Consider the following 70,902-nt stretch of genomic DNA (forward strand, 5'->3'; position numbering starts at 1 on the left):
AACCATATCAACTAAAAAGTTTATATATAGAGTTTGAAGAGTATATTGGTAAAATGTTATTTAATTAAACATGTCAGACGGGTCAAACAGGTTCCATGAGTTGAACATTAACTCATCCGGTTTATTAAATAGGTCAGTTGTATCAACCAAAATATGATACGAACCCATTATCTTTAACCTATTACTTGTTAATTTCGTGTTGTATCGTGTCGAGTTCACGAGTTGTGCCCAATTTTTCCACTCCCAGACATAGCAATTAAAAGAATAGACATTATAAACAATATAAAATTCTAGGAAATTGTTTTAGAAGTCCATGTCTCCATGACATTAAACTTCAGCCTAATCATGATCAGATATGCACAGAATGTTTTATATACATAAAAGTTATGAGGATTCCTATGTTTCAAAAATCCCATCCAAAATACCTACATCTTCAATTCTGAAAATTTATTCATATACTCAACCAAATCATTCCTATGTAACTTCCAAGTTGTTCAGAAAAGGAGAAGTAACATTTTCCAGATTGCCTGAGAGCCTAAAAAATGCTTCTCATTACCCATCTTTTGCGGTAATCATTATAACAAATAACGTCAATGGGTGTTTTACTCAAATTTCCTCTTATAAAATTTCTTAAACAAATATAACAGGGCTATATATAGTAGAGTTATCATTAGCTAGCAAATATATAACTGCAAATGTGAGATTGGTGACAGATCTTAAATTCAATTCCAATGTAGGGCCAAATTGCAAAACAAAACAAGGCCCACAATATCCAAAATGCTTCCTTTCTCCAGCATATTCAACAATATAAAAATTTTCCATAAGGCATTTTGAAGTGCAATCCGTAGTAGTTAGTAGCCCCCAAAACCCTCCCAACCTAATTAAGATGGAAAACTCAGGTGGTATATATGTTTGGAGTGGAGGAAAGAAGAGGGGAAGATGATTAGAATGTACTAAAATTTAGTCCTTTTCCATTCTCTTCCTCTATTCTCCCTCGTCTCCCTCCATCCAAACATCATCCAAACATAAAAGGATCGATGATTTAATTTCCGTTCTCTGTCTGGAAAGCTGTGACCAAATACAGTAGGTTTAAGCTTTTTATAACTTTGTTAAATTAATCTTGCCCACGACCATTATTTGTGAAGTCAAATTCAAAACATGCCTAATGATACCTTAGATAAAATATATGATGAACAACCTTCTCAAAATAAAAAGAAAAATATATATATGAATACTTCTGTTGGTAGGTAAAATTGAATTCCACTTCAAAATAAGCAATCAGAAGAACAAGCAATGACAGATCTAAAACTGAAATGCCTCCACTGGAAGCATTTCTACAGAGAGAGACAGAGAGAGAAAATCACATCATGCAAACTTTAGATATAAAAGGATGTACTAATTAAATTTAATTTCTTCTAGCAATATATTGACTAACATAGATATAATTTTACTGAATAATATGCTTTTTCTTCAACAACAGAGTCCATGCCGAGTAGCCTTGTAACTTGAATAAGAATGAAGAATTCTCACCCAGAAACTCCACCAAATTATAAAATCTTCCTTACCTGGTACAAGCAACAATACCTTTAGACTTTAGTTCGCTTCCTTCCTCACAAAGAAAAACACAAGCAACATAGACTACGATAATTGGCTCCTCAATCACTTGGTCGCGGTCCAGCTATCCCTTATATGATCCTGACCTCAACCACTTTTGCAAGTCTTATTACACTCCATCTTCTACATTAATCTCAAACCCGAATTGTAGTCCCACAACACTAACCAAAGCAAGGGTAGTTTCAACTTTCAACTCAATCTTGTAAAACCCTTGAAACCATAATCAAACAAAAAGATCAATCTGAATTACCAGGACACTAATATAGGACCAAAAACACCTCGAGAATTAACTTGCATGCAAGCCAGTGCCTACAACAACCTGACCTTAGCCCCCAAAATATTAGAATCCGCTATAGATCTCCAACATACTACTAAGTGCATAAACCTTATAGAGAAATTGAATAAATAATATTCTCTGGTTTCCCAAAACAGACATGCAAACCTTAAAAATCAAACAAGAAAGGGTCATCAACATACTGATCAGGATCCCCATAGTCCCAAAGGCTTGGTGTATACTCTTCCTCATTTGTCAAAGGCCACATAGGTGGAGATCCAGGTCCGATTGCCCCAATCGGATCCGGACCCACCGGTGCAACTCCAGGTTGCGTAGTATTCAAAGTCAAGTTCGAATCCACTGACGCCACAAGCCTGTTATATTCATTGTACAAAAAACCCTCATGTTGTTGTTGATCATTAGGGTTTGGGTACAAGGTTGTTGTTGTTGTAGTAGTCGTAGATGTAACAGTCCCATCACAAGGCTGATATTGATTAAATTGTTGCACTATTTGCTGTTGCTGAGGACTTTGTACTATATTGTTAGCACAAAGTAAAGGACTAGGGTAAAGCCCAAATGGCACAGTATTCATTGAAGGAGCAGAAGAGAGTGTAAATCCAAACCCAGAAGGGCGAGGAAGTAAAGGGCGAAGAGTTTGAGTGGAAGAAGAAGAAGAAGAAGAAGAGCCACTACGAGCGGAAGAAGAAGAAGATTGAGAGGAAGAGTTTGAGGGTCGGAGATTGAGCTGAGCTCTAGAACCGTAGAGAATGATGGCGGCGCGGTCATAAGCACGAGCTGCGTCTTCGGCAGTTGCAAAAGTGCCGAGCCACTTGCGTGTACGCTTACGCGGCTCTCGGATCTCAGCGACCCATTTGCCCCAACTCCTTTGTCTAACTCCACGGTACCTGAACTTGTTGTTGTCTGGGCCTCCTTTGCCTTTGCACTTCCTGTTGTTACTGCTCGTGCTGTTGGTGCAGTTACTGGTGGTGGTGGTGTTTGGAATGTTTGTGTTTGTTGATTCAGTGGGTTCGGTGTGTTGTTGGGAAGGGTTTTCTTCCATAGGTGAGAGATGGGGATGCTAGCTATAAAAGGTTAAAACTGTGGGAAAAGATAAAAACCGCCTCGTTCAGTGTTCTTGATTAGTCCAAATAGAGGGGTCTGGGGTTTGTTTTGAATGTCATCTCTGTAAATGGTGGATGAGGGCGGTGCTGGTCTCTTGTGTGTATTGATATTTTGAGAAAGAGAGAGAGAGAATGAGAAGATTGCTGCGCAGTGAAGAAACAAAAGGACTCGTGCCTATGGGGTTTGGGAATTTGGAATCATTTTTATATATTTATTTGTTTACTTCTCTTCTTTTGTATTCAGTCTTGTTTTGAAAGTATCTTTTTGGAAAATGACCTAATGAAAACTTTTTAATTACTTGAAGAAGCAAATGCCCTAGCTTACATATTTAGGGACGGTTAGGTAGTATATTTTAAACAACTATTATCAGTATTTAGACAACATTATATATATTTTCACACATTTTTTTACTCACATTTATTTTCAAAGAATATAAACAAGAACAATATTACCAAATGGACCATTAGTTACTAGTGTTGGGGACGATGATAAGCCATTCTTGTTGCATTATTGTCTATAAAACTTTGACCAACATGTTGTTGAACGAATTTAATCACTTCACTGTATAATTTTTAAGAGTTTATACAGGAACATGTTGTTAGTTTATTATCATTAAAAAAAAAAAAAATCATGAACTGAGATTTTGTTATGTTTTAATCTGACACATTAATCTATTGAACAGAGAATCTCAATCTTGTTCTTACCACAAAGAGACAAATTTCAAAAATTATTTTGAAATGATTCAAATAATTTTAAAAAAAAAGTTATTCAAAAAAGTTATTAAGCTTTCGTTTGTAACACGGTAATAAACCACACTTTAAAAAAAAAAATAGTTTCTTTAAATTCATCTTCTTTAGATACAATTCTTCGAAAACAATCATTTTTAAAAAATAAAAAATAAAAGAAATATTTAAGTTGCATCAAACATATAATGAAAACTAACCCTATCCTTATGTGATATTACATTACCACCATAACTTTTCATTTAAACTGTATTTAAATGAATCAACAATTAGATTATATTATCCACAAGTTCTTGCAAAATATCAATATAATTAGTTTAAAATTACACACAAACTATGAGTTTGCAAGTCAAGTATAATAAAATTCGTTTAGCATGAAATTTGACATTGATATTAAGAGCAATAAAAATTCAGAATCCAATGTTTAGATTTTAAAAATTTTAATCCAATAAAAAGTTAAGATCTAGTATAACATATATAACAAATAATTTCACCAAGTTTAACTCGATCCTAACCCATATTTTAATATATATGAGAGAGAGAGAGAGAGAGAGAGAGAGAGAGAGAGAGAGAGAGAGAGAGAGAGAGAGAGAGAGAGAGAGAGAGTCCAATACTATTAGGACTCGGGTGTTAAATTTAGTAAAATGGGATAGACCTGAGATTGGGTGGATGAAATTGAATACTAATGGGTCGTCTTTGGGGAACCCAGGAAGTGCAGGTGGAGGTGGTGTTATTCGTGACTGATCTGGGAGATGGGTGGTTGGATTTGCTAGGAAGATTGGCATAGCAACTAGCTTATTGGCTAACTTTGGGCTATTCATGATGGATTGATGCTATGTATTGATTGTAATTTGGCTATGGTTGAAGTGGAGTTGGATGCTAAGGCAATAGTGGACATGTTAGCTAACCCCCTATACTCAAACAATGCTATTTCCCCTTTGATAAAGGACTGCAGGTACCTAGTTTCCAAATTCCTCATGTTAGAATCAAACACTGTTATCGTGAGGCCAATAGGTGTGCGGACAAACTTGCCAGAATGGGTGCCAACCAGAATCAAAAACTTATTTTTTTTATGAAGATCCGCCTGGAGAATTAGGTGAGATTATGGAGGCTGACCTTAATGGGGCGACTATCGTACCTAAGTTTTTTCCTATATATATATATGTGTGTGTGTGTGTGTATGTGTGTATTATATTTAATTGTCTATTAGAAAATACGTCTTGTTATGATTTTTTTTTTTTTTTTTAAGTTCTAAAATTTTCTATTATTAATTTCATGTCAAAAAATAAAGAAAAAAATTAGGTGAAATTATCACAAATGAACAAGAAACTCAATAACAAAAAAAGGTTAGAAGACAATGAAATAAGACAATCAAACTATAACAATTTTAAAGTGATGTTAGCAAAAGTTTAATAAAAAAATTTAATTGATTATTTTGCATATCAAAAAGGCGAGAAAAATGGATTTAAAATTTAAAAAATGAATGCAATTGATAGTGCTATTCCTCCTACATCTCTCTGTGAGCATTTCCCACAAATCCACAAATACGCAGAGTTGTAATGTTGAGTTTTAATATTACTTCAGCAGAATCGGCACCAAAACCAATAAGGATCTTGGATAAACAAACACTCACAGTCTCTCACAGCTTTCCCTTCTTGATAAGTGACCAAAAAGTCAGATCTCGATCCTTACTTAGCAAAGGAAAAAAAAAAAGAAGAAGCTGCCAGGCTCTGTAGGCAGAATCTTCACCAAGATTAATTAAAATACAATAAAACAAATATGACATCTTCTATTTTTATTAAATTACAAGTTGCATCTTGTTAATTTACACATTTAACATGTCTTGACTTTGACAGTTCCTTTGCTTAACCTCCATGAAAGGCACATTTCTGTTTCTGTTGGTGTGCACGACCAACTTATAATAAGGCAACCATGAACCAACCCTTCAAAACTAAAGAAAATATATAGTATATATTTATACGTGCATAAATCCTCCTATAATATTGCCTTCAAAGAAAAGAAAGGAAACTGATCGAGGGCTTGATTTTATTCTCATAGTTTATTTAATTAACTACCAGAGTTTCATAGAAATTTCCCTTTTTGGAAATATTTCCTCTTTCTTCTCTTTGAATGGATATGGACTCCAAGAAGTCTTCGTTTTCCGCGGAATTATTATTTTTATTTTCCATCGTCTTTCTCCAGTCAAAAGTCTTTCTCCAGTCAAAAGTTATAAAGTCAAAAACATCAATCGGACCTGACCATCGCAGTATCCAATAACTTTCCTCTGTATACTATGCCATTTTAAATTTTTTTTTTTTTAATATCCAAGGAGATTTTGGATCATTAGAGCATTTCTATTGGCAACGGTAAATGGGAAATGTAAGAAAAATTTAGTATCAAGACATAAAAGAAGTCCAGTAGCTGGATTTGTAAAATTTGGAATTGCAAATTTTTTTAAAATTGTGCTATAATGTTATCTTAAATCTTAAATGTAGGATAGTACTGTAACGCAATTGTAAAAATTATAATATATTTTAATTTTAAAAAATCAGCAATATAAAAATTATATATTATATTATTTTAGTGAATNGAGAGAGAGAGAGAGAGAGAGAGAGAGAGAGAGAGAGAGAATTTAAGTGTTAGTCTAATGGTAATGGCATCTTTATATTATCCCTTTATATACTAGAAGAAATGAGGTAGGTTTTAAATCACATATATAAGGTACCACAAAAAAAGACTATTACCACTAAGCTATATCACTTGAAACCCTTAAAAAGTTTATTTGATTTTGTTGATTGAGATTGTTACGAATACGATCAAACAAACACGAAGAAGATCCTTAATTTTGGTTTTATAGCATAATATCACACTTATAAGACAACCTAAAATAAAATATCTATACTACCTAATGAAACTTATAAAAAAAAATTATATCTAATAAAAAAGTAAAGAAATTCATATAATTAACTTGTTTTGCTTCTCTCTCTTACCTCAAAATTTATTTTTACGCTTCACATTAAGGTAAACATGTTTATTTGAAAAAATTATTTTCTGATATGTAAATTTTTTTGTTATTAATTTTAATTTTAAGTAAACTTCCATTCTCTTATGACCATTAAGGCTATCGAGCTATTATATTGTTAAGCGATAGTATACATTTTATAAATTAGATTATATTCTTTAAAGCTTTAAAGTTTATCTATTTTAGTTATATACTAAAATTATATTTCCTATGGAAATACACACACAATAGCATTGGAGTTAATGAATGCCTTGCTGCCAGGGGAGTGAATACTGATCCACTGTGTCCTCTCTATCATAAAGAACCTGAATCTATCATCCATGCCCTCCAGAATTGCGAGAAGATTAGGGCTGTATGGAATGAGCTTGACGTAGTGGGTTTTGACAGAGACTTTCTTTCCTCAAATGTTTGACTGGATGGCGATAAATGGGAAATTAGATATAGCAAAAAATCAGAATTCTCCTCCATGGAAAATTCTTTTTTCTTTTGCTGTGTGGAACATTTGGAAGAATCAGAACCATATTTTTTTTAAAGGGCGGTCTCTAAATCCCAGGTTAGCTAAATTCATCACCAATCGTGCTTTGGAATTTTTCTTTTGTGATGGCTCATCCAATACTATTAGGACTCGGGTGTTAAATTTAGTAAAATGGGATAGACCTGAGATTGGGTGGATGAAATTGAATACTAATGGGTCGTCTTGAATATATATTATTTTAATAAGTAAAATAAAAAAATAAAAATTAAGATGTTGCCTATATTATAAAATAATATAATATAATTAATAAAGTAATTTTTTAAAATAGTAAAATAAAATAGAATGAGAGTTGCAGATGAAAATGCTCAAATTCTATTTATTTCTGCCTTAAATGAATATTGCCACTGTAGCAAGGGTCTTATGACACTGTGGCAGACATAATATTTATGTCATCCCAATTACATTGTCTGGTCAGTACTGCTCAGCTTGCAGGGAAGCAATAATTTCTTTTCACCAGTTCAACAAATGTGATAGGCACTAGGCACAGTGTAACGTTTTTGTCAAAGATTTCCGCTCTGTTGCGTTTGTGTGGGTGTGTTTTAAATTTTTTTTGAGGAATGATGAAAGGGATTTGTGTGTATAATTATTCCCCACGCTCTAAGGTACAATTTGGATAAATTCAAGGATACTTCAGCAGACAACAAAGCATACCATTATTTGTGTCCATATTTTATGTCGTTGAGCCAACTAGCGCCAAATGCCGAACCAGCCCGCATAACACAAAGTTATATGAGCTGAGACACAAACCTTTGAACAAATAAAACTTTCAAGGGTTTTACTCAAAAAAAAACTTTCAAGGGTTTCTTACCATTGAGTCACACTTCTTAGTGGTGTATTTATGTTTATTTTGTATAGATAATTTACATTTGTTGATTTTCAATATTACTGTAACTGCAATTTTATTTTGAACCATGTTTTCTATTGAACGGTGATTAAAAAAAAAAAAAGGTTTTTTATTGAATAATTGGGTATACATTAGGATTCGACAAAAAAAGAAAAAAAGAAAAAAAAGAAACACAGTCTACATGAGTAATTATCACAAAATTTATTAGGAGAAATAGGAAAAAGAATAAGAATGAAATCCGGCAATTTTTAGGTAGTCGATCTCTTGGAGCAGTGTTCCAAGCTTTCACAATCACAACATCAGATCTAAAGCACAGTAAAGCACTACTCTAAGACTATTTAAGTTTTTTCCAAATGAAGTAGAGAAGGTGTTATTATGGCGAGAGGAAAGGCAGTTGGTCAGTGCTCAGAGGCGCCAAAAAAGGAAAAAAAGAAAAATAGATGTGGGAAGTGGAAGTGGAGCATATTTTATCTACAATGTTACGTGGCCTTTGCATGCAGGGGAAGAGTTTGACACGTGCAAAAAAAGCAGTGAGTGTGGGACAAGGGTTCTTCTTCTTCTTTTTTTTAATTATTTTTATTTTAATTACTTCATAGTGCTATAAATTTTGGGTGCGCCTGACATTTCATTGACTAGATAATGTACTAGGCAGTAGCCCACTATTTTTTATTTTTGCTTAATAGGTATCCAGTCCTATGTATATATCAATCAGGAGTCAGGACCGAGCCTCTCTCTCTCTCTCTCTCTCTCTCTCTCACTCATCCCCATTTTTATATATTATTAAAGTTGAAAATACATCAAATTTTAACACTATTTGTTCCTCGACAAGGAACTCAACTATATCAATGAAATTGTTTTCTATTTTCTCTAAGATTACTCTTCATTTATAACTAGAAATTGATCGATAAAACCGGACCCTCCTTTATTAATCACGTAAACTTTGCTTCATTTTTTTTCTTTTTTTGTGTGAAAATGTTGACATAATAGATAATGATACGAAGAAATGTATTTATCCATCATCCATGAACACTACCTTAGACTCAAATACAATAAAAAGTTTATTTTTATGGATGACTAATGGATTTTGTTTATACTAAAATTCAAAAAATAAATTTGTTCATGTAAGGACATGTTTTGCAACTCAAGTCCAAGATGTATGAGGTTTTGGCTCAGTGAGCCAAGTACAATAAATTTATAGATAATGGATTGGAGAACTAGACCCTAATGAATTTGACAACGACTAGTATGAATTCAAGAGATGATCAGGCGAGAATAAGACACATAAGACTGAATGAATTCTCTGTCCGAGAAGGCAAATCTTGTTATAAATGGATATAACTAATTACAATTGTTACTTTAATTGCTACAGTATTCTTTATCTGTTTTTCCAATCCTCTTCTCATGGAGGGTCTCTCACATTGTATAGCTCCATTTGGACCATCTTGATCCTACACTTGTTGATCATTTGAGTCCTTACTTGAGTGTCTGTTCCATCAAACATCTTCTTTGGCTTTCTATGAGTCGTGGTAGCCAAGACTGCACTGTTCAGGGGTATTCTCCACATAAATGTGGTCAGAAAAGTAGCTGCAGTGCATTTAATGCAGTGGTAGCAGTTTTTCCTTGTATATTTCTAAGTTCCCATCACTCTTATACATGTATGATGCACCTCCTTATCGCTGGAGCCTCTTGGAAGGTCATTTTGATCGTTGGAATACAGATTTGAACTGCATTCATCATATCTGAGGAGGAGTTCCTAATCGGACCACCCTCCATTCGTTCCTTACTTATGAGACTTTAAAATTGGAACCCATCATAATTATTTGCCCTTCCTCGAACATGCTTCCGTCCTCGGATAAGACTCAAGACCCAATATATAATTTTAGACTCTTATACCTACAGTTAATATTCAACATATAAGTAGACTTTGAGCCTAATTTTTTTTTCTCTTTAATTAAGAACTCATTTCAATGAGCGACATTTTGTATATATGACATGTATTCTTTACCTTTCCATCTTAACTGTATATATTTAACAGTTCAAATTTAATACTATATATTTAACAATATGTCTAACAATATGTCGCTAAAAATTTTAAACAACATGGTAGTGAATACACTTTTAAATGCATGAAATAAACTTTTTACTATGAATGAAACTATGGTTCTATCAATATGTATATAATAGAGTGTAATTTTACGTAGCTTTTATAAAAGAGTTTTTGTTCTTTTAATTTCAATTTTTTTTATTTATATATTCACTTCATTTTATGTTTAAGTGTGGATTTTTTTATTTATAAATATATATATATATATATTTCTGTATTGACTTTGGACATATATCCATGTATCATAATGAACGTAAACAAATGAAAAAAAAAAAAAAAAAAAAAAAAAAAAAAAAAAAAAAAAAAAACCTAAATAAAATATTTTTCCAACCATAATCCATTTTAATGCCTTTTACTTTGTGTTCCTTTTACTTTGTGTTTGGAGTACTATATCAAGCAGACAGTCAAAAAATGGCAGGTCCGTGAGAGGAACGCTTTCTTAGAGGTCCTGAGAGCATGACATGTTTTACACGGTAGAAGAACCATAAAGCATCGTTTGAAGCTGAAGCTGATAGCATGTGGTGACCACTGACCAGCAAGCTAGCCAGTGCCTTGGAACTCACAAAGGCAACTGGGCCAGTAAAAGGCACCAGTTGGAGTTGGAGTTGGAGTCCATATATATACACATATAGAGACACTTTCTGATACGATGCTCCCTGATGCACTATTCGGCAATCTTTTTGTTCTTCTTTGTCGTCCACCTATTAATAAGCATTGGTTGGATGGTAAGCTTTGTGGGTAGCTGTACCAATCAAAGCCACAACTTCTCTATTGTAATTTGTAATTTATTTCCTCTATTCGTGATCACAATATTGTGATACAATTCACTCTGGGGAACGTATCTTATTTCTCACTTTTTCTTTATTAATTCCTCTCTAAGGTAATGTGAACTTATGGAAACTATCATTTAAAGTATAATTATGCTATTTCATTGTACATAAAATATTCATAGGATAGGATATGGAATTTTCTTTAGGGTAAAGGACGTGACAATTAATTGAGTAACATAAAGTATTGTACAGCACTGTGATACCTGGACACATTTGGGCCTTGGATTCTGACTCAACAGTATAGCCTATGACACCAAACCCTTTCTACCTAAGGCCCAAACTTGAGCCCAAAATAGCAACAAGCCTGGGTTTCATGCTGCCTCAAAGCTCAATAAGCAAGTAACCTTAATTGGCACACACCTAGCTTCACCACTGGAGCCTTACCTGAAAAATCACTTCCTGGGCAAGAAGACAATTGCTCGGGGGTGTTGTCTTTCGGATGCCGAGCAGTGCCTTGGGAAGTATTGCTGCCGAGCATCTATACTGAAGTAGGAACAAGTTCCAATACTACTCCTACCACACCCCAATCCCAACTAAACACCCACTTTGAGTTGAAGACATTGGACCTCCTTTCCACTAACCACAAGAGTAATCATAATTCCTCCACTAACTTCAGGCTATAAATACGAGAAACTAAAGGAGGGAGAGGGTTGTTGAAAGGTTCTGGAGAAAGCTTAGAGTTGAGTACAATAGGCATAAGAGTGAGAGGAAAAGAATACAAAAGCTGGAGAGATACTGTTGGGTCTCTAGGATAGAATAAACCAAAGTAGGAAATCCAAAGCTCACATTACAAATAGATTGTGAGCCCAAGAGCGAGTCAGCCTGTTAAGCTCGTTTTGGATGCGCACAAGATTGGCGCCGTTTGTGGAATCTCTTACAAAGCTGTGGTTCAGTTGAGACTTACACCCAAGAAATGTCTGAGAGACGTTCAGAGGGGTTTGCTGAAAGTGGTTCGGTGGGATCTTCTTGGGGATCCACATGGTGAGAGCGAAGGCAAAAAAGGTGTGAAGATAGGGAGCGTGAACATGAGGAAGAACAGTCTAGCCTTGGAGAGGGGTCATACCAAACAAACTAGACAATATCAAGTGCCTTAGGGCACAGGCAGTTGGACGAGAGAGATGAGAAGCTTGAACAGTTGCGTAGACTGGTAAGAGATTTGGAGTTAAAGGCATGGGGTAGGCATAAGAGAAGGGACCGAGACGACCGAGATGGGAGATCTGATAGTGGGGGAGATCGTTATGGACAGGGTCCAACCAATCTGGTTCCCGTCAACGTCGAGAACGTTCACATTCACGAGGGTCTCGACGATAGGATCGTCCACATTCATGGGGTCCCGCCAACGCTGGGACTGGTCACGTTCACGGGAATATGTAAACTGGGGTTCAGATTCCCTGGAAGAACGGCGGCCCTATAATGCTGCCATGGATTCAATGAGCCGTGCCTTACGCAGAGCTGCTCGGTCGCCGTTCTCAGACGACATGGAACGGGCCCCAACGCCAAGCAGATTTACATGCCCACTGTTCAATTCCTACGATGGAAAAATAGACCCAGTAGAACACGTCAGCAATTATATCCAGATGATGTCTCTGCATACTCACAATAATGCGCTGATGTGCAAGGTATTTCCTTCGAGCCTCGGCCCCACCGCTTTGAGGTGGTTTAATAGGTTGCGAAAGGGTTCCATTCACAATTTTGCCAAGTTAATCCAAGAATTCGGTGTTCGATTTGTGACTTGTAGTCGGGTGCCGCAACCAGTGGATGCATTATTATCTATGAAGATAAGGGTTGGGGAAACCCGTCGCAGTTATGCCAATTGGTATTGGGAGTTTTATAATGAGATCAGTGGAGGCAACGAGAAGATTGCGGCGAGCACTTTTAGGATCGGGCTGCCCGAGGACTCCGAGCTACGAGAGTCGTTGATGAGGAAGCCTCCTGAAGATATGAGGCAGCTCATGAGTCGTATTGAAGAGTACAAACGCTTGGAGGATGATCGGCTGCAGAGTAAGGGTAAGGCCCCGCTAGTGAATCGTCCCCAGCAGGGCAGTTTTCAGCCAAGGCCCTAGAAGGATCTAAGAATATAAGAGTCAGAAGTACAAATAGGGGAGGTGAATGTGACATTCAAAGAGTTGGTGCACAAAATCATAGATCGGATTAAGAGCGAGCCGTATTTCAGATGGCCGAACAAGATGGTGGTGACCCGTCTCGAAGGAACCAAAACTTGTATTGTACGTATCACAAGGATAAGGGACATACCACCGAGCAATGTCGGGTGTTAAAAGATCATCTAGGGCAGCTAGCAAAGACAGGATATTTGAAGGAGTTTGTCATGGATTTCAAAACCCGAGGTACCGAGTAGGGTGCCCAACAGAAAGGAAATCCTCTCCCGCCGCCATTAGGGGTGATTGAAGTCATCCACGTTGCCCTGAGGGGTGCGGCTATAATAGGAAGAGGAGTACTGACCGTAGCACCCATGGGAAATTGCACAGGCGATTAATCACCCGAGAAGAAAATGAAGATCAGTTGGGAGCCCATCGCTTTTGGTGATGATGATTTAGAAGGAATAATTCAATCGCATGATGACGCATTAGTAGTCACGGCCCGGATAAGTGGTTTCCCAGTAAAAAGGGTGATGATAGACCAAAAAGCGAGGCCGACGTGATGTATCCGGACCTATTCAAAGGGCTCGGGTTAAAGAATCAGGACCTATCGAAGTATGATATACTGTTGGTCGGTTTAATGACAGGGTGGTGATTCTTGAAGGTTAAATTTTTCTTCCTATAAATATGAAAGGTAAGGAGGTGATAGTGGCATTTATAGTGGTCAATTCGTTTTCTCCATACATGGCGATTCTGGGAAAGATGTGGATTCACACAATGGGGCTGTTCCGTCTACCTTGCATGTGAAGGTTAAATTTTTCACCGAACAGGGCGTTGCTGTAGTAAGGGGAAGCTAGCAGGTCGTTAGGCAATGCCTAGTGGCCGTGGTTAATTGGATGAATAAGCTATATAAGCAGAAGGAAATCGCCAAGGAAGTCCTTTCATAGCAATTACAGGATCCTTGAGAGGGAATGGGGGCTAGTTGTGCCGAGGAACTAATTAGAGTGAAGATATTGCCGGATGTTGACCGGTATTTTTAGATAGAGGCAAGCATGAAGGATGAGGATAAGGTAGAAACGTTGTTATTTCTAATGCAGAATGTAGATTTGTTTGCATGGAGCCCGTAGAGGTGCCCGGGATTGATCTCGAGTTCATCGTTTATAAGCTTAACGTAGACCTGTCATTTCCTACGAAGAAACAGCATCCGAGAAGGTCAGCTAGAGAACAAATCGAGGCAGTAAGGCAGGAGGTCGAGAAGTTAAAAAAGGCTGGGGCGATAAGAGAAGTCTTCTTCCGGAGTGATTGGCAAATACTGTGGTGGTTAGAAAGAAGAATGACAAATGGAGAGTTTGTGTAGATTTCATGAATCTGAACCGAGAATGCCCAAAGGACCCATTTCCTATGCCAAAGATAGCTCAATTGGTAGACGCTACCTATGGGCACCCGAGGATGAGTTTTCTAGATGCCTTTTCGGACTATCACCAGATCGCCTTAGCTGCCGAGGACTAGGAGAAGACGACATTCATCTCATCGGACACAAATACCATTACACCATGATGCCCTTTGGGCTGAAGAATGCCGGGGTAACCTATCAACGAATGATGACTAGAATATTTCGGGACAAAATTGGGCGTATAGTTAAGGTGTACATCGATGATATAGTGATGAAAAGTAAACAGGAGGCACGACATATAGAGGATCTTTGAGCGGTATTTGAAGTGATTTGGCGACATCAGCTGCGCCTAAACGTGGACAAGTGTGCCCTTAGGGTAGGGACTAGCAAGTTCCTCGGTTATCTGATCACTACCCGTAGGATAGAGGTCAACCCGATCAAGTTGATGCCGTAAAGTGCCTTATTTCGCCGAGCAATCCAAAGGAGGTACAGATCTTAATCAGAATGTTAGCTGCCCTTAATCAGTTTATTTCTAATTTGCTGATCGATGCCGTCCATTCTACCAACTTTTGAAAAAATGGAGGGGATTTTAAAGGAATGAGGAGTGTGAAAGGCCTTTCCAAGACTTGAAGGAATATCTGATGCGGGCGCCCATGCTAGTAGCCCCAGAGCTCGGGAGGGACTTGTTTATGTATCTCTCGGTGTTTGATCATGCCGTGAACACTGTGCTTTTAAGGGACCAAGGGATGCAGCAGCCTGTGTACTACGTTAGCAGGACCATGGTTGATGTCGAGACAAGGTACTTACCCTTGGAGAAGTTGGTGTTGGCATTAGTGCATGCTACGAGGAAGTTGCCTCACTACTTTCAGGCCTATACTATCTATGTATTGACCGAGTATCCTTTATAGTTGCTGTTGAAGAGATCTGACTATACAGGTCGGATAGCTAAGTGGTGACCCGACTGGGGTCCTTTGATATAAGATATAAGCCAAGGAGTTCGGTGAAAGGCCAAGTTCTTACTGATTTTGTTGCGGAGTTTTCTCCTAAGAACGAAGGGGAGATGGTTTGTCATGTGGAGTGTCGCCCATGGAAGGTCTTTGTGGATGGTGCATCAAGTTTCGTGGGGGCTGGTGCCGGGATTGTCATTATCCCACTNAATTTAATTTCCATTTCTTTTTTTTTTTTTTTTTTTTTTTCACTTTTTTTTTTGGTAGCTGGGTGCACAATTTTAACCTAGTGCACATCACAAAATAAGAATAGGGAATAAAGAACACAAAAGGAACAAGATAGGATGATAACAGAAAACAAAAGATAAAGGGAAAGAAAAATGATTTTAGAACCTGTGCTCTGATACCAAATGATGCGAACCTCAATTGACACGCTTTGAGACCCAGGAAAAATATTGGAATACTTGCCCAAGAAAACTAAAATTCAAATTTTTGATAGAAACCTTGACCCAACGTTTATAATTGAAAGGTATAAGTATAACATCTTGACCCAATGATTATAATTGAATCATGAACCAAAAGTATAAAGTTTGAACGCCACAAGGAAGAATCCTTGATAAGTTCACAGTTCTTGAAGAATCAAAAGAAGAACAAAGCCTCACCATTTTCTGATTTTTATTCAATAATATTTCAGAAAAACTTTTACAGACTTATGGGCCAATTTAGGGGCTCCATAAAACTAGACAAAACAGGAAAATATATTCTAAAATAACTCCTAATTGATTCCTAACCATATCAGGAATTAAATTTAACCTAAAAAGCATTAAATTCACCTAAAAACCATTAAATGCACCTAAAAACATGGAAATAAATCACCTAAACCTAAAATAACGTTTTTTACATAAAAATGCCAAAAATAATAAATTACAATAATGAAATAGTAAATTGTGTTGTACATTATGCGGGCAACAAGTTAAGAAACAAGCAAAATAGAGAAAGCACAGTAAAGAAAGAAAGAAAGAAAAAGAAAAAAATAGAAAGTACAAAAGGAGCTTTAGAACTTAGGTTGAGTTCATTGAGTGAGAGAAATATTGTAAAAAGTCTTTTGGTGATATCTAATGAGCCACTTTGATCCAAGGGCTTAAATCTCACAAGTCTTGTGGACCTAAAAGGGGCTAGCCAAGTCTGTGATCTTTGAGGCTTATGGGCTTTGTGGAGTACATTTCAATAGGAACTCAATGTACTAAAATACTTGATTTAAATAAATAAAGCTTCTTGAAGTATTTCACACCTTCTCATGGTACTATTCTCTCTTAATTCTCACCAAATATTGTGTACTTGTTATTATATTTGTCCTGTATTTTCCTTGTGGAGTTCATTGTGACTTGTGCGTAGATCTATTTGGCATAACAACCCAAGCAGGTCATAGTGAACTGAACCCAATTTGTCCGTTCAACACTATTATTCCACTCTAGGCCCTTCTCAGCAACCCAGGACTTCATATTAGGTTTAGGCCAGGGGAACTGTCCAAAAAAGGGCCCTAAATTTATTGGTAACTCCACTGGGGAACTGGGAAAAGAAAAGGGAAGAAGTGCTCCCTTTGCAAGCATGGGTCTAAGGCTAAGGAACAACATAAACACCAATATCCCACCAACAACATTAGAACCTGTGGTAGAAAATGAAGTTGTGTCACAATAAGGAATAAGAAGGTGGTAGAACCTGACCCAGTGACTCAAATGATGGAAATGATGAGGAACCTGGTGTAGGAGATTCTCCCCCTAAAAGAGGTAAGGACCTAAAAGGTTAGGGACAATGTTCCCCCAGAGGTTAACGTAGAAATACCTAATTCAGAAAAAGGATCAGCAGTAGGTGGGGGAGCCAACCCAAAATATCTTACTTTAGCAGATGTGAATGCTCTTCTTGAGCAAGAAAGGGAGAGGCACCCAAAGGTTCCCGAGCAACTTTCCAGGGATCTTCTTTCCCTTACTGAACTCCTCAGCAAACCTTATACCAATAATTATGAATCCCCGCAGTTTATTCTTTATGATGGACGAAAAGGGAGTGTAGTCCCCATGCAGGGAACAAGGAACTGTGCTTGTGGGAATTCATCAAGTCTTTGGTTGATCATGCATATACCTGGTACACTANCAGTGCTCGAGTCGAAGAATTTGCTCCCGCCTAGAATGATGGGTTGATGGTGGAGCGTTTGGATTTGTTAGAAGAGTACCAAGAAGCGGCGACCATACGGCTAGCCAAGTATCAGCAGAAACTCGCCCAACGTTATAACCGAGATGTGAAAGAATGGGAATTTAGTGCTGGGGACCTAGTGCTACCGAAAGTAGTAGGGAAAATGCGAGATACGAATGTGGGGAAACTGGCCCCTATCTGGGAAGGGCCGTACAGGGTTACTGCTATCGCAGGGGCAGGAGCATATTATTTGGAGGATCTAGATGAAAGACCACTTCCCCAGCCATGGAATGTCCACAACTTGAAAAAGTTCTACCATTGATCAGTTGTATGCGGATGTGTAAATTGAATGAAACATTGTATATATGCTTTATCAACTAATATTAAGATGACGTATACCCATGCAGGTGCATTTAATTCCATTATTGTTTATTTATTAGTGCCAGTCAACGAATACAAAAAACAAATTGGGGGGGGGGGGGGGTTAAGGAGACAAAGGCAATGTGTTTTATGCTAAGGACAGAAAGTTGTCCCCCGTTCGATTCTCATCACCGGACAGATAGGAATCTTAATCGAAATTACCTAAGGATAGAAGCCTGCTTCTCGGTTTGATAATTATTACCGAACAGGTGAAAACTTTATACTAAAAATTTTCAAAGGACAAAAGCTTGCTTCTCGGTTCGATCGTTATCTCCGAGCAGAGTTATCACCGAGCAGGTGGAAACCTTACACTAAAAATTTTTGAAGGATGGAAGCCTGCTTCTCGGTTTGATCGTTGTCACCAAGCAGATGGAAACCTTACACTAAAAATTTTCTAAGGACAGAAAACTAATTCTCGGTTCGATCATTATCACCGAGCAGGTGGAAACCTTACACTAAAATTTTCTAAGGACAGAAGCCTGCTTTTCGATTCGATCATTATCACCGTGCAAGTGGAAACCATACACTAAAAATTTTCTAAGGACAGAGGCCTGCTTCTCGGTTCGATCATCACCACTGAGCAGGAGGAAACCTAATACTAAAAGTTCTCAAAGGACAGAAGCCTGTTTCCCGGTTCAGTTACTATCACTGAGCAGGTGAAAACATTACACAAATATTTCCTAAGGATTGAAAACTATCTAGGAACAGGGACCTACGTCTTGATTTTCCATGCCTTACATTTTGCCTTAGAAGATTAGGAAGGGTGGCACTTGTCAATTGGAGCTTTCATTGCCAAGGAACTAACTCATTCTCCTCTCCAAACCCGCCTTGGACATCATGCCCACCCGAAGGTAATCTTTCCTACTTGATCATTAAGAGAGTATGTATATATGCATTCGCGAAAAATAGAAGAAAATAACCAAAAAAAAAAAAAAAGGAAAACAAAATAATATTAAACATTCATAAATGTGATTAAGGCTAAAGTCCAGCAATTAAACCTTAATCAAATATAGCAAACACATAAAAACTAAATCAATGTCTTGTCACCAAAACTCGGTAACTACAGTAAACTTAGTCCGATGAAAATAATTGTTTTGTCACCACAACCCGGTAACATAGGCAAACTTACTAAAGAAAAGAAATTACTTGAATAAAAGGAAAGTGAAGCTAAATAGAACGAACCTGATTCGGCAATTAGACTATGGGGTCTGCAGGCTGCGTCTGGGCGGCGGTCTCAGGCGACTGCTAGTTCGATATGAAAGGCTGAAATGGGATGTCTTTCTCGAGTTGGTCGCCAGCATGGGGATTACAGGAGACTTTCACATTTACCAACTCTATATGGGAGTCAATTTGCTCCACCAACTCCCCTATACTCGTCGTCTCCTCTTCATCGGTAGGCCCTAGAGGATTCTGCACGATTGGAGCAGGGCTCGGGAAAGGGATCTGACCGGGATCCCTTAGAGGAGAGTCCTCAGAGACCCCCAAGGCTTGCAGGGTAACCAACCAACCTTACTCGAAACCTAGGTTTCAGGTTTCCCAAATGACAAGCTCTGTAGAGTTCTCCGCATCAATGAATCCCTTATTATACCATTTGTTTTCACAGGCCTATAAAGCTGCCATTAAGTTAGCTAATTCCTTGATCTATGTAGTGTTCATACTCGCAGCCTCTGTTAATTTTAGCTCGATCTCCCCCAACTTAACATCTAGCTCCGAGGATTTCTTTTACGCTGTCCTGGCTTTCTCGGACACGGCGGCCTTCTTCTTTACAGTTGCAACAACCTTGGTTTTCTCTTTCGCGGTCACCTCGGCCATGTCTTTAAGGGCCTTCTCTCGATCGGAATCCTCGACAAGCTCTTTCAATCGCCCATCGAGTATATGAGCCAGTTGAGCGGCTTGATGAAGCAACAACGATAAGTATAAAAACAGAAAGAATATGCGTAGAAATTAGTGGTTAACCAAAAAATAAAAGATTACTGCATTAGTATGCCATTGCAACCTCCTTCCTATGGACTCGTCTATGCCATCCTTAAAAGTGTGCACGTCCTTGGGCAGAAGGAGGTCATGCACCAAACTTTGGGCAACTTGACCCCCCTCACCTTTATCCCACACTCGTACACTCACAGTCGCAAGAAGAGGCTTGCCCTCTAGCTGGAATGTAGGTTACCACTCCGGCGCAGCTCGGGAGGTGGACGCCACGTTCTTCCCGGTCTGGGCCATTGGCTTTTGAATAACAATGCCTCTTGATGGATGGGGAGGAGTCCTGGTGAGCGCATCACTCGAGCTGATAGGAGCCTGCTCGGCAATATGTTACCTCTTTTGGGTTCAGCCTGAAGAAGGAGGCGGAGGAAGGGGAGTTTGACCACAGCCTTGAGGAGCTAGGCACAAAACGATTAATCATTATTGTCCTTCATGCCACCATGTCTTCACCTTGATCAAATTTGGTTTTAGAGGAGCTAATAGATTCGGCAACTGCTTCCCCGGCTTCCTAAACGAAAGCTTCAAGTTCGACAAGAGTTTCGAGTTCAACGGGAGCTTCAGGTTCAACAGGGGCCTCAGGTTGGACGGGGACTTCGGACTAAACGGGCTCGTGTGCTTGTTCTTGACAGTGTTGGGACACACGCTTGGCCGGCTCATTATGCACCGGTGCAAGTTTGTCAAAACAGGTGTACCGTGGACCAATGTCGCAAGCCTCGCCTACTGTGAGTTTCATAGGAAGGAAGTTTGGATGTCGTACGTCGATATAAGATAGGAGAGGGCTATCGACTAGTAAAGCTTGGTTGAAGGCTTACCAAATAGAATACACAGGTTCTACGCCGAGAATTAAATGGGATGCTCGGAGTTGTCCATCCCAATGAACGAATATTTCGGACCTAAGCACAAAATTCAAGTCCCTCACCAGCAGGGGTTAGATGTTGGTATCCGCTCACAGGATTGTATGTGAGAATATGTGATGTGTATATGTGACACTGTGCTCTGATTAATTATATGTATGTGTTTTCTAATGATTTTAAGATGTGATTACATATGTATTAAGTGATTCATTATATGTTTTGGAATAATTATTTTTTTGATATCATTGAATGAGTTTGTGAAAATTCAAAATACTCGTGCTTTGCTTAACTCTATTCCGTTGTATATTCTATATAATTACTTACTAGATGTGTGGCTTACCCTATCAAATTCTATTTTTCAGATTAAAGTGTAGTTGGGAATATAGAACTTTTGGATCGCTTTGTAAGGTGCAAGGTAGAGCATGGAAGTTGTAGGCGATTTCAGTATTACTTGAAGACTTATAGAATTTTAGTTACCTTTATTTTGTAATTCATGTCTTATATTTTGGGGATTATTTCCGATTCAATTTGTGAAGTTTAGATTTTTGTAAAAGGTTTTTAAGAGTATTATTTCTTTGGAGTATTAATTTATTTTGGATTAAGTATGTTTATGGAGTTATATAAGTTTAGCAGGTTAGTCATGCATCTAAATTCATGTTCCATGGATTTAGTTTGTGACAGTGTTGGTATCAGAGCTCTAGGTTATGATTCTGTAGACAATTAGGACTTTTGATGTTTTTGTATAGGACGTGGAAGAATAGGCTTGAATCATTGAATGATCAGTGGGTACTTTTATGGATTTGATAATTGTTAGAAGCTGTGTGCCTATATGCTTAGGATCATAAGAATAGTAAAAGCTTTAGTATCTCTTGTATAGTATGATTTTTCTTAGAGATTTATCCTACTCTAAGTGTTGTTTGTTTGGTTATAGGAAAATGCCACCCCGCAATTCTACCCCTTCTGGTTCTGAGCCAAAATCTGAGAGCCTTGAGGGTGTTTTAAGTGCTATCAAAAGTCTTGCTGAGGTGGTGGAGAAGCATGTTAGTACTAGTGGAACAGTTAAGCCCAAAGATGCTGAGATTGAAGGATGTACTATTGAGCAATTCAAGAAATTGGGTCCTCCTTCATTTTTGGGCAACCCTGATCCTACAGAAGCAGAATCCTGGATAATGCAAATGGAGAAAATTTTTGATGTGATTGGCTGTACTAAAGTGCAAAAAGTCTCTTTTGCTTCCTTTATGTTAAAGGGGGAAGCAGCGCATTGGTGGAGATCCACCAAAAAGACTGTGCCACTTGAGGAAGATGAGATATTGACTTGGACTATTTTCCTTGATGCTTTTTATGAGAAATATTTTCCAGAAAGTGTACGGGATGAAAAAGAAGTGGAGTTTATGGAGCTCATTCAAGGGAATAAAACAGTATTACAATATGAGGCTAAGTTTACTGAGTTGGCTTGATTTGCCCCTCATATTGTGTCTGATGATGTTAAGAAGGCTAAGAAATTTCAAAGGGGTCTTCGACCAAGTACCAGGACTAGGATGGCAGTTTTACAATTGAAGGTTTACTCCGAGGTAGTGGAGACGGCAAAAGTTGTTAGGAAGGAATGTGAAGACTATCAGAAAATTCGAGATCAAAATAAAAAGAGATCCAAGCCTGAAGAATCTCAAAAAGAAAATGAAAACGACAAACCATTCAAAAAGAAGACTACAATAGAACTAGAGCCTAAGGTGGTGCAACAAGTAATAGAGAATTGTTCAAAGTGTGGTAAAAAGCATAACAGTGTTCGCTATCATGAAAGTGGGCCATGTTTTAAGTGTGGAAAAATGGGTCATCGTATCAAAGATTGCCCAGCTTTGAAGAGTGAGCCGATGGTTAAGCTTAATGATACGAATCAAAAGCCAAAAATCCAAGGACGAGTGTTTGCTATTACTGGGCAAAGTGATGAGGAAACTAAGTCAGGTACCATCTCGTTATATTCTCTTATTAAGTAAAATAATGGTTGCTGAGTTTATGTAAGTATTGCATGGTGATGATAGTAGACAAGGAAGTAATGGCTGTGTCAATTCTCTTTAAGATTTTAGATTTTGATATGATATAATGTAGATTGGTTATCATGATACTTTCGAGTTCTAAATAGGGATTATATTCAATAGTGTATTTTCTTGTGGAAAAGATATTATGCATTGACAATAGGTTATGGAATAGGATGACTGTGAGGAATATGTATATCGATTACCCAAGATTGTCCCTAAATCATGTTACCGTCAACTCAAAGTTAAATAGGAAGATATTCTTAAGATTGCCATTCATACATGTGGTGGGCAGTATTGAGTTTTAGTGATGCTAATTTGGTTGACTAATATCTCTCTATGTTCAAGGACTAAGATACATCAAGCTTAGATGACTAAACTTATTTTAAGGGGGGAAGAGTGTAATACCCCAATTTTGATTTTATGATTATCACTATACTTGTCAAGTTTAATAGAGAGTTGAGATACTGTATGTGTGTGCATAGTAAGATGGGAGTAGACAATTTTATGGTGCTACAAATAGGTGAGAAAATTAAAGTTTTAGTGCATACAATTTAGTGAGTCAATTAAAATAAATAAAAAGAAAAGAGAAAGATGTTCTATGGGCCTCTTGGAGACTAAAGAGATAAGCTTAAGTGGATTTTAAACTCCAGCCCACTACCCTACCAAGCCCACATTTCTGATGTGTTAAAATATAAGTTGGAGGAAAAGATAATTAGGGTTTGGGATAAGATGGGTTTTATCACTAAGGAGGCTAGGGTTTCATCACTAAGGAGGCTAGAAGATGTATTTTTCCTTGGAGTTAATTGAAGAGGCAACTAATTGTTCAAGTATGATTTTTCATCTGTTAGAATCAAAGAATTAAAAGAGTTAGTGATGTGCAGATTGTTAAAAAAGGGGTATTTTACTAGAATTGTTATTTACGTTATTAAACCTTGGATTGCCCACTGCCCAGTATGTGGGTTCTTGAACAGATTCATGGAATTTCAATTTCCTAATTCAAGAACACATCTGTAAAACTTCAATTGTGGTTAACATATATAGATATATTATAGGATGGCTTTAACATTAGAATGGCTTTAAGCCTTTAACGTTGTTCAGTAGGGATATATATATATATATATATAAACCAAGATTTGAGCCACGGGATATCAAGGATCTATGTTTATGGTATATGCCTTCCTTCGGATATGTACATATATAATATATTAGAAGTCAATAATTTTGCCACCGTGTGTACCCATGAACATAGTCATGGTTCAAAATATTATTAATGAATATGGCCTTCATGTTTTCATTGGAGTTATATAATTAAATCCTAGGTTGCCCACTGTGTGTCTCTGAACAAGCCATGGATTGCAAATATCTATTTAGGTATATGGCTCTTACATTTTCATTGGGGTTTTATATTAAATCTTAGGTCAATGATATTTTGGCTACTGCCTTCCTCATGGCAATATGAGTTTTGCTTAGTGCAAGGGATTATTATTAGTTAGAGAAACTTTATTTTAGTGTTAAAGTGTTATCAGTTCAGCAAAGTATTTTTCCCTAGTGAATCAGATTGTACAATTCAATAAGTTTTGTATTTTGTGGAGGATATTAAGTAATTTCTATGATTGAATATAGGTCTTATTTAAGAGTATTTTGAGGCTATTGGAGGTTGTTTCAGCTGGACTTTCAGAGTGATTTAAGTGCTGTAAGTAATTATGCATAATATGCACAAGTTTTATTCTTTAGATTCTTAGAAGTTAAAGGTTTTTCAAAAGTTATGTTTTTAAAGTTTACGTTTTCTAAAGTTTATCGAAGGCATTATTCTTACACAATTGGAAGAGAAACTTCGACTTTTAGACGATGTTTTAAAGAGAAATTTCGAATTTTAAATAACATTTTGATTGTCAAAATCCCATTTAAAAGATGATTTCTAAACTAAACTATTTTTCCGAAAATAATTGAGTTTCAAAGTAAGTTTTCTATAAAGGTTCTTGTTCTTTAAGTTTGTTTAAAACCAAGTGATTTCAAAGTCATATTCTTATTTTTCAAATGGTATTTAAGACGTCTCTTTTAGCAAATTGGGTTTTCAAACATACTCAAGAATTTTAAAAATATTTATATAAACTCTTCAGTTCTTATTCATTCCCTAAGAAAGTCAAGCATCCTTTGATTTATGTTCTATTCGATATCGTGATCTTTGATATGCCTTTGTATTTGAAAAGAAATTGTTAATATCAAGTAAATTATTATATTTTGTATTAACTTTGCTTTGTGATATATGACTCAAAATAAGTGTTTTTAGAATTGATCAGATATATCAGATATATGTATAAATCCGCTCACAGAATTGTATGTGAGAATATGTGTTGATCCCTCACCAGTAGGGGTTAGATGTTGGTATCCGCTCACAGGATTATATGTGAGAATATGTGATGTGTATATGTGACACTGTGCTCTGATCAATTATATGTAAGTGTTTTCTAATGATTTTAAGATGTGATTACATATGTATTAAGTGATTCTTTATATGTTTTGGAATAATTATTTTTTTTTGATATCATTGAATGAGTTTGTGAAAATTCAAAATACTCGTGCTTTGCTTGACTCTATTCCGTTGTATATTCTGTATAATTACTTACTAGATGTGTGGCTCACCCCATCAAATTCTATTTTTCAGATTAAAGTGTAGTTGAGAATATAGAACTTTTAGATCGCTTTGTAAGGTGCAAGGTAGAGTATGGAAGTTGTAGGCGATTTCAGTGTTACTTGAAAACTTATAGAATTTTAGTTACCTTTATTTTGTAATTCATGTCTTATATTTTGGGGATTATTTCTAATTCAATTTGTGGAGTTTAGATTTTTGTAAAAGGTTTTTAAGAGTATTGTTTCTTTGGAGTATTAATTTATTTTGGATTAAGTATGTTTATGGAGTTATATAAGTTTAGCAGGTTATCATGCATCTAAATTCATGTTCCATAGATTTGGGTCGTGACAGTGTGCATAACCCATCTTAAACTCTAAAAACTGAAGGAAGAGACTAAAATAAAAGAAAGAGGCAGAGAACTTACTTTGGGTTCTAGGAAAGAAAGGGAATCTGGACTGAGGGATAAGCACACAGATAAATGCACAGCAGAAAGGAAACTCAGAGAATGGAGAATGAAAAAGTGAAAGAATGATTTGGGATGAACTATTTATAGGAGCCAAGAAGGAGTGAGTGACGTTTAATTAACAATAATGAGGCAAGAAACCTTACGAATACCTATGGTAACTAATATAAGCGCCGCCTCTGTTCACGAATTGTCAGGTAATGATAATAGCTGAACCAAACGAACAGGTACCACACGCCTTTAGAGAACGCGTTAATGAGCTCCAGAATCATATCCACCCATAAAGCTTCCCAGGTAGCCATTGTCTCTTGGATTCCTTGATTCGTCCACGAGAGCAGAGCACAAATCAAGGGGGGGGCTAATGTAAGGCACTATGATACCCGAGCCCATTTGGGCCTTGGATTCTGACTCAACAGTGTAGCCATGACACCAAACCCTTTCTACCTAAGGCCCAAGCCTGGGTCTCGTGTTGCCTCAAAGCTTAATAAGTAAGTAACCTTAATTGGCACACACCTAGCTTCGCCACTAGGGCCTTACTCGGAAAACCATTTCCCGAGCAAGAAGACAATTGCTCGGGGTGTTGTCTTTCGGAAGCCTGGCAGTGCCTTGGGAAGTATCGCTGCCGAGCATTTATACTAAAGTGGGAACCAATTCCAATGCTACTTCTATCACACCCCACTTCCAACTAAACACCCACTTTGAGTTGACGACATTGGACCTCCTTTCCACTAACCACAAGAGTAATCATAATTCCTCCACTAACTTCAGGCTATAAATACGAGAAACTAAAGGAGGTAGAGGGTTGTTGAAAGGTTCTGGAGGAAGCTTAGAGTTGAGTACAATAGGCATAAGAGTGAAAGGAAAAGAATACAAAGGCTAGAGAGATACTGTTGGGTCTCTAAGATAGAATCACCCAAAGTAGGAAATCCAAAACCCACATTACAAATAGATTGTGAGCCCAAGAGCGAGTTAGCTCGTTAAGCTCATTTTGGGCGTGCACAAGTATAATTATAGATAGTGTAGAATGGAGGAGTATTTTTTGGAACTAAGATTTTGTTTGTTGTTGTATTTGTTGTTATAGGAGTATTTTTTTGTTAGTTAGCTATGAGTTATAATATGTCGAGGCCTGATCATTGTTGATTATGTGTTTTTCCTTTATTATGTGTTTTTTTGAGTAAAGGAAAAACACTTATTGGCCTTTGCCTTAGTTGTATTTTAGCAAATAATATAACTTTTAGATTTATTTTTTAAAAAATAAGCCAATTATTAGTTTTTTTGGTCAAAATTTTAATATAAAAGTTTCCAAAAATTAAACATTTTAATAAACATTGTGCAAATAAGCTATCGAATACCACGGGTAGCCAATAGGCATTGTTTTTGCAAACCATTTATTTATGCCTTAGCTTACAAGACTTGGCAATGTGGCAGTAAGTGATTGGGCCATGTATACCAATGTTTGAACTCTAATAAACTACATGTGTTTTATTTCTTTGCTATGAAAGTTCATGTAGATAAACATATTATTTATTTAGTAAACGAATTTATGCTCAACTATTGAATGAGTCAAACTTCAAAATAATATATTTCTAAATAAATACATGGTTATAAAATTTGATTTGAGTATATATAATACTAAATGTTTATGTGTAAACATACATTAAAAAAATGCTTATAATAATTATGATTAAATTATATAATTCTGTACATATATTCACAATATATCAATTTATTACTTATAATTAACATAAATATCTATTTCGTGTAAAATTTGTATAGAATTTATAGTAAATCAAAATGAGTGAATTTTTTTTAGTCCATGAATGAAAATTATTTTATCTAATTAACTAAAAAAATATAATTTAAGGGGAAAGAAAAAACTTCTCAATAATTCATTGGTTTTCACGCACAAATTCATGGTGGTTGTCGATGTTTTTCTTGATTTATGTGTACATTTTGATTTTTTAGGTACTTCTATGAAAAAATCATCTAAGAGCAACCACATCAATTTGTTCAAATTTTCTGTCTATTTTGCAAGAAAAAACCTACTTTTTCTATTTTATACATCGACTTTTACAAAATACCTACATTAGTTTATCTATTCTACACATTTATTCAATAAAATATTCAATCTTTTTACATTTTTTATTATTTCCTTCCCTCTCCGGAACCCTCTCACCCACACCCAGCCGCCAGCCACTGTCTTCTCCGTCGAGCTACAGCCACCGTCTTCTCGATGTGGAACTCGAAGCTCGACCGCGGATTCTCCGTCATCGCCAACATATTGAAGAAGATTGAGCCCTTAGATACTTCGGTTGTATCCAAGGCCATTTCTGATTCGGCCAAGGATTCCATGAAGCAGACCATTTCCACTATGCTAGGCTTGCTCCCATTCGATCAATTCTCCGTCACCATCTCCGTTTCCAAACGGCCAGACCCAACACAAACCCAAAATCACCCACACCCAGCCACAAGTCACCATCAACGATTAAATAGAACAAACCCATCGGAATTACCGGCGAGTTCAACAGCAAGTTAAGATGATCGAAGAGGCTGATCGGCGAGTTCAACAGCAGTGCTAATCGGCGAGTTCAACAATAGAGTTGAGATGAGAGAAAGAAAGAGCTATGATGAAATGAGAAAGAGTGAGTTGAAATGAGAGTCAGATGTAGGAGGGAGAAAAAAAAAATCAAATACACAAGCTACAGTAACCGTGAAAATATACATGGTTACTATAGCTCGTGGAAATATTTAGACAAGTTTACACATTTTTACACCCATTGATTTGGGTGTTTTTTTGCTCAAGATATGTAAAATTTGTATTTTTATTTTATTTTAGAAGATTATAAATGAACTGATGTGAATGCTCTAATAAAGCATTAAGTGCTTCTTAACTTGTGTACTTTCATTTAAAGCATTAGCATTGGAAGTATAAAAACCTCCCAGTTGCTATTTTAGCAACCAAAACATTAAAAGATGGCTTTATCCGGATATGGGTCTTAGGTTATAACCTAAGTGAACAAGTTAAGTAGTATTTAGAGTAATGTTTAATGTACACACCCTGTTCCACACACTTTTACTGTTTTACACTAGCACTGATTTCAGTGCAATTTTCACGTGGGTAAAGACGTGTGAGACTAGAATTTCTCTAGTCCTTAGTATGAGAGAAGAGAAGGATGGGATTTTACTAGTAATTTAACCTCGGTCTCGTGTTCATTACAAATTAACCATATAATATTTAATTTAGAAGTATAGTTACGTTATTGGTATCAATTCAAAACGATTATAATCAGAAAGGCAATCATAGAGATCGTGTCAGTAATTTTATTATTGAGGGTGATGCATTTCAGATGGTTGAAACTTGAAGCCATTAAGATAAAAATGATATTAAAAACATTCTTATGATCATGCAGGTGAGAGAGTTGTGCTATATTCATCTGAATCATCTGGGTTTGTAAGCATTGTGATTTGTGATGCTGTTAGGGCCCGTTACTTTCTTACTCGAGATATGTAAAAGGGCTCATAGTCCATGATTTTGAAGTGCCAATTATTCCAAGTTTATTCCCTGGGGAGGCTCTTAGATTGGAGCTGTTTTGCTCGACATAAGTTGCTTGTTTAATATATAGAAGTTGTTCACATGAATTAGCTTACGTTGATCAAACAAATTATTGGGCACAAAGTCGAATTTATTTGTCTGATAGAGCAAAAGAAATAAAGGAGTAACCTTCAAATATTAGGGTATATAAGTCTAAAAATTGTGTTTCAGAAACACAAATAGAGATTAAATAAATAAAGGAAAAACAAAATTTCAAAGATTTAATGTTGGACTATGATGTCGACTGTCAAGACTTAAGTTGTGCATATCAAAAGAGCTAGACAATACTATGTTACTTTTTAAAGTAGAAATCCTCTGAAAGGTCATTGAAGGTGTACGTCTTGATCATTGTCCATTCGTCAAAAAAAGGGGTCCTGCTTTATCATCATACGCACAAGCAAGTCAGACTGAGTTCACCATGCTATAACCATGGCAGCAGAGTATGAATAATATGAGGAATAATATGAGGTTCAACCCAAAGGAATAATATGAGGTTCAATCCATGTAAATATGTTGTATTGTATCCATGGACGTTGTGGGCAGATTTAGTACTTATGGGCCATGCAACAGTAAAGCCCATTCCATTTTTGAAAGTCAACCATAGAGATTTGGTGTGTTCGGACCAATGGCCCCGACCTAAAAGGGAAAGGGGCTGACTGCCTGATCATCCAGTGTTTTATGAAATTATTCAGGATATTAGCCCAATATTGGCCCAAAGAATATTCCCAAGTCTACATTCACAACTTATATGGCCTTCAATTTTTTTTTTGGGTCAAATACAAATTATATAGTAAGACAAAAGAGAGGGAGGCCCAAACCCATCTTTAGAACCTGGGGAGAAAATCCAAACGAAAAGAGAATGGATGTTTACATCTCACTTACAATAAGTTGTCCAACAAGTAAAGTTGTAGATGGAATAATTAATATATCTATTAATAAAACAAAAATCCTAAAAATGTAGAGGACTTAAAAAAGCCTAACAGATGGTAGCTGGTTGAGAGCTTTTATGACTTGGAAGGAGTCTCCTTTGAACAAAACAAAAGTGTGTTGGTGGTGCACTACCAACTTGAGGGCCAAAAGGGCAGCTTGGGTTTCACCAATCAAAGGAATCAAAGGACCTATAGGGGGCAAAAAGGAGGTCTACCACATCATTTCTATCAATAGCACCAACCATAAAAAAGGCAGGTCAGAAAGCAATGTCGAAATTTATTTTCATCCAACCTGGATGCCTTGAAGAAGCCATGGGGTACTTCAAGTCTGTCAATGCTATGGGGTGCTCTTAATAGAGCTTGTTGATGGATTTTGCTGCATATCTAGGCTCTGCAGTGATACGTGCAACAAAAAAAAATAAAAGAAAATCGGATCCTCCAAATGTGGTCAATAAGTATAGAGATAAAATGAGTGAAATTGTGGTTATCCTTTTCAAGTATTTTAATGAATTTGGAAGGATTGATCAGGTGTACATTTTAAATGCCACTAGTTGACATGGATCCTAACTTTGAATGGTTGAGAGGCCAGATTGTGAGTAACATAATGGTAATGGTGAATGGGCATTGAATGATGAGGCGCTACGATGATTCTAAGTGGTGTTCAATGGATCTTTTATTAGTTTGTTACTGTGTGTAACTCGTGCATACAAAAAAACATTAAATAGTATTAATAAAATTGGAGAAATCAAAAAAATTTATTTGTATTTGTTTGGTAAATTTTCCTGTTGATCTTTCTTAAAAAGTGATATTAATGTTGAATTTATCTGAAATGATTGCCCCTCACTTACTCCAATCACATCAAAATTTGAACTTTCTCATTTGCCTCTTGAGGCATAGGAGGGCTTCAATTCCTTGCATGTGTGGCAGGCAGGGGGTCTGTATCCCATGGGCTATGTCCTTATCAACCTGCGGCAAAATAAGTATATATATATATATATATTTTTTTTAATAATGTCACAGGGAATCAAATTTTCAAAATCTAGAAATCAAATGGGGATTTTCTTGACCATGTTGTCATAGTTGTTAAGAAGAGCATTTTTCCCCCTAAATATTAAACTGTGTAGACTCATGGAACATGTGAACTGATCATGATGTGCTATTCACTGCTTAATTTCAAGGCAATAGTAAATACACCAGCAAATGCTTTTGGCATCAATTAAAAAAGCCAAGATGCTCTTGAACATTGTACTTAGACAAAGGCAGATCTAATCAAATAAACAAAGATTGATTAGAACCTACTCAATGTTCCACTAAAAATTGAAGTGCTTCTTGGCAATGCTAAAGGGTCATCAAGTAAAAAGCTAGGCACACAAATTATAAACTTTGGGTGTGTGAATGTGATCAATCACCACGTTGGCTTGAGAAAAAAGAGAGATTAAAAGGTTCATAGTATGGAACTAAATTGGTAATTACCCTCTTGCCTCTTGGACCAAAGTTGGGGATTTTAGGAATCAAATTTATATTTATATAATAAAAAAAAAGAGGTCAAACTAATAACAAAAAGTCAATGTGATGAAATTACAATCCAGTGCTTCTCACTTGTATGGATTTCGGACCAAGTAATTGTACTTGTCAACGCCACTAGTTGGTACAGCAACCATTACTTTCACTGCGTCCCTTTGATCAAACACCGGTAATAACAAACAGTACCTATCACAGCAAATGGGTCCCACATGAATAGGTCTTCCCAACCCAAAGTCAACCTTTTCTAAACCCAGCCTTGACCATTGTGACACGATGAGTACACCCACTGAGTCAGGATTCGCTCTCGACTCGCCCACCGATTCCACCACGCTTTTCACGTACTCGGTGTCCACTCCATCTTTGGCTCTTTTGATTAACGTTGTGGCATAGCCTAACCCCTTTTCGACTAGGTCTTTCACGCTGGTTTGTGCGCACCCTAGTACGAACGCGTTGCCGTAGTACCCACTGGGTAGACTCGGTTTGACTCGGTTACGAATGTTTACGCTGAACAGTACCTTCAGAACTTGGTTTGAAGGCAAATTTAAAGCCCTAGCCCAGCTCCTCCACACGTGGGCTGAGAGAACCTCGAATGACGTGTATGATAACTCACTGGGTCGACTCGTGGAAGCAGCTAAGGTCTTGAGCTCGTTGAGGCTTATCTTATCGAAAATGACTGAAGTGGGAGCGAGTCTTTCGTTGGAGAACCGATTCATGAACCCACAAAGGTCCGGGACTCGGTCGAACTCGGGGTGACTCACTGAGTAATCGTGTGGATTCCTCACCGGGTCGAAAAGATGGCGATCCCAAACGGGTTTAGGTCTCAACTCGGCGAGCCCGCGATTCCCAGAAGCCAACTCGGCGAACGAGTTGAGAAACTCGGCGCTGCCAATTCCATCACACAAACAGTGGTTGATTCCAACACCCACAGCCGCCGAGCCATCTTTTAGCCACGTCAGCTGGACGACAAGAGGTGGGGCCCCTTTGAGAACATCTGCCACGTAGACAGACAGCAGTTTCCTCCATTGGGTCACGTATTTTGGTGCCTTCTCGAACTCACTAATCGTGAACCGATCAGACATTGCTTCAATGAACAACGCACCCTGGGCTCGACACACCACCTCTAGGCTCGAACCGTCTGGCTGAGCCCTGACTCGACCGGCAAAAGGGTAGTACGGAACCAAGGCTTTAGCCAGCGCACCCTTAATACGTGCAGTGATCACACCTTGGTCTAGACCAGAACTACTAGCCCTATACACAAAGAGGTACTCGATAGTGAAACGAAGGAAGAGCTGGGAATCAATAGGTGAAAGAGTGAGAACACGAGCTGGTGTTGGCTCAAAAGGTGTGACCAAAACAGCCTCTTTGACATGAACAGAGCTACCCATATTGTTGTTGTTGTTGCTGTTGTTGTTGGGGTTGTGCTTTTTAGACTATAGTTTTTTTTAGACTATAGTTTTTGAGAGAATGAAATGAAAAATTTTGTGCCGGTTTTTTTTTTGGAGTGTTTTAGTGGGTTATATGATGTGGAAGGGTATGAACCTTTGGGATCCCTTATAAGCAACACACACTATTTTTTTTTTTTTTTTTTTTTTTTTTGGCAATACCATGGCTTCGCATTTCCAACTCTTCAAATCCTTGCCCTTAAACTTCTTGGACAACCTTGTTCATCCTCATGCGCTGAGAGAAATTGGAGCACATACAAATTCATTCATTCCTTAAAAAGAAACAAAATGGCTCTTGCACGCGCTGAGGATTTGGTATATGTGCATTCTAATCTTCGACTCTTGTCAAGGCGCAATGAGGAGTACGTACATACAGCAACAAAGATGTGGGATATTGCATGAGACTCTTGGAATGAGAGCGACATACATGGAGGAGCTGGAATTCTTGAGAATGCAGCCCTTACACTTGATGAGCCAGAGTTGGAGGCCATGGTTATTGGGAATGCTAACACTAGTGCTACTACTAGTGAAAGTGAAATTCAAAGTGAAGCTATTGATATTGAGGATGATGATGTTGGTGTTTGATTGTTTTGTTGATTATCTTTTATTTTGTTTTAGTTTCAAACTTGTGAGTTGTATTCTAATTTCTGAACATCATGGAATGTTTTAGTTTCAATCTTGTGGGTTGTATTTAATTTATGAACATCATGTTTTAATTATTATCTACTATTGCTCTTAAATTTGGTATATGTTTACATAATGTGAAAAATTATGCTTAGCAATATATTAAAAATATAAATAAAAATATTTTTAATAATTTTTAATCGCCGAGTCCCGCCGCACCCGCACCCGCACCCACCTTTTTCAAAAATTGCCGAGTCCCGCACCCGCACCCGCACACGCACACGCACCCACACCCGCACCCACACCCAAGTCCCAAAACGCATCTGTGCTTCCTAGACTATACATGCTTTTTGTAAGAAAACAACGAATAATAGAACTCAGGAATTTCATTGTTTTCTCTTTGTCTTTAGTTTGGTTCAAAGATTTCTACAAAATTGTTTCTAGATATTTTGTAGTTGCTTGACCTAATTTTATTAATTCATGGATGGTTTGCCAATGAATTAATAGATAATGAGAATTTGATTTCATCTCATGTTTATACATTTTGTTTTTATTCTAATCCTAATCATGTCTCCCCAATTTCATGATAGAAGTCATGTGCTACTGGAGGGAATGAGCAAGCTGGTTTGTTTCGGCTGATGAGAACAAGAAAGAAAAGAGACGATGAGACTTGAGAGAACTTGAAAGCTGATTTGTTAAGGAGAGAAGTCATAGTCTTATAAATAGAAGGAGAGGAAGATCATGATAAAGGAGAAATGAGAATGGGAGTAGATAAAATGAGGGGTGAGGTGACACTACCCCATTGGTTAGTTGTATTCTATTCTCTTCTTCTCCTTCCCTGACTGTGTCTTTGGTTCTTTGATACTACATCAGTGCATTGTCTCAGTACATTGTAAATGCTACAAAGCTTGGTCCATGTCTAGTCGACAAAGACTCCAGATACAAAGTCATAAATGATGTAAAATTGATTGCTTTGCAGGCTTTAGGAGGGCATTCCCAACTAGTTCACCCTTCAATAAAGATTTAACTACCTATTTTTACACTTAAAACACATTTAGAGTTTCTCCCACACTAACATTAATTATAAAGCTCAGGCTCTCAAGCATTCACCTATTACCCTACATCATTCCTCGATTTACCATTTGACTGGGAAGCATCAACATTCGCTTTTCACCTAGAGCAACATGATCAGTACCAACCAACACTAAAAGACAAAAATGAACAATCGCGCAGCTTCACTGTGCATTTGAGAGTCTCGTCTACTTTCAGTGGAAAATGTTTTCACCTAAGAAAAAAGCAAATTACCCCCTCTAGAATTTCAGGAATCTTCAATCCCGAGACTAAACTATGAAAGACCATTTCTAACCCAGCCCAGTTTTAGTTCTGCCTTAGTTTTCCCAACACCTAGGGCTAGGGCAATAACCCTGTACAAATGGGCTTTCCATCCAAATCCAATATAATAAGTCATCTTAAAAAGGAACTTTTCTAGCTCTTCCATGGGGTCTATCTAAAGTAATAGCCAAATGGGCTTGACCCAACGAAGCCTACCATCATCACATGAGCCCAAAATTTGAGCTTCCTCAAATCCAAAGCTTAAGCCCTAATTCAAATTCCGTACAGGCTACTATCCACAAAAAGTCTGTGTTGTTAAACCCTCATAGATGTCTGTTTTCCGAAAACTCTCATAATTCTCAAACCCCATAACAATACAATGAAATCTCTTGAAATTTTTTTTTTTGTTGAGAAAAAAAAAATCTTGAAAGTTGAAACAAAGGGTAGAGGGCTAGAGGCAACTTTTTATATATTTTAATTTTATAAAAAAAAAATCAACAATTATAATAGAATACGAGAGATTTGAACTTTTGAATATCATAGACACGCAAAAAATGTCAAAGCGTTAGGTAAAGGCATGTGAGCATGATACTAGCACTCCTTTGTAGCATTTAGAATTTTAGAAATTTAGTACTACTATTGTCCTTTTTTTTTTTTTTTTTAAATAGCAATTAGTAGTTTAGTACTACTATAGCTTTGACAGACAGTTCCCAAATAAATGTGAATTTTATTGCATTTCAAGTTTCAACGCAGCAAATAGGTAGATATTTATAAAAGTATTGTCCTCAAGTTGAAGTTATATTGAAGGAAAGGACAAACAAGAAACTTGGTTCCTAAATGTGCAAACAGGCATTGAATTCGATGTAAAAATATCACACAAAATCAAACAAGGACATCTATATCAACAATAATGCTCTAACAAGACAAAGTAGTAACAAATTTCCCACCCAATAATACTCATAAAAACCTTAATTTAAATTTTACACAAACAAGTCTCTCCTATTCAGTTCACTTGTGTCATGTTACCTAGTAACAAATTAACAATGTGACATTCTAACTAACCCAAAGAATCTAGTTAACGCCAAAAAAAAATCCACACACAAAGAAAGAGACATTTTAATTTTGTATAGTTTTGACATTACATGTTGAAGGAAAAAAAGAAAAGAAAAGAAAAGACATTAGATTATAACTAATAACTAAAATAAAGTCGTTCCCGTCCAACTCCATTACGGGAGCTGACGTCACCGCCGGTCACAAAAAAATGCACGGCCAATTTCCCTTTGAGTCAGAATCCGATGCATCTTCTTCACTCTCTCTCTCTCTCTCTCTCTCTCTCTCACCATTTCTGTCTCTCAATCCCCAAACCCACTCAAACCTCCGACCCATTTCCCTAAATGGATCGCCCGGGTCCGCGCCACGCCACCCGACCCAGCCCCGGTTCCGGATCCGGATCCGGCGGCGGAGGAGGAGGGCGCGAGGACTGTTGGAGCGAAGGCGCGACGGAGACACTAATCGAAGCGTGGGGTGACCGTTACGTCCAACTTAACAGAGGTAACCTCCGTCAGAAAGACTGGAAGGAAGTCGCCGACGCCGTCAACAACCGTCAAAACGGCGTCAAGCCACGCAAGACCGACATCCAGTGCAAGAACCGCATCGACACGTTGAAGAAGAAGTACAAGGTGGAGAAGGCCAAACAGCCGCCGTCAAAGTGGCCGTTTTATTACCGTCTCCACTCTCTCATCGGCGCCGCTAACGCCGTCGACAAGAAACCCACCACCGTTACTTTCACCGTTAAGCCCAAATCGAACCCTAACCCTACCCCCACCGACAGTGATGATGATGAAGACGATGAAGAAGACGACGTCGTAGTGAGGAAGAATGGAGTGGAGAGCGTGGGTTTCTCAGATGGAGCTGCGTGTAAAGAATTGGCGAGAGCGATATTGAAGTTCGGGGAGATATATGAGAGGATTGAGAGCTCGAAGCAGCAACAGATGATGGAGTTGGAGAAGCAGAGGATGGAGTTCACTAAGGACCTTGAGTTTCAGAGGATGAACATGTTCATGGATGCTCAATTGGAGATCGAGAAATCGAAGCGAGCTAAGTACTCGCCGAGCTCAGGTGATAATTTTGTAAGAGACTCAGTTTTCGCGTATTTGTTTAGTGATTCGTATTTTTCTTGATTTAATTTGCGAGCAATTTGGACCTTGTTTTTTGAATCACGAATAAAAGTGAGAAATTTGGATTTGATTGTATAGTTTTGTGGATTATGTGGTGAAAGTTGGTGGTGTTTGTGGGCATTATGAAACTAATGTACAAAGAAGAGAGCAGTGTCGCAGTGTATGAGAAGGAATGATTTGGATTTTCCTGTACTTCTCATTGATTTAATGTGGGTTTGATATTATGTTCAAAGGGTATTAAGTGTTTTTTACTTTTTATTTTTAAATAGTATCAAATGATTTTTCCTTAACTTTTTTATGAGTTTCGTTCGGCCTGGAAATACAAGATTTCAATTCTTATTTTATCGGTTTACTTAAACGAGAATGTGGCGAATAGAACATATACATGATCGAAGTTTTGGATTTATGTGTTTGATGGTGTTCAATCTCATTGAGGCCATTGGTGAAGCCACTAAGAGAGAACCCAATGTCGGTCCAATATCCAGGTTTGGCCTGGAAGACAGTTGAACAGCTCAAATTTGACATGCACTGTCAAAACCTAATGTAATTGTAGCCTGAGGTAGGGTTTTGTTTGGTTGCGGGCAGTTTGCTGGGGCTCAGGTTGGTGGTAAAATCCCAATTTTCCTGAATTGTGTCTCTAGTAATTTGAAGCTGTGATGACTGTAAAACTTTTGAGACATGATAGGAATTTTAAGCCAGAGAGGACATGATCACATGAAGCTGGGGCTTATGTTGATTTGATAGGAATTTGATTGGAATGACTTCCAAGTCAGAGAGGGCATGATCAGAATTTGATGGGATTGAATCACCCAGGTAATTAGTCTTGTCGATTTCGTTTTGAGACAAGAGTATGCATCTAAAGCCTGCATGGCTAATAATAGTTACCTGCAATGCTAGATATTTTCGTGTTTCTGTGATTGAAATTTTGCAAGATAGAAGAATGTTGTAAAGCTATTTCTTTGACACCTGGGATCATGGCATAACCTATAAACAAATTTTAATGTAGTGTTATTGTAAACTTACGTTGGGTAAGCTAGTACCCATAATTTCACTCTATTCTAAATGTGGAAGTGCTCTGTATACCCATTTTAGAGAGTTGTTACTGATAGCAGATGAACTTTAATAATTTGCTTCAGGTATTTGATCTCTTTGCGAAAACCAGAAAAGTGGGGGAAAACCAAAGAGAAAACAGAACTTAATGTGTATTATCTTCTAATTTCTTCCTTTATCATTGTTTCTAGTTAGTTGTTTATTGCTTAAATCTGCAAGTGCAGCCTAAGGCCATCTCTTCTCTGTCTATTAAAGTTCATGATGCTGATAGACTTGGCATAACCTTCCAATTAGTCTAATAAGGTTCTTTTTGTGAATTTTGCATACCTTAAACAGGGAAGAAGTTATAAGCTGAGATTGCACGAATGCTTTTCGTTCTTCAAGTGGGGAATTACAGCCTCTTGATCTCTTTTGAAACATGCTTTCGAACTCTTCTGTTTAAAAGACATGTTGTCCATGAAAGCTTTTGAACATGATGTGGCAGTGTTGTATAATTGTTGTAATATTCAGTGTACATGATTAGTTATTTTGCCACATATCCTGTACTTGAGTTTTGTAATTACTGTGTGATTAATGCTACTTTCTTTATTCATAGATCTCAAAGTTTCTGTTGTGAAGTGCGGTGGAATGGGACGCTTGTTTCTCACATGAAGTAAAGCGATGTTGCTTCAACTTGTCTGTGGTCCTGTGGATTATGTTTATGGCTTTATGCAACACCTGCTCATTATGATAAAAATAAAATTAGGGCAAAACTTAGGTACAAATACAATATATTAGACTTCCCAATTAAATTTAAAAATATGATTTCATTGACCAGTAACACAAACAATGTTTTTTTTTCAAGAACAATTAAATCCAATGCAACTATGCGTTTAAATTTAGTTGGGGACCTAATATACTGCATCTAAGGAACTTGCCAAAGTTTTATCCATTAAAATTTAACTTAAGTTCTAGTCACTTGAGACATCTGGATATTTGAATGACAGAATAAAATCTACAATTTTTTGTAGTTATTGACTAGCACTGGAGGTTTGTCCAATGGAAACTAAGAAAGTTGTAATTTGGTAAAGAAAGTAAGAAACTATAGGCCCATTTTTTTTGGGATAAGAAGGAACTATAAACTTGTCAGCAACTAACTGTGGTATTTTACATTTTTATGTGTTGCATATTAATCTCCTGATTACCATCTAATGTTGAGAATGTTTTGCAGGGTTTAAGGCTTTTCCATTGCTAAGTTACACACACTCTCCATTGGTTTAAGCTTTTAAGTCTAGTCAATATGAGGACTTTTTGAGTTTGCGCAGTGTATTGACATATGCATTTTTAAGAGTAAAGATGGCAACATAGTTGTTAGGTTAAGCAGTGGAGTTTCTATCCCTCCAAATGGCAATTAGTTTGATCAATTGCTGAACATTTCCAATACACTAATTAGTCATTAATAGCAGACAAGAAATTTGGGGCATAGGAAATTGTTAATACGTTGTTTTTGCAACCATTACAAGATTTGAGATGCACTTTAGACTAAAGAGAAACTTTGGATTCGCATTGCAATAAAAAAATGTTGATGGCACGTTGTGGGGTTAGTGAAATCATAGCCAATGCTCTTTGTTGCATGAAAACAGTGAGCACCGAATCTTACTAAATCCTAATTTCAAACGAGCAAGGCCAAAATGTATTATTGTCCTTTATTGGAAATGAAAGCTGAGATATGTTGGTCGCAGCAAGATTGAATGCTCAAGCTGCTCTGCCTTCTGTTGCACTCTGGTCAGAGGATAAGATAGCAATTCAGATCGCCGAATTTGAAAACAATAAGAATATACTATTCCTATCCAAAAAAAAAAAAAAAANCGGTTGTATCCAAGGCCATTTCTGATTCGGCCAAGGATTCCATGAAGCAGACCATTTCCACTATGCTAGGCTTGCTCCCATTCGATCAATTCTCCGTCACCATCTCCGTTTCCAAACGGCCAGACCCAACACAAACCCAAAATCACCCACACCCAGCCACAAGTCACCATCAACGATTAAATAGAACAAACCCATCGGAATTACCGGCGAGTTCAACAGCAAGTTAAGATGATCGAAGAGGCTGATCGGCGAGTTCAACAGCAGTGCTAATCGGCGAGTTCAACAATAGAGTTGAGATGAGAGAAAGAAAGAGCTATGATGAAATGAGAAAGAGTGAGTTGAAATGAGAGTCAGATGTAGGAGGGAGAAAAAAAAAATCAAATACACAAGCTACAGTAACCGTGAAAATATACATGGTTACTATAGCTCGTGGAAATATTTAGACAAGTTTACACATTTTTACACCCATTGATTTGGGTGTTTTTTTGCTCAAGATATGTAAAATTTGTATTTTTATTTTATTTTAGAAGATTATAAATGAACTGATGTGAATGCTCTAATAAAGCATTAAGTGCTTCTTAACTTGTGTACTTTCATTTAAAGCATTAGCATTGGAAGTATAAAAACCTCCCAGTTGCTATTTTAGCAACCAAAACATTAAAAGATGGCTTTATCCGGATATGGGTCTTAGGTTATAACCTAAGTGAACAAGTTAAGTAGTATTTAGAGTAATGTTTAATGTACACACCCTGTTCCACACACTTTTACTGTTTTACACTAGCACTGATTTCAGTGCAATTTTCACGTGGGTAAAGACGTGTGAGACTAGAATTTCTCTAGTCCTTAGTATGAGAGAAGAGAAGGATGGGATTTTACTAGTAATTTAACCTCGGTCTCGTGTTCATTACAAATTAACCATATAATATTTAATTTAGAAGTATAGTTACGTTATTGGTATCAATTCAAAACGATTATAATCAGAAAGGCAATCATAGAGATCGTGTCAGTAATTTTATTATTGAGGGTGATGCATTTCAGATGGTTGAAACTTGAAGCCATTAAGATAAAAATGATATTAAAAACATTCTTATGATCATGCAGGTGAGAGAGTTGTGCTATATTCATCTGAATCATCTGGGTTTGTAAGCATTGTGATTTGTGATGCTGTTAGGGCCCGTTACTTTCTTACTCGAGATATGTAAAAGGGCTCATAGTCCATGATTTTGAAGTGCCAATTATTCCAAGTTTATTCCCTGGGGAGGCTCTTAGATTGGAGCTGTTTTGCTCGACATAAGTTGCTTGTTTAATATATAGAAGTTGTTCACATGAATTAGCTTACGTTGATCAAACAAATTATTGGGCACAAAGTCGAATTTATTTGTCTGATAGAGCAAAAGAAATAAAGGAGTAACCTTCAAATATTAGGGTATATAAGTCTAAAAATTGTGTTTCAGAAACACAAATAGAGATTAAATAAATAAAGGAAAAACAAAATTTCAAAGATTTAATGTTGGACTATGATGTCGACTGTCAAGACTTAAGTTGTGCATATCAAAAGAGCTAGACAATACTATGTTACTTTTTAAAGTAGAAATCCTCTGAAAGGTCATTGAAGGTGTACGTCTTGATCATTGTCCATTCGTCAAAAAAAGGGGTCCTGCTTTATCATCATACGCACAAGCAAGTCAGACTGAGTTCACCATGCTATAACCATAGCAGCAGAGTATGAATAATATGAGGAATAATATGAGGTTCAACCCAAAGGAATAATATGAGGTTCAATCTATGTAAATATGTTGTATTGTATCCATGGACGTTGTGGGCAGATTTAGTACTTATGGGCCATGCAACAGTAAAGCCCATTCCATTTTTGAAAGTCAACCATAGAGATTTGGTGTGTTCGGACCAATGGCCCCGACCTAAAAGGGAAAGGGGCTGACTGCCTGATCATCCAGTGTTTTATGAAATTATTCAGGATATTAGCCCAATATTGGCCCAAAGAATATTCCCAAGTCCACATTCACAACTTATATGGCCTTCAATTTTTTTTTTGGGTCAAATACAAATTATATAGTAAGACAAAAGAGAGGGAGGCCCAAACCCATCTTTAGAACCTGGGGAGAAAATCCAAACGAAAAGAGAATGGATGTTTACATCTCACTTACAATAAGTTGTCCAACAAGTAAAGTTGTAGATGGAATAATTAATATATCTATTAATAAAACAAAAATCCTAAAAATGTAGAGGACTTAAAAAAGCCTAACAGATGGTAGCTGGTTGAGAGCTTTTATGACTTGGAAGGAGTCTCCTTTGAACAAAACAAAAGTGTGTTGGTGGTGCACTACCAACTTGAGGGCCAAAAGGGCAGCTTGGGTTTCACCAATCAAAGGAATCAAAGGACCTATAGGGGGCAAAAAGGAGGTCTACCACATCATTTCTATCAATAGCACCAACCATAAAAAAGGCAGGTCAGAAAGCAATGTCGAAATTTATTTTCATCCAACCTGGATGCCTTGAAGAAGCCATGGGGTACTTCAAGTCTGTCAATGCTATGGGGTGCTCTTAATAGAGCTTGTTGATGGATTTTGCTGCATATCTAGGCTCTGCAGTGATACGTGCAACAAAAAAAATAAAAGAAAATCGGATCCTCCAAATGTGGTCAATAAGTATAGAGATAAAATGAGTGAAATTGTGGTTATCCTTTTCAAGTATTTTAATGAATTTGGAAGGATTGATCAGGTGTACATTTTAAATGCCACTAGTTGACATGGATCCTAACTTTGAATGGTTGAGAGGCCAGATTGTGAGTAACATAATGGTAATGGTGAATGGGCATTGAATGATGAGGCGCTACGATGATTCTAAGTGGTGTTCAATGGATCTTTTATTAGTTTGTTACTGTGTGTAACTCGTGCATACAAAAAAACATTAAATAGTATTAATAAAATTGGAGAAATCAAAAAAATTTATTTGTATTTGTTTGGTAAATTTTCCTGTTGATCTTTCTTAAAAAGTGATATTAATGTTGAATTTATCTGAAATGATTGTCCCTCACTTACTCCAATCACATCAAAATTTGAACTTTCTCATTTGCCTCGAGGCATAGGAGGGCTTCAATTCCTTGCATGTGTGGCAGGCAGGGGGTCTGTATCCCATGGGCTATGTCCTTATCAGCCTGCGGCAAAATAAGTACATATTTTTTTTTTTAATAATGTCACAGGGAATCAAATTTTCAAAATCTAGAAATCAAATGGGGATTTTCTTGACCATGTTGTCATAGTTGTTAAGAAGAGCATTTTTCCCCCTAAATATTAAACTGTGTAGACTCATGGAACATGTGAACTGATCATGATGTGCTATTCACTTTGTTAAGAAGAGCATTTTTCCCCCTAAATATTAAACTGTGTAGACTCATGGAACATGTGAACTGATCATGATGTGCTATTCACTGCTTAATTTCAAGGCAATAGTAAATACACCAGCAAATGCTTTTGGCATCAATTAAAAAAGCCAAGATGCTCTTGAACATTGTACTTAGACAAAGGCAGATCTAATCAAATAAACAAAGATTGATTAGAACCTACTCAATGTTCCACTAAAAATTGAAGTGCTTCTTGGCAATGCTAAAGGGTCATCAAGTAAAAAGCTAGGCACACAAATTATAAACTTTGGGTGTGTGAATGTGATCAATCACCACGTTGGCTTGAGAAAAAAGAGAGATTAAAAGGTTCATAGTATGGAACTAAATTGGTAATTACCCTCTTGCCTCTTGGACCAAAGTTGGGGATTTTAGGAATCAAATTTATATTTATATAATAAAAAAAAAGAGGTCAAACTAATAACAAAAAGTCAATGTGATGAAATTACAATCCAGTGCTTCTCACTTGTATGGATTTCGGACCAAGTAATTGTACTTGTCAACGCCACTAGTTGGTACAGCAACCATTACTTTCACTGCGTCCCTTTGATCAAACACCGGTAATAACAAACAGTACCTATCACAGCAAATGGGTCCCACATGAATAGGTCTTCCCAACCCAAAGTCAACCTTTTCTAAACCCAGCCTTGACCATTGTGACACGATGAGTACACCCACTGAGTCAGGATTCGCTCTCGACTCGCCCACCGATTCCACCACGCTTTTCACGTACTCGGTGTCCACTCCATCTTTGGCTCTTTTGATTAACGTTGTGGCATAGCCTAACCCCTTTTCGACTAGGTCTTTCACGCTGGTTTGTGCGCACCCTAGTACGAACGCGTTGCCGTAGTACCCACTGGGTAGACTCGGTTTGACTCGGTTACGAATGTTTACGCTGAACAGTACCTTCAGAACTTGGTTTGAAGGCAAATTTAAAGCCCTAGCCCAGCTCCTCCACACGTGGGCTGAGAGAACCTCGAATGACGTGTATGATAACTCACTGGGTCGACTCGTGGAAGCAGCTAAGGTCTTGAGCTCGTTGAGGCTTATCTTATCGAAAATGACTGAAGTGGGAGCGAGTCTTTCGTTGGAGAACCGATTCATGAACCCACAAAGGTCCGGGACTCGGTCGAACTCGGGGTGACTCACTGAGTAATCGTGTGGATTCCTCACCGGGTCGAAAAGATGGCGATCCCAAACGGGTTTAGGTCTCAACTCGGCGAGCCCGCGATTCCCAGAAGCCAACTCGGCGAACGAGTTGAGAAACTCGGCGCTGCCAATTCCATCACACAAACAGTGGTTGATTCCAACACCCACAGCCGCCGAGCCATCTTTTAGCCACGTCAGCTGGACGACAAGAGGTGGGGCCCCTTTGAGAACATCTGCCACGTAGACAGACAGCAGTTTCCTCCATTGGGTCACGTATTTTGGTGCCTTCTCGAACTCACTAATCGTGAACCGATCAGACATTGCTTCAATGAACAACGCACCCTGGGCTCGACACACCACCTCTAGGCTCGAACAGTCTGGCTGAGCCCTGACTCGACCGGCAAAAGGGTAGTACGGAACCAAGGCTTTAGCCAGCGCACCCTTAATACGTGCAGTGATCACACCTTGGTCTAGACCAGAACTACTAGCCCTATACACAAAGAGGTACTCGATAGTGAAACGAAGGAAGAGCTGGGAATCAATAGGTGAAAGAGTGAGAACACGAGCTGGTGTTGGCTCAAAAGGTGTGACCAAAACAGCCTCTTTGACATGAACAGAGCTACCCATATTGTTGTTGTTGTTGCTGTTGTTGTTGGGGTTGTGCTTTTTAGACTATAGTTTTTTTTAGACTATAGTTTTTGAGAGAATGAAATGAAAAATTTTGTGCCGGTTTTTTTTTGGAGTGTTTTAGTGGGTTATATGATGTGGAAGGGTATGAACCTTTGGGATCCCTTATAAGCAACACACACTTTTTTTTTTTTTTTTTTTTTTTTTTTTCACTTAAACAAAAACTGGTTGATAAAAAATAATGGGGGGATTGAGGAGGCACACACGATGCACTACTAGTATTATTGTAAGGGACCCCATGTGTATCTTTTCTTGGTCTAACTGTGAAAGATTTGGGCCAAGATTCTCAGGGCATTGCTTTATGGGAAAAAATGAATATCAAAACAAAATATTAACAGCTTGGCAATGCTTTCTGTCTGTTCGGCGGAGTGATAGATAGATATAGATACCGCTCTCTCTCTCTCTATAATATATATTTTTTTGGGGCTAGCTATCTTTATAACTTTTCTTTGTTTACAAGTCTACCCTATTATAATTTTCACAACTATTAACCTGAGTTGTAGACATAATAATTTTTACAATTTTTTTTTTACAATTACCGATATGGTGTTTTTTTTTTTTTTTTTAATTGATGTTTATAAAAAGAACGTATGATAGTGGTAAATCTATATAAAAATAATGTTACTTCAATAATGTATGATAGTAGTAAATCTCACAACTATTAACGTAGAATTGTAGGCATAATAATTCTTACAATTACCAATGTAGTATTGTTTGATTGATGTTCATAAAAAAGATGTATGATAATGGTGAATCTGTATAAAAATGATTTTACTTCGATTACTATAATTTAACCGCTTCAAAAGATTAAGAAAATTATTGGGTTGTGGCAATAATGGATTAGAGGCTACAGCTTTGCGTTGGGTTTGATTAACAGTGTTATTGTAGAGTTATGCGCGCTTAGAGACGGGTTAATCATAGCTAGAGACCTGGGGCTTAATTACTTAATAGTTGAACTTGTTGCACTAAGTGTTGTACATATGATAAATAGTGATACTCCTAATCTATTAATGGAGCCTCTATTGTTTGATTGCAGGAGCCTTTACAGAGAAATCCCTAACAAATGGATACATCATGTTTACCAAGAAGCTAATTAATGTGTTGACGCTTTAGCTAGATTGGGTTCCAGTGTAATTTCTTCTTTTGCTGTTTTCGTAGTACCGCCACTTGTGGTGGTCAGTTTGCTAGCCTTTGATGAGGCTAGAAGTTTTTGTAACAGACTTATTAGCAGCTAATCTAAGTATCCATCCTTTTTCACCAATAATAATAATAATAATAATGTTTCTTTTTAAACTCTTATCTTCCAAAGAAAGCTCTCTCTATCTTAGTGCTCAAAAAAAAGAAAAAGAAAGCTCTCTTACTTCAATTTGGGGTAGACATTCATGCCATCATGTGTCAATTTTTTATTTTATTTTTTATATTAGGAAATGATGGACGTGGAGATTGATAGTTTGATACCTGTTCAGTATCTTTCACAAAAAGAGTGATACATTATGAGTTGTACAACTATTATATGTGAAACCTGGTTGTGTGGATGAAGATGATGAGAACCTTTTTTGAGTGGGGTCTATAGAGTAGAGAGGTAGATAAGATTGCAGGAAGGAATTAGCTTTGGTGTATTGTCCATGGGACATTCGGTGGAGCCGAACTTGCTATATCTTATTGATTTGAAACTGTATTTTGCGATGATGTAGAGCTTGATGTAAGATTTTTTGGTAGAAAGAGGAATGTATTAAACTAAATAGCGGTTACAGAACGTTCATAAACCATCCTAGTGGAGTCCAGGCTAATTAAGAAGGCGACATCCGCGGGGGTTCTAAGAATACAACAAAATCTTGTGGGAGTAAAGCCCCCCTCCTAGCAAGCGCGTCGGCACAGTTATTTGCCTTGCGGTAACAATGTTGAATTTGAACCATTGGAATTTCTCTCACTAAGGCATCTATGCTATTTTGATTACAATCTTCATTTTGCATCAAATCCACAATAAGCTTTGCATCAAGCTCAAGAATCACAGCAGGGAGTTGAAGGGAGCTTGATATAAGATAGTACCATGTGAAAATGAACTAGAATATGGGTTGAACAAAGTTTCTCTCCAAATTAGTTTAGAGAAAAACTCTACAAACTCCTCATATATCTCATATATCTTTATATTGAGTGTGAATTTTGAAAATCTAACCGTTAGATTATACGTTCTTATTATATTCTTCATGTATGTAAAATTTCAAGAAGATCAAAGATCAATTGATATCTCATCAAACAAATGTTAAAATTTCAAATTTTTATGATCTAAAATTGTGTATAAAAAATAAGTTTATTGATCAAATATAAATAATATCCAATTTGAACGAAATATGATATATATCTTAAGAATATAAGGAACATGAAATTTAATAGTTAGATTTTCAAAATTCACAAAAAAAAAAGAGGTATATGAGAAGTTTGAAAAGTTTCTCTCCAAACTAGTTTGGAGAGAAACTTTGTTTTATATTTTATTGGTTTGAAACAGTATTTTACGATGATGCAGAGCTTGATGCAAGATAGTACCATGTGAAAATGAACTAGGATGTGGGTTATCAAAGTTTCTGGACCTTAATGATGGACCCCTTATTGCTCAGCTTAATACATCGTTGTCTTTAATAATTGAAACTATTTAAATCAGAAGAAATAGTTGTTAAGAAAATTGGGTTTGTCAATTATTATTGTTGCGATCATTATAATTAGATTTTGTTTTTTGCCGGAACATTATAATTAGTTATTAATTGTTGGTTGCATTTTCCAAGTGATTAGATAAGTGTGGTCAGCCAATCTGCATGGTTGTTGCCTTGTTATGTTCATTCGGTCAAATAGCTCAACTCCCATTTCCATTTTTAAGTCATCCACACTCTTACAAAAATGAATGATGCTATTGAGTATCCGTGAATCTTGATGATGTAGCACATTGAACTTGGCTATGTTTCTTAGCTCAGTGAAAAGAGGACTAAGCTGAATTGACCTGCAAACCAACCTAGACAACAATTTCTATAGAAAGACAATGAGTATCATGAGATTGATTTTCAAAATCCTATATATCATTGGGCATCTCTCTCCAATTTGAATCCTATTTGAATAGTGAGTAATTTGATTTGTAATGTGGGTCAATTACAGTATACCCTATATAATTAAGGGTTATGTTATTTTCAATGTAAGTTATGCACATAAAACCTAACAATTGCTGTTTAAGATTATTGAATAGACCTTAAATTTGGGACTTTAGTATCGGAGACTAAATAGATTGCAATTTCTGTTATTCAAATTAATTTGAAACATTTAAATATATACAGCTCAAGTAATTCGCAAAGCCTTGATAAAATATTTTACTTTTGGTAAAGCAAGTACTACCACTGCTAGCATTTTTTTTTTTTGGTTGAGAAAGAGGCCACTGCCTTTTTGATAAATCTTTTACTAGCTAGTATTATATTTTTCATTCATTTCTCACATATTAAAAATGGCAACTATTGAAAACGAATTTAAAAAAAGAAGCTAGTAAAATTACAGTACCTCATCAACTTTTAATTGCCGAGTCCCGCACCCGCACCCGCACCCGCACACGCACACGCACACGCACCCACACCCGCACCCACACCCAAGTCCCAAAACGCATCTGTGCTTCCTAGACTATACATGCTTTTTGTAAGAAAACAACGAATAATAGAACTCAGGAATTTCATTGTTTTCTCTTTGTCTTTAGTTTGGTTCAAAGATTTCTACAAAATTGTTTCTAGATATTTTGTAGTTGCTTGACCTAATTTTATTAATTCATGGATGGTTTGCCAATGAATTAATAGATAATGAGAATTTGATTTCATCTCATGTTTATACATTTTGTTTTTATTCTAATCCTAATCATGTCTCCCCAATTTCATGATAGAAGTCATGTGCTACTGGAGGGAATGAGCAAGCTGGTTTGTTTCGGCTGATGAGAACAAGAAAGAAAAGAGACGATGAGACTTGAGAGAACTTGAAAGCTGATTTGTTAAGGAGAGAAGTCATAGTCTTATAAATAGAAGGAGAGGAAGATCATGATAAAGGAGAAATGAGAATGGGAGTAGATAAAATGAGGGGTGAGGTGACACTACCCCATTGGTTAGTTGTATTCTATTCTCTTCTTCTCCTTCCCTGACTGTGTCTTTGGTTCTTTGATACTACATCAGTGCATTGTCTCAGTACATTGTAAATGCTACAAAGCTTGGTCCATGTCTAGTCGACAAAGACTCCAGATACAAAGTCATAAATGATGTAAAATTGATTGCTTTGCAGGCTTTAGGAGGGCATTCCCAACTAGTTCACCCTTCAATAAAGATTTAACTACCTATTTTTACACTTAAAACACATTTAGAGTTTCTCCCACACTAACATTAATTATAAAGCTCAGGCTCTCAAGCATTCACCTATTACCCTACATCATTCCTCGATTTACCATTTGACTGGGAAGCATCAACATTCGCTTTTCACCTAGAGCAACATGATCAGTACCAACCAACACTAAAAGACAAAAATGAACAATCGCGCAGCTTCACTGTGCATTTGAGAGTCTCGTCTACTTTCAGTGGAAAATGTTTTCACCTAAGAAAAAAGCAAATTACCCCCTCTAGAATTTCAGGAATCTTCAATCCCGAGACTAAACTATGAAAGACCATTTCTAACCCAGCCCAGTTTTAGTTCTGCCTTAGTTTTCCCAACACCTAGGGCTAGGGCAATAACCCTGTACAAATGGGCTTTCCATCCAAATCCAATATAATAAGTCATCTTAAAAAGGAACTCTTCTAGCTCTTCCATGGGGTCTATCTAAAGTAATAGCCAAATGGGCTTGACCCAACGAAGCCTACCATCATCACATGAGCCCAAAATTTGAGCTTCTTCAAATCCAAAGCTTAAGCCCTAATTCAAATTCCGTACAGGCTACTATCCACAAAAAGTCTGTGTTGTTAAACCCTCATAGATGTCTGTTTTCCGAAAACTCTCATAATTCTCAAACCCCATAACAATACAATGAAATCTCTTGAAATTTTTTTTTGTTGAGAAAAAAAAAATCTTGAAAGTTGAAACAAAGGGTAGAGGGCTAGAGGCAACTTTTTATATATTTTAATTTTATAAAAAAAAAATCAACAATTATAATAGAATACGAGAGATTTGAACTTTTGAATATCATAGACACGCAAAAAATGTCAAAGCGTTAGGTAAAGGCATGTGAGCATGATACTAGCACTCCTTTGTAGCATTTAGAATTTTAGAAATTTAGTACTACTATTGTCCTTTTTTTTTTTTTTTTTAAATAGCAATTAGTAGTTTAGTACTACTATAGCTTTGACAGACAGTTCCCAAATAAATGTGAATTTTATTGCATTTCAAGTTTCAACGCAGCAAATAGGTAGATATTTATAAAAGTATTGTCCTCAAGTTGAAGTTATATTGAAGGAAAGGACAAACAAGAAACTTGGTTCCTAAATGTGCAAACAGGCATTGAATTCGATGTAAAAATATCACACAAAATCAAACAAGGACATCTATATCAACAATAATGCTCTAACAAGACAAAGTAGTAACAAATTTCCCACCCAATAATACTCATAAAAACCTTAATTTAAATTTTACACAAACAAGTCTCTCCTATTCAGTTCACTTGTGTCATGTTACCTAGTAACAAATTAACAATGTGACATTCTAACTAACCCAAAGAATCTAGTTAACGCCAAAAAAAATCCACACACAAAGAAAGAGACATTTTAATTTTGTATAGTTTTGACATTACATGTTGAAGGAAAAAAAGAAAAGAAAAGAAAAGACATTAGATTATAACTAATAACTAAAATAAAGTCGTTCCCGTCCAACTCCATTACGGGAGCTGACGTCACCGCCGGTCACAAAAAAATGCACGGCCAATTTCCCTTTGAGTCAGAATCCGATGCATCTTCTTCACTCTCTCTCTCTCTCTCTCTCTCTCTCTCACCATTTCTGTCTCTCAATCCCCAAACCCACTCAAACCTCCGACCCATTTCCCTAAATGGATCGCCCGGGTCCGCGCCACGCCACCCGACCCAGCCCCGGTTCCGGATCCGGATCCGGCGGCGGAGGAGGAGGGCGCGAGGACTGTTGGAGCGAAGGCGCGACGGAGACACTAATCGAAGCGTGGGGTGACCGTTACGTCCAACTTAACAGAGGTAACCTCCGTCAGAAAGACTGGAAGGAAGTCGCCGACGCCGTCAACAACCGTCAAAACGGCGTCAAGCCACGCAAGACCGACATCCAGTGCAAGAACCGCATCGACACGTTGAAGAAGAAGTACAAGGTGGAGAAGGCCAAACAGCCGCCGTCAAAGTGGCCGTTTTATTACCGTCTCCACTCTCTCATCGGCGCCGCTAACGCCGTCGACAAGAAACCCACCACCGTTACTTTCACCGTTAAGCCCAAATCGAACCCTAACCCTACCCCCACCGACAGTGATGATGATGAAGACGATGAAGAAGACGACGTCGTAGTGAGGAAGAATGGAGTGGAGAGCGTGGGTTTCTCAGATGGAGCTGCGTGTAAAGAATTGGCGAGAGCGATATTGAAGTTCGGGGAGATATATGAGAGGATTGAGAGCTCGAAGCAGCAACAGATGATGGAGTTGGAGAAGCAGAGGATGGAGTTCACTAAGGACCTTGAGTTTCAGAGGATGAACATGTTCATGGATGCTCAATTGGAGATCGAGAAATCGAAGCGAGCTAAGTACTCGCCGAGCTCAGGTGATAATTTTGTAAGAGACTCAGTTTTCGCGTATTTGTTTAGTGATTCGTATTTTTCTTGATTTAATTTGCGAGCAATTTGGACCTTGTTTTTTGAATCACGAATAAAAGTGAGAAATTTGGATTTGATTGTATAGTTTTGTGGATTATGTGGTGAAAGTTGGTGGTGTTTGTGGGCATTATGAAACTAATGTACAAAGAAGAGAGCAGTGTCGCAGTGTATGAGAAGGAATGATTTGGATTTTCCTGTACTTCTCATTGATTTAATGTGGGTTTGATATTATGTTCAAAGGGTATTAAGTGTTTTTTACTTTTTATTTTTAAATAGTATCAAATGATTTTTCCTTAACTTTTTTATGAGTTTCGTTCGGCCTGGAAATACAAGATTTCAATTCTTATTTTATCGGTTTACTTAAACGAGAATGTGGCGAATAGAACATATACATGATCGAAGTTTTGGATTTATGTGTTTGATGGTGTTCAATCTCATTGAGGCCATTGGTGAAGCCACTAAGAGAGAACCCAATGTCGGTCCAATATCCAGGTTTGGCCTGGAAGACAGTTGAACAGCTCAAATTTGACATGCACTGTCAAAACCTAATGTAATTGTAGCCTGAGGTAGGGTTTTGTTTGGTTGCGGGCAGTTTGCTGGGGCTCAGGTTGGTGGTAAAATCCCAATTTTCCTGAATTGTGTCTCTAGTAATTTGAAGCTGTGATGACTGTAAAACTTTTGAGACATGATAGGAATTTTAAGCCAGAGAGGACATGATCACATGAAGCTGGGGCTTATGTTGATTTGATAGGAATTTGATTGGAATGACTTCCAAGTCAGAGAGGGCATGATCAGAATTTGATGGGATTGAATCACCCAGGTAATTAGTCTTGTCGATTTCGTTTTGAGACAAGAGTATGCATCTAAAGCCTGCATGGCTAATAATAGTTACCTGCAATGCTAGATATTTTCGTGTTTCTGTGATTGAAATTTTGCAAGATAGAAGAATGTTGTAAAGCTATTTCTTTGACACCTGGGATCATGGCATAACCTATAAACAAATTTTAATGTAGTGTTATTGTAAACTTACGTTGGGTAAGCTAGTACCCATAATTTCACTCTATTCTAAATGTGGAAGTGCTCTGTATACCCATTTTAGAGAGTTGTTACTGATAGCAGATGAACTTTAATAATTTGCTTCAGGTATTTGATCTCTTTGCGAAAACCAGAAAAGTGGGGGAAAACCAAAGAGAAAACAGAACTTAATGTGTATTATCTTCTAATTTCTTCCTTTATCATTGTTTCTAGTTAGTTGTTTATTGCTTAAATCTGCAAGTGCAGCCTAAGGCCATCTCTTCTCTGTCTATTAAAGTTCATGATGCTGATAGACTTGGCATAACCTTCCAATTAGTCTAATAAGGTTCTTTTTGTGAATTTTGCATACCTTAAACAGGGAAGAAGTTATAAGCTGAGATTGCACGAATGCTTTTCGTTCTTCAAGTGGGGAATTACAGCCTCTTGATCTCTTTTGAAACATGCTTTCGAACTCTTCTGTTTAAAAGACATGTTGTCCATGAAAGCTTTTGAACATGATGTGGCAGTGTTGTATAATTGTTGTAATATTCAGTGTACATGATTAGTTATTTTGCCACATATCCTGTACTTGTGTTTTGTAATTACTGTGTGATTAATGCTACTTTCTTTATTCATAGATCTCAAAGTTTCTGTTGTGAAGTGCGGTGGAATGGGACGCTTGTTTCTCACATGAAGTAAAGCGATGTTGCTTCAACTTGTCTGTGGTCCTGTGGATTATGTTTATGGCTTTATGCAACACCTGCTCATTATGATAAAAATAAAATTAGGGCAAAACTTAGGTACAAATACAATATATTAGACTTCCCAATTAAATTTAAAAATATGATTTCATTGACCAGTAACACAAACAATGTTTTTTTTTCAAGAACAATTAAATCCAATGCAACTATGCGTTTAAATTTAGTTGGGGACCTAATATACTGCATCTAAGGAACTTGCCAAAGTTTTATCCATTAAAATTTAACTTAAGTTCTAGTCACTTGAGACATCTGGATATTTGAATGACAGAATAAAATCTACAATTTTTTGTAGTTATTGACTAGCACTGGAGGTTTGTCCAATGGAAACTAAGAAAGTTGTAATTTGGTAAAGAAAGTAAGAAACTATAGGCCCATTTTTTTTGGGATAAGAAGGAACTATAAACTTGTCAGCAACTAACTGTGGTATTTTACATTTTTATGTGTTGCATATTAATCTCCTGATTACCATCTAATGTTGAGAATGTTTTGCAGGGTTTAAGGCTTTTCCATTGCTAAGTTACACACACTCTCCATTGGTTTAAGCTTTTAAGTCTAGTCAATATGAGGACTTTTTGAGTTTGCGCAGTGTATTGACATATGCATTTTTAAGAGTAAAGATGGCAACATAGTTGTTAGGTTAAGCAGTGGAGTTTCTATCCCTCCAAATGGCAATTAGTTTGATCAATTGCTGAACATTTCCAATACACTAATTAGTCATTAATAGCAGACAAGAAATTTGGGGCATAGGAAATTGTTAATACGTTGTTTTTGCAACCATTACAAGATTTGAGATGCACTTTAGACTAAAGAGAAACTTTGGATTCGCATTGCAATAAAAAAATGTTGATGGCACGTTGTGGGGTTAGTGAAATCATAGCCAATGCTCTTTGTTGCATGAAAACAGTGAGCACCGAATCTTACTAAATCCTAATTTCAAACGAGCAAGGCCAAAATGTATTATTGTCCTTTATTGGAAATGAAAGCTGAGATATGTTGGTCGCAGCAAGATTGAATGCTCAAGCTGCTCTGCCTTCTGTTGCACTCTGGTCAGAGGATAAGATAGCAATTCAGATCGCCGAATTTGAAAACAATAAGAATATACTATTCCTATCCAAAAAAAAAAAAAAAAATTATTCATATACACATAACAATAACAACAAATCAAGCTTTAATCCTAAATTTTTAAAATTTTTGAAGTCAACTGTGGAACAGTCACATGTATATAAGGGAAAAGTGGTTAACTGATAACAATTTATGTTAAAAAAGTTATGCCAAAAGTTTTGCAGTAGCTGCAATATGAATATATGATCCTTTGCTGAATCAAAGCAGATCATATTCATATTGGTAATTTGGTATTTACTCTGGCTAGGTCTTGCGAGTACAACAGCACAATTTTTATCAATTTCTGGAATTAGGACTTTGAAATTGCAAATCTATACGTACGGCTTTAGTTATTTTTCTAGATTATGAAATGGATATATATAAAAATATGCTAGTTGTATCTTATTACATGACTAAAGCCAACATTAGAAGGAGCATTCTAACTCTCTAGGTAGTAATGAAATATTTACTTAATTCTTGATTAAGAACATAAATTTAAAGCCACGTTCATCAAATTACCATGAGAGAGCATAAATCATGAATCACAAATCATAATACATATGGGATTTGGCCAAGATCATTCACTGGTCCATATCGGCTCAAATCAGATGGACTCTGGCTGAAACTATAACTCAGTCCATTGCAAGAAAAAGCATCAGGGAAAGGAGCCATGCCAATGCGATCATCCAGGACAGTTGAAGATGATAAAGAAGGAGGTGTTGATGATGATGAAGCAACAGCTGCATAACGAGACAGACGAGCTCTAGCAATGGCTAGTTCATGTTGAAGCTCAACCATCTTTCTTTGCAACAAAGCTATGGCACCAATGCACCCATAAACTGGGTCTCTAAGCCTTGCCTCGGCCTCATATGCAAGTGAATTCACCGTGTCCTCACGTTGCTCCTCTGGCACTTCCATGAGGATCTTGCTTACATTGCTTGCTCCAAACACCTTGTGAACTTTGGCAAATTTCTTTGACTCATCGGAGCGAAAATAAGGTGCAAATATACAATTGGGGGTGCATCTTCTTTTCAAGAATTTGCAAGCTGCACAAGAAGAACTTGAACGGGGCTCATGACTCTTCATGGTTTCAGTTCATCCACTTATGTCCTATCCTTCTCACTTCGACACCATCTCTTATATATAGGCACGCGATTCTTGTATTGATTGATTGTTACTGTTAATATGCAGGCCTATTAGCTCAGTTGGTTAGAGCGTCGTGCTAATAAGGTCGCAGGTTCGAGACCTGCATGGGCCACTTCGTAATTTTTGTTGATCCCTAAAGTTTAGACCTTAGCTCAGTCTATAAACAATTTTAGTGTTGAATTTATTTTTTTACTTTGGCTTAAATACACAATTGGTCTAACACAAAGGTCGCAGGTTTGAAACCTGCATGGGACACTATGAAATTTTTTGTTGATCCCTAAAGTTTAGACCAGCATATAAACAATTTTATGTCTAATTTTTAAATACACAATTGATCCCTAAAGTTTAGCCCAACCTATAAGCAATTTTATTGTCGAATTTATTTTTTTTTTACTTTGGCTTAAATACACAATTGATCCCTAAAGTTTAACCCATAAAAAAATTTAGTGTCTATTGTTTTTAATAAAATTAAGTGGTAAATTACTTTGGCTTAAATACACAATTGATTCCTAAAGTTTAGCCCAACATATAAACAATTTTAGTGTCTAATTTTTAAATACACAATTGATACCTAAAGTTTAGCCCAACCTATAAAAAATTTTAGTGTCTAATTTATTTTTTTACTTTGGCTTAAATACACAATTGATCCCTAAAGTTTAACCCATAAATATTTTTGTGTCTATTTTTATAATAAAATTAAGTGGTAAATTACTTTGGCTTAAAAATACAATTGATCCCTAAAGTTTAGCCCATAAACAATTTTAGTGTCTAAAATTTAAGGCAATTGCTTTCAGTCCTCATAAAGTAATGATGTGTCAGTCTTAAATTCAGCCACGTTATTTCATTTTAGGAACTAAAATTTCTTATAGACTAATATTTAGGGAACCAACAATATATTTTGGCCAATTAATTTTGAACTTAAAGTGGAAAGGCCCAAATAATTGAACATGGGACAACAAAATTTATATTAGTAACCGTGAGAAAGACATGATAGTTTTTGATCTAAAAGAAAGACATGATAGTTCATCAACAAAGATGAGTCTTGCTTTATTTGGGCATTTTTCATAAGGGTTCTCACCAAATTTACAACTCAATGATTCTATCTCTTTTTTCTTTTCTTTTTAAAGTGTTAAAAAAGAGCAACAAAATTATTATTTTTTACTTGAGGTGGAACAGAAAAGGGGCTCAAAATAATTGAACATGGGACAGCATAATTTGAATTGGTAACTTTGAGAGAGACATGATAGTTCATCAACAAAGATGAGATGCTTCATTTGATTGAAGAAAAGAAATTTCACAAGAAAAGTAAAACCACTCCTAAAGGAAGTTGGATTTATCCACAAGAGGCAACCCGGAGAGTGCAAGTTAGGAATCTGCACGAGAGAGTGGAGCCAAAGATAAAGTAATAGGCCATGCTGGTTTTGTGTTCTTTTTCTCCAATAGTTTTTTTTTTTCCCTTTCCATCCCCATTAACTATTTGAGAACCAGCGCACTTTTAATGCGGTAGTCACTCTACAAAATAAATGCTTGTAAAGCGTTGGGAGTAAGGGCCGAGATTCAAGTCTCAAGAGAAAACTTCACAATATATATACTTAAATTAAGTTAAAATATAAATTCTATTTTGTTAAAAAAAAAAAAAACACTATTTGAGGTAAAGAAAAAGAAAGTCCCAGGTGAAACATCTGTTTGCATTGCTAAAATCAGCCAAATATGCTCAATAATAATAATAAACCTCTGACAAAAATGGTACAATGTTATGTCCTCTCCAAACAAGTTTTTCTATTTCCTCTTTGTTTTTTCATAAAATTGCAGAATGGAAGTTGAAATTTCCGAGGAAAGATTTTTGTGCATTTATCAAACAAAATCTAAGGAAAAAAAGTTGTAAGATTTCAATGACATTAGTTTCTTTAACTTGAACGTAATGGCATGGTTTCTACTTTCTAGCACTAGTCCAACATTTGTAGCTTATAATTATTCTCATGTTTAATATGTAAGATGAATAGATGAGACCATAAAATACATGTGTTTTGATAATATAAGAATTTTTTAATATAAAATAAAGATATTTTTCTCCTTCTTTTATTTTTCAAAGCCATGACAATTGATGGGTATTATTTATTTATTTTTGATAATTTGCAATATATTAGCTAAGAAACACAAAGATACAAGGAAGAGTCTTTGGCAGTAAACGAGATAAATTGATGGGTATTAGTTATATCATTTTATCTCGTTTACTCCCAAATACTCTTCCTTCTCACTTTTGTCCATCCAAGACTTGCCTAGGATATTAGTCGTTCAAGCAAGAAACTTGTCTAAGGATACTTTGATCGAGTAATGCTAAAATCACAATTTTTACCACAACGTATTTACGTGGGGAGTAGTGAGTGGTAGAGTTGTGAACTCATCACTTTTACTTCACCATTCATAACTTACCACGTAGAAAAGTTGTGACAAAAGTTGTAGTCCTAATATTTTCCTACTTTGATTATCAATAACATTCTTATCCAAAGTATTTATAACCGAAGGATAAAGCTCTCGCAACTGAAGTGTGTAGTCTTTTCTCCACCAACCCACAATCTTTAGCTACATGCAAGAATCCCAAGACTCATGCCTCCTTTAAATGGCATCACATCAATTATGCTGTGACTTCAAGAAATGAAGGAAATCAAAGAGGAAGTAGTCATGAATGACTCGACTCATATATAAACACTAGACCATATCCACTCTAAAGTATTTTGGTCTATTACTTTTTGTAAATTGAATTTTAGTGAATTTTAACTCAAGTATTATAGAAGTTTAGGCAAGTACCACACTAGTACTCTTTAATTAAGTGATCTTCTTTTGTAGGTCTTCCAAAACTCTTGTTTGGACAAGTGGCCCACTAGGATTCTTTGCATCATCAATAATAAAAATCATCTTCATGATTTAGATTGTAGACCCACGAAAATTGAATACAAATACTTTGCAAATGACAATAAAAATCACATTAATGGGTCTAAGAACATAATGAGAAGGGTTTTTGGACCATGTTGTGGGGAAACTAGTTGAATATTTTGGCTAATTGGGGCAGTGGTGACGAGGATGTCGTCGGTGGGGAATGAGGGCTTTTTTATTTTATATTTTATAGCAGCAACGGTAATGCTATGTAAAAGAAATTTTTTTACACCATAATACACTCCATTATCTACATACACATTACACAATGATTCTAAAGACACATAGATGAAATTATTAATTTATAAATGTTTTAAGAAATTTATGGATTGAAATAAAACTTTTTAAATTTTAGGAACTAAAATAATTTGGAATCTAAAAACTTATCCAAACACATTATAATCCTTTTTTAATAAACATTTTAGCAACCAAAAAAATAAACTTTCAAAGTAAAAATAAGTTTTCTTTGGTAATAATGAGGTCATAAAATATATATCATATATGATTGTAGGTAAAATTTCAAAATCTAGAATTTGTTTTTGTTATGTCACTTCAACTATCATTGCTTGTACTCCCTACTCAGCATTAATCAAAGAGGAAAGTAAAAATGTCACTTCAAAAGTTTGGTGGTTGAGAAATGAGAAAAAAAACAACTCAGAAAAGGGACAAAGATGATAATGCTTATTGCTTCCTTCAAGAGCCCACTTGTGTATTGCCCGTCGTTTTCCCAAAAGACAGAAACCCAAAATGGAAGGCTCTAAATCTTTCCCACGCGCTGTTGCCAAAAATTCTAGGACCACATGATGAAAGATGAACGGGAGTGAGATTCACGCGCGTAAAGGGAGAATGGGGGTTATGAGTAATTTAGACTTTTATTAGAGTGAGGAAAATGGGCCGGCCCAAGAATGAATGATTGGAGACGATAGAGTTCCACTTTGGTTGATCTTTGTTTTTGGTTACAATGTGGCGTGAATTGTGATCAACTTTTGCTTGACTTTTGGCGTGTGAATTGCTTTCAAGTTTCAACTCCACCATGTTTTGGCTCTGGGGCACTTGATGATAATTGATATTTTTATGGAATTGAAGTATATTTTTTTAGTTAAGTAGTCACATGACTAAATTTTAAGAAGAAAACCTAAAAAACAACACTTAAAATACTGTGCCTAAATTTTATCCATTAATAAAGTTATATGCACGTTTAGATACTTGACTTGTGAGAATGAGACTATACATTGTGAGAATGAGACTATACATTGTGAGAGAGATAGAGAGAGATATAGGCTATAAGGAGATGAGCTTCATTAGAGAGAGATGAGAGGTCAAAAAATAGCTTCATCATTGGCTTGAAAGATTTTATTGTGGTTTAGCTTGAGCAAACTAAAAAAGATCCAAGCAGTTTTAAAGAGGGGGAAAAAAGTGTGTTCCATTGAGTAACAACATGAAAAAGTATCGAAGTTTTATGAATGGCTAGAAAGGTTGGCCCATGGTGGATCAGGATAGGATAATCCATACTAAAGTTTTGATATATGAATGCCTATAAAGCATGGCCCATGACTAGTCAACATTTGGGCTGGTCATAGGAATTAAAATTGAATTAAGCTATTTGATTGTCTCGCACAATAAAAGTAGGGGTAACTCCAAAAGAGTAGAATACTTTTTATTTTTTATTTTTATTTTTTTGCTCTTGAAAACTTGTGGTTATTTTCATTTTAGCCCTTTATTATTGAAAAATTCATTTGTATCATCATGTTTAATTTTGTTTTCGTATTGGCCTTGTTGTTCATTTTTATTAGGGTCTAATCGGATGGAAGGAGAGGGAGAAGGAATGGGAGGGACACTACTCTCCTCTATTTCCCCTCTCTCTCACGCATACAATCAAATCATAATATGACGGTTAAATGTCAGATAAGTGGTGTTTATTAAGACACGTTACCCATATAATGCTAAATGTTATCAAATTATTAACGGAAGTAGACAACATGAATAATATGAAAATATAATCAATGAGAGAGATAGAGAGAGATATAGGCTATAAGGAGATAAGCTTCATTAGAGAGAGATGAGAGGTCAAAAAATAGCTTCATCATTGGCTTGAAAGATTTTATTGTGGTTTAGCTTGAGCAAACTAAAAAAGATCCAAGCAGTTTTAAAGAGGGGGAAAAAAGTGTGTTCCATTGAGTAACAACATGAAAAAGTATCGAATTTTTATGAATGGCTAGAAAGGTTGGCCCATGGTGGATCAGCATAGGATAATCCATACTAAAGTTTTGATATATGAATGCCTACAAAGCATGGCCCATGTCTAGTCAACATTTGGGCTGGTCATAGGAATTAAAATTGAATTAAGCCATTACGTGCTTAATTGAATTAATTAATATTTAATATCATTACGTGCTTTTCATTCTTTTTTCTTATACGGGAAAGTACTATATATTGTATTGCGGACACTCATCGAGATGTTGACTGATATCCTTTTTGAGATCTCCAAAAACAGTAAACTAATAACAAGAAAACTAATATAAGAAAAATAAATTTTGAAGTGGCTTCAAAATTTTCGACTTATTGCACATAAACCAAACAGACAATCCATTTCAGTAGATAGCCCAGTCAAATAATTTTTGTTCACAAATATATTAGATGAGAAGGAAAAATAAATAAATAAATACCGAGAGAGAGAGAGAGAGAGAGAGAGAGAGAGAGAGAGATAAATTTGACTGCTTCTTTTTTTCTTTTATATATTTTTATTTCTTCCATCATATAATTCAAGAATTAATAAGAACAAAATGTGGTTTCAAGCATATTTGGAGTTATCTTTTCTTACCTATTATGTGACAAATTATAAGGCTGTTCATGAGTATTATTTATAATTTAAACAAGTTACATGATTTATTAAAAAAATCATGTAAATAAAACTACGTATGAATGATTTTTTTAATTGTCATTTAGTAGGTTGGATTTGTTAGAATAAGATCGTTTCCAACATATTTGGAGTTAAACTTTTTTCAATTAAATAAACAAAGATTTTAGGAGCATCAAGACTTTATGCTTGCGTGTTTAATTGTTTCAATACATGTGGCTCCAAACATATTTGGAGTATCTTCTTCAACCCACTATGTGACAAATTATAAAACTATTTATATGTATTATTTAGAATTCAAACAAGTCATATGATTCATTAAAAAAGTCATGTAACTTAAATTATACATGAATGATTTCTTCAATTATCATTTAATAGGTTGAAATAAGATAACTCCAAACATGTTTGGAGTCAAACTTTTTCCAATTAATAAACAAATATTTTAAGACCATCAAGACTTCATGTATGCGTATTTAATTGTTTCAAGGCATGCATGTGTTTAATTGTTTCAATATATAGAAGACTTGCATATGGTTGATTCTTTAACTTGAATTATTCTATATAATATGGTGATTAATTGGTTTGGATTTACAATATTTCTTACAAAATTTGCTTCTAATGCATCAAAGCCAAAGAATGTATGCAATTACTATGAGCCTATGAGGTAAGCAATAAATATTTTATGCGTGTGACACATGCATCTTTTCTCTCATGAGCAAGACTTAGGTACAGTATTTAGGTGTTGTTCCTTATATTCTATTCTTAAAATTCTGCCATATGAATTTTTTTCTCATAGGAAGGAAATATATTTTTTAGTTAAGTAATCACATTGCTAAATCTTAAGAGGGGGACCTAATGAACAGCACTTAAAGTATTGTACTTAAGTTTTATCCTTCTCTCATAATATGTAAATCCCACATTATAAGATTTATGTTATGGGAGAAATATTACATATACAAAATCAAGACTCACAAGTCTTCTAAAAATATTTCAAACTCATATTGTAAAATCAAGCAAAATTCTTATATGTACTGTATGTAACCGTAAAGTTACAAACTAGTATCTAATGGACATCCCCAACCAATGTGCGATTTTTTTTTTTTTTAATGTTTTCTTTAATTTTGCTAAAATGCTTTTGCAATAAACACAATTTAGGACAATGTGAGTAAACACTAATACTTTTAAGTTAATTTAAAAATAAAAACTTCATACAATCTATTTAAAAAAATTAAGTGACATATAGAACATTTGAAAACTTTTGTAGCATATTATCATACTTTTTAATACTTCTACGTTAATTAATTTTTCATTTCACTTGTAAGTAATAAAATGATTTGTTTGATATCTTATACTTAGCTTAGCCTTTTAACTTCATATAATAAATATTTTAACAAATTTTTTTAATAATTAATTATGTATTTTTTCATATATTAATTAAAATATTTAGAATTAATTTTGTCTATAATCTTTTATTTTCATATAAGTGACAAACATGATACCTTCTTGAATGATTGAAATTAGAGATTAGAGTAGGCAGATCATTTAACATTACCAAACAAACCCGGCTATCAGTGCGTCACTTGCAAGGTGAGTAGATTATGAAAACAAATACAAATTAAAGGGTACCATTCTGCTAAATAATAGATATTGTAGGATCAATGAATGAGAGTAAAAGCCATCTTTTTGTGATTGTTGACTACTTTATTTAGCAAAAATTTCAAGTTGCAATGTCCAAAAAAAAAAAAAATCAATACTAGAGTAGAGGTCCCAAACTCCCATTACCCAAGTCTCATGCCACCCTAATAAGACAAACCAAATATTAATATAAATATTCACAAGGGACTAGAAAGAAAGAAAGAAACCACCGAACATACAAGTTTGACGAGGCTCAAACTGTGTGTAAGACTTTAAATATATATATATATATATATACGAGTAGGGATATAATTTAACTATATATAAGATTTTAAATAAATAAATATATATATATACAGGCCTCCAATGCAATATGTTACAACAAAATATATCAGAATAGGGATATAATTTAACTTTCCGTTGAGCCAATCAGATCTGAACTGATCGCTAAAATGAAGGTGTGCTCCACAACCATTTGTGAACCAAGATTCACATTAGGGGAGGTGTTAAGACTAGCCAGTACGTAATTTACAACTCTACCAATTCCAGCTGAATGTGTGTGCCTTTTATCTTGTAGTTCCAGAACCAACTTCCACTGTCCATCATACTCTGTTCAATAGGGTCCAACTGGACTGATAAACCTGAGTTTCAATGAAAATCACAAATGAATCGCTTGTGTTCACCATCATCTCAAGGAAAGGACATGAGTGCATGTGCATGTGATAATGATTTCATGCTTAAAGAGAGACGAGATTAAAAACGTTGTCAAACTTAAAAAAATCAAAATCAATATTTTTTAAACATTAGGACCAAAATCAAAATGACTCAAAATTCATATATATTCCTTATAAGAGTAGTTAAATGTTGATAATGGAAATGCCAATGCTTTAAAGAAAACCCTCGAAACCTGATTTGCCTGGTGTGATCTTCAGTTTGTAGCAATTTGGAACTTCGTATACTTGATTTCCCTGCATCATAAAAAGCAGTAAAAGGAATTACAACTAATCTAAGCAAGATATCTGTACAACCAGCTAATAGCATAAAAAAAGGGCCACATGTGAGCACAACTAGAAAATTCCATTGAGCAGAACTCACATATAAAAATAATTAGCCATTTGATTGAATGATGAAAATTTGCAACCATCCAATATTTAGATATTACATAAGTCTTTTACTCTTTTAACTTTCCAAGAATGTAATAAACTGGATTATTATTTCTCTAAGCACAGAGTATTATGTGTAGGACCTGGTTCCTGGCATCTAACAAACTGAAATTTTGTACGGATACAGTTCCCTTCCATAATACCTGAGAAATTTATCTATCCTACCATGAAATCCATACAAATCTCACAAAAAATCTAACCTGTAAGATAACATCAGTTGCCTCAAATTCAGCATTTCCATGCAGTATGATCTTAAATGCCTCAAAGCGCTGCACATCATGCTTCCAGTATATGTTGTTTCCAGAACCCCAGTCAATTCCCTTATTCAGTACCTTGACATTCTGCAATTTACATCTTCCACACCTAGCCAGAATAACATGCTCAGAATTTGCTAGCTACAATATTTAAAGGTTAAATTACTAATATAGTCCTCCCAACTATTGGAAAAAGTTTAATTTTTTCCCTCAACTATTAATTGTATCAATTTACCCTATTTAAGAAAATAAATTTTATAAATTAAACAGAAGAATGCAAACACCGTGCTACCTCTGCCCATATTTTAGGATAGGTTCACCATTTTCATCAATCCTGATTGACCCCACAACATTTTCAGCTTCAATGATCAGGCTTCCATCAAGCTGAAGTAGAGAAAGGGAGAAACAAGATCAGCTAGAAAATAATAACCCAGCATTCTTTCAATTTAGTATTTATTTGAATAGAATAACCTGAACATCCCTCCACAAAAACTCTGCAACCTCTATTTGTAGCTCAGAGCCCATGGATATGGAGCCTCCATGAAACTGAGACAATGAAGAGAATCAAGGAAAAAAATTAACCTTTGTTGCTCCAGATTTGAGTGATTCATTTATCCATTGATGGCAAGGAAAACAATATAACCTTTAGTTACCAATGGATTTAAGAAAAACCCTCTCAATTATAACAGCATATCAGACAATGGAAGCATCTATGGGTACAGATGAAATTTTTATATTAGTACAAGAAATGTGTGAATGCGACACTCTAAATAAACAACCAGCAATGATGTTTCTAGTTAGTTTGGATTATCATATACAACCTAGTTAACTAGATTTACACACTATTTTCAGTGAGAGACAGACAGACAGACAGACGACCCATAAAACACATGACAACCAGTACTGTAAGCTTACTTTTTGTCTTGAGACCTCCCAGAGTGGGCCAAGAGCAGGGTGCAGAAGGATGAGAAATGGTGGTCCAGAATCAACATATTCATCGTTACCTTTAATCTGCATCATGGTAAAATGAAAACACTTAACGTGAACGTAGCTACAAAATACTTACCAAAAAAAAAAAAAAAAAGTGAATGTAGCCATAAAATGAAATTCACCAACACATTTTCAAGACTTGTGAACAAGACATAATGAATATGGGGCAATAATTTGTGGCGGGATAGCATAATATGCAACAAGATCCCACTCAAATTAACTGGGGAAAATTTTGCATTAATACTGCAGAAGATTTATGAGGATTTACCACAGGAAGTCTAATATCACACTTGGAAAGAAGATCATGTACATTTCGTAATATATCCAAAAGTGAACCATCTGGAGTCTGCACACAAATTAAAATTAAAACATATTAATAATGGGAGAATTATCAGGTTCAATAACTAGTCTGTGCTATGAATTGCAGGAATTGCAAGGATTAAGCTTTACTTTTGGTCCAATTTCTGCCCCAGGACTTGGAAAATTTTCCTAAACGCTTAAATTTAAGTTACTTCAGATTACCAAGTCAATTAACTTCAGCTTTTTCAGGACCTTCAAGACCCAACATATTAAAAATGACATAGAACTTTAACGTACGCTTTGAGAACATCGCGACTTAGCATAATTAAAAAGCATGACCTGGTGTAATGACTTGTTTGCACGTATTCTTTTCCTCTTAGCAGATGATGTGACCCTTCTTCGTTCATTATACACAATAAATGTGTCCAACTTTTCTGCAAATAACATAGCCAATAATCACAAAGGATGCTAAACATGGAAAAGAATTCACAAACTGCAAACAGAAAATAATAATAATAATAATAATAATAAACAAAGATATACCTTCCACTCTGTTATAACAACGGGATGAACTTGTATTGAAAAAGTTGTCTGCAATATTTTGCATTGTGCATTCCAATCTTCCACCAGAGACACTATCACATCAAAAGAAAAATGTGGTTAGCAGTTAGCAATCACTCAGCATAATATCAGTGATGACAAATATAACAACTAATGCAGACAATTAAAGCCTAGCTATTAATATAAACAGTGTCAAAAAAAAATTATAGATGTCCAATAAAGGATTTTTTATTTATTTTTACATAATTCAATAGTTACAATGAGTGAAGGGGGGGGGGGGGACTTGAACGATAGATGTATTTGTTGGATATTTATTTTTACATAATTCAATAGTTACAATGAGTGAAGGGGGGGGGGGGGACTTGAACGATAGATGTATTTGTTGGAAACACTAGGAAGTGCAGTTGAATTACAAATCTCTTGGTTTCTGTTGGAACCCTGGACGTCTCCAGCAAAGGAATTTTAAAATGCCTCCCTTATAAAATTTTCAGGAAACCTAATCTCAAGGAAATGTATGAATTGGGAAACCAAGACTTGACTTCTCCGATTCTGACCAGCCCACAGTTTTGCCTCTCTCTCTCTCTCTCTCTCTCTACAAATTTAATCTTGAACATGTTTCAAAATTAAGCATCCAACCCACATTTTGAATCTGATGAGTGCCATCATTTAAGCAATACCACATGTTACAATGTTTTACTCTTCCGTAATCGTGCTGTCAATACTATTAAGCAATTTTATAAATGACAGCATGTGTCAGTGACAATGGCTACTAGACCAATGTTAAACCACACATATCTGCTATAGACTTGGATTTAAACATCAGTCTCAATTAAGGCTTACATCTATATGTGGCAGATAATGGTTCTCAAGAATATTATTATTATTTAGGGATAAGTAACTGAAATATTTTATAGGTTCTCAAGAATAATAAATACAGCTATGGATAATTTACAAATATCAAAAGATTTTTTTTTTTACTATTGGTAAGTTGCACGTGCATGTTGTGAGTTTTGAATTCATGACCTCTCCCTCCATCCTATTATCATGCAAAGAGGAAGTGTCATTTGAGCTAGAGCTCATTGACAGATCAGAAGAATACCTTTTGAACCAAATATAATATATAAAAGAAGCTGTCTGCATTTTCACAAAATGTACCTTGTGATGGTTTTCGTATCCTAGAGCACATTAATAAAAGTGATGGCACGGATGTTTACACTTTTCATAGTTTGAACATTTGCCATTTGGCTTGATATATTGCAGGATGCACATTTAAGCAATTTTCATGCAGAACACAGCCACCTCCCATTGATATGGTACTATAAGAAATAAAACTTTAAAACAGCAGCTAGAAGTTTGATGAAAGTACGTACCTATGCCTGTTTCCAAAAGCATCCTCATATACAACTGGCTTTTTTGTATTCAGCACCATGCCTGGTAAACTGTTTTCATTTTTGCTTGATCCAACCAACTCTGCAGATGCTAAATCCACATATAGGATGTTCGTGTTGGCAGAAAACTTTTCCTGCAAACTTGAATACAGAAGACATGGATGACATTGGAAGATTTCTGAGATCCTCATATTAAAAGATCCTCTCAAAAAAAAAAAAAAAAAATGAAGAAGATTGAACATGCAATAAAAGAAAAGATACACCAATTTTGTGACTCAAAGTAATAAGTCAAACTCAAACAAAAAATTATTTCAATTGATACAAAATAAGATAAGATATATTATAATTTTTCCATACCCTTTGTGTTCATCATCATGAACATAAAGTGTTTGTATTTTCTTCAATAAAGCAATCATACTTCTTATCAGAAGGGAAAAAAAATCCCTTTTAACAATGATAAACTACCACTTTTCTTCCCCATTAATAAGTGGGGCCGAAGATGTGGGATTTTTAACTTCTTTAAATAGGAGGTTGACAATGAAGATAGGAGACTTAGGAGTCAGCACCAAGCATGAAAAAAACCTCTAGAAGTCAACAGCTAGGGTTGGCTAGAGTTGGCACCAAACCATGGAGACAATTCAATAGAAATTCTAAATTTCACTAGAAATTCTATTCATCAAATTAATCTCCCTCTTAAAGGAAGCACAATACTTTACTCATTGACATAGGAAAGCCTAATTTTAATTGCTTGGGAAATCCCAATTATTGAATTAAAAATAACATTGAGCTTAATAAAATAAAATACTAATAATCTAATTGACACCTAATAAAAATCTAATTGACCAAAAGAATACAAAATAAAATAATAGTAAATTAGAATAGGTATCTCTTCAAGCCTCTAGCATTAAAGGTAGATTAGACATGGTTTGAACTAAAGACCACATGCATTTATAACATGATAAATTACTTGTCCCAAAAGTCAAACTATTAGAAAATAGTGAATTTAATCATTTAGCTCTTATTCTAAAACAGACATTATTCAGAAGATGCACTCTAAAGAAAGGCAGCCGATTTCCCAAAATTAACTCTATGCTAGCTCCTCTCCTCTAAGTGTGGCCACATTGGAGAACAAAATTAGAAACTCAAATTGCTTTTCTGAGAAGGTACACTAGATGATCCGCATAAATAATTATAAAGTTCAGAAAATTTACTTCTTTGTAATGTGGTTTTTTAATGTAGGATGCCTAGACTTTTAAGATCCAATTAATCATCGCAATATTGAGCACAGTGTTGTTTCAGCTGCAAGAAGATAATTTTCTTTCTTCGGTTTTTTATTTTTATTTTTATAAATAATAACTTTAGGGTCAATAAAAATTTGCAGGAGGTTTTACTTTCCAGCTGTGTGCTAAAAAAATTGTATTGGTTTTGATACCAAATTCAATACAATTTACAGTCTTGATGTGATGTATCATAGTATTACTTCCACCTTGCCTCTCAAATTCTATTGCATCAAAACTGCAAAACCCAGTACCAAGATCCTGACTCCCAAAACTCTATTCATGCAAAACATTAAACAGCAGACATTAAAATTTCTTTTTTTAAGACAATACACATTTCTATGAGGTGACCAGAAAAATATTTGGAGGCATACACATTGAATGACATTTTAGGTTATCTATGAGCTAGGGAATCCAGACAATAAGGAGTTTGTTGGAAAAAAAGATTAAAAGGAAATCGAGAATCATGTTCTAGTATTAGTGTGGTTTCTTGGCACCTTAGAATTGCTTTTTTTTTTTTGATAAATAACGTAAGAATATTTCCAACAACTTATTTTAAGTTTTGAGGGTATGATTGCCTTCTCTTTCCTAGGTTGATTGCTTAAAGTTGTTGCTACCTATTCACTGTTTTAACACCAAACAGCCATCAAATATATTCAAGATCCAATACCTTAACCCTTATACATCAACACCTATTCAAGAACCCTTTAAGATCTTATCAAGAAATCTAACAGAGTGCTGAATTCCTTAAGATCCTGGATAGATGGTGTCATTTTAATGATTATATGGTATAAACTGAGATAGTAAATAATGCCAAACATGACACACACAATATAAAAAAGC

At 36.0% G+C, this 70,902-nt stretch overlaps 9 protein-coding genes across 15 annotated transcripts in view; 4 read left to right on the plus strand and 5 right to left on the minus strand.

The window, feature by feature from the left end:
• Positions 1-1,224: 1,224 nt before the first annotated feature.
• On the minus strand, positions 1,225-3,044 carry LOC112015561 (ethylene-responsive transcription factor ABI4). Its single transcript, XM_024047973.2, has one exon. The coding sequence runs from the start codon at positions 2,946-2,948 to the stop codon at positions 2,058-2,060; it is 891 nt and encodes a 296-aa protein (XP_023903741.2). The 5' UTR covers positions 2,949-3,044; the 3' UTR covers positions 1,225-2,057.
• An 18,853-nt stretch (positions 3,045-21,897) lies between these two features.
• On the plus strand, positions 21,898-22,419 carry LOC112015524 (uncharacterized). The gene has a single exon (XM_024047931.1). It carries the CDS (start codon positions 21,898-21,900, stop codon positions 22,417-22,419), a length of 522 nt encoding a protein of 173 aa, XP_023903699.1.
• Positions 22,420-22,500: 81 nt separating this feature from the next.
• On the plus strand, positions 22,501-29,601 carry LOC136063741 (uncharacterized). Its single transcript, XM_065764555.1, has 2 exons — positions 22,501-22,921; positions 29,501-29,601. Exons 1-2 carry the CDS (start codon positions 22,501-22,503, stop codon positions 29,599-29,601), a joined length of 522 nt encoding a protein of 173 aa, XP_065620627.1.
• Positions 29,602-32,113: 2,512 nt separating this feature from the next.
• On the minus strand, positions 32,114-33,723 carry LOC112015554 (alcohol acyltransferase 9). Its single transcript, XM_024047965.2, has one exon. It carries the CDS (start codon positions 33,518-33,520, stop codon positions 32,207-32,209), a length of 1,314 nt encoding a protein of 437 aa, XP_023903733.1. The 5' UTR covers positions 33,521-33,723; the 3' UTR covers positions 32,114-32,206.
• A 2,948-nt stretch (positions 33,724-36,671) lies between these two features.
• Positions 36,672-39,426, plus strand: LOC136063745 (trihelix transcription factor ENAP2-like). 3 transcript variants are annotated; one of them, XR_010625365.1, is made up of 3 exons: positions 36,675-37,651; positions 38,847-38,910; positions 39,097-39,354. XR_010625365.1 is itself a non-coding variant. In XM_065764565.1 (2 exons), exons 1-2 carry the CDS (start codon positions 36,928-36,930, stop codon positions 39,409-39,411), a joined length of 780 nt encoding a protein of 259 aa, XP_065620637.1. In that variant the 5' UTR covers positions 36,672-36,927; the 3' UTR covers positions 39,412-39,426. The 3 variants fall into 3 exon arrangements, 2 of the variants coding, with proteins under 2 accessions (XP_065620637.1, XP_065620638.1); XM_065764565.1 differs by lacking the exons at positions 38,847-38,910; positions 39,097-39,354 and adding an exon at positions 39,356-39,426 and having other exon boundaries at positions 36,672-37,651; XM_065764566.1 differs by lacking the exon at positions 38,847-38,910 and having other exon boundaries at positions 36,676-37,651.
• Positions 39,427-44,395: 4,969 nt separating this feature from the next.
• LOC136063747 (alcohol acyltransferase 9-like) lies at positions 44,396-46,242 on the minus strand. The gene has a single exon (XM_065764569.1). The coding sequence runs from the start codon at positions 45,800-45,802 to the stop codon at positions 44,489-44,491; it is 1,314 nt and encodes a 437-aa protein (XP_065620641.1). The 5' UTR covers positions 45,803-46,242; the 3' UTR covers positions 44,396-44,488.
• A 5,405-nt stretch (positions 46,243-51,647) lies between these two features.
• Positions 51,648-54,401, plus strand: LOC112015545 (trihelix transcription factor ENAP2). Of its 5 annotated transcripts, none has more exons than XR_010625362.1 (3): positions 51,651-52,626; positions 53,822-53,885; positions 54,072-54,329. XR_010625362.1 is itself a non-coding variant. In XM_065764561.1 (2 exons), exons 1-2 carry the CDS (start codon positions 51,903-51,905, stop codon positions 54,384-54,386), a joined length of 780 nt encoding a protein of 259 aa, XP_065620633.1. In that variant the 5' UTR covers positions 51,648-51,902; the 3' UTR covers positions 54,387-54,401. The 5 variants fall into 5 exon arrangements, 2 of the variants coding, with proteins under 2 accessions (XP_065620633.1, XP_023903719.1); XR_010625360.1 differs by having other exon boundaries at positions 51,652-53,498; XM_065764561.1 differs by lacking the exons at positions 53,822-53,885; positions 54,072-54,329 and adding an exon at positions 54,331-54,401 and having other exon boundaries at positions 51,648-52,626.
• Positions 54,402-56,006: 1,605 nt separating this feature from the next.
• LOC112015546 (LOB domain-containing protein 21) lies at positions 56,007-56,707 on the minus strand. The gene has a single exon (XM_024047952.2). The coding sequence runs from the start codon at positions 56,638-56,640 to the stop codon at positions 56,104-56,106; it is 537 nt and encodes a 178-aa protein (XP_023903720.1). The 5' UTR covers positions 56,641-56,707; the 3' UTR covers positions 56,007-56,103.
• Positions 56,708-64,435: 7,728 nt separating this feature from the next.
• Positions 64,436-70,902, minus strand: part of LOC112015543 (UTP--glucose-1-phosphate uridylyltransferase 3, chloroplastic) — a 10,350-nt gene continuing 3,883 nt past the window's right edge. The window contains exons 8-17 of the mRNA XM_024047949.2: positions 68,765-68,923; positions 67,377-67,468; positions 67,173-67,267; positions 66,802-66,879; positions 66,459-66,554; positions 66,015-66,089; positions 65,836-65,927; positions 65,490-65,652; positions 65,034-65,094; positions 64,436-64,767 (exon numbers count right to left, since the gene is read on the minus strand). Coding sequence (XP_023903717.2) covers positions 64,655-64,767; positions 65,034-65,094; positions 65,490-65,652; positions 65,836-65,927; positions 66,015-66,089; positions 66,459-66,554; positions 66,802-66,879; positions 67,173-67,267; positions 67,377-67,468; positions 68,765-68,923 — 1,024 coding nt within the window. The 3' untranslated portion in view covers positions 64,436-64,654. The remainder of the gene's footprint in view (positions 64,768-65,033; positions 65,095-65,489; positions 65,653-65,835; positions 65,928-66,014; positions 66,090-66,458; positions 66,555-66,801; positions 66,880-67,172; positions 67,268-67,376; positions 67,469-68,764; positions 68,924-70,902) is intronic.

The sequence above is a fragment of the Quercus suber genome, unplaced genomic scaffold (genome assembly GCF_002906115.3).
Source record: "Quercus suber isolate HL8 unplaced genomic scaffold, Cork oak 2.0 scaffold_569, whole genome shotgun sequence".
NCBI classification, from domain to species: domain Eukaryota; kingdom Viridiplantae; phylum Streptophyta; class Magnoliopsida; order Fagales; family Fagaceae; genus Quercus; species Quercus suber.

What these genes read in the sequence shown, in the direction of transcription:
- LOC112015561 (XM_024047973.2), bottom strand. Translation starts at nt 2,948, where the DNA reads ATGGAAGAAAACCCTTCCCAACAACACACCGAACCCACTGAATCAACA.
- LOC112015524 (XM_024047931.1), top strand. Translation starts at nt 21,898, where the DNA reads ATGCCACCCCGCAATTCTACCCCTTCTGGTTCTGAGCCAAAATCTGAG.
- LOC136063741 (XM_065764555.1), top strand. Translation starts at nt 22,501, where the DNA reads ATGGCAGTTTTACAATTGAAGGTTTACTCCGAGGTAGTGGAGACGGCA. An exon ending in TGATGAGGAAACTAAGTCAG is followed by an intron (nt 22,922 to 29,500) that starts GTACCATCTCGT and finishes ATGATCATGCAG; the next exon opens with GTGAGAGAGTTGTGCTATAT.
- LOC112015554 (XM_024047965.2), bottom strand. Translation starts at nt 33,520, where the DNA reads ATGGGTAGCTCTGTTCATGTCAAAGAGGCTGTTTTGGTCACACCTTTT.
- LOC136063745 (XM_065764565.1), top strand. Translation starts at nt 36,928, where the DNA reads ATGGATCGCCCGGGTCCGCGCCACGCCACCCGACCCAGCCCCGGTTCC. An exon ending in TAAGTACTCGCCGAGCTCAG is followed by an intron (nt 37,652 to 39,355) that starts GTGATAATTTTG and finishes CTTTATTCATAG; the next exon opens with ATCTCAAAGTTTCTGTTGTG.
- LOC136063747 (XM_065764569.1), bottom strand. Translation starts at nt 45,802, where the DNA reads ATGGGTAGCTCTGTTCATGTCAAAGAGGCTGTTTTGGTCACACCTTTT.
- LOC112015545 (XM_065764561.1), top strand. Translation starts at nt 51,903, where the DNA reads ATGGATCGCCCGGGTCCGCGCCACGCCACCCGACCCAGCCCCGGTTCC. An exon ending in TAAGTACTCGCCGAGCTCAG is followed by an intron (nt 52,627 to 54,330) that starts GTGATAATTTTG and finishes CTTTATTCATAG; the next exon opens with ATCTCAAAGTTTCTGTTGTG.
- LOC112015546 (XM_024047952.2), bottom strand. Translation starts at nt 56,640, where the DNA reads ATGAAGAGTCATGAGCCCCGTTCAAGTTCTTCTTGTGCAGCTTGCAAA.